Below are 72,089 nucleotides of genomic sequence, written 5' to 3'. Positions count from 1 at the left end.
TGGAGGTGGCACATAGGGCACGGGAACGGGAGCGGGTTCAGGAGCATCGCCGGATGGAGTCGCGGCGCGAAGGCTGTTGGCCGCCGCCTTCTTCCTTCCTTGCGGTCGGCGTTGGGAACCGCTCGGGCCGGCGTCTGGGCTACCCAAGTTAGCTCCGGCGAGTTGGCTAACCAAGTCTTCGGAGCCGGCGTCGGATAGGGATACCGACCTCGACCGTTTGGAGGAGCCGCTAGAGGAGGATGTTACGCCTCCCCTATACTTCGGATGCGACAGCGTCTCCTGCCAAATGTTGAGGTACTTGAACGCCTTGTAGTTCATGGATTGGTAGGTCAACATGGCGGAACTGATGATGTCGACCTCGCTCCGGCCGCTCCCCGCCGACCGCTTTTCCTGGAGGTAATACCTCTGGAACTTTTAGATTTCTTCGTTGGCTCTATAGATGGCGTTGCGCACCATACTCTCGTTGCGCTCGATTGTTCCCTCCGGTCGGTTTTCATTGTACCGGCGACAAATGCGTCACCAAAAGTGATCGCCGGATTGGTTCGTGCCAACCTTCGGATCTTCGGAGATTGACAAGAACGCCCTGAACAATTGCTCCATCTCCGCCGAAGTGTACGGTGTGCGGACACCGCGAGTAGGAGGAGTCAGAGTTTGGGAGGGGGCGGTCGACCTCTCTCTAGGTTCGGGTGTCCACCCGTATAGCCCTTCGGGGGCATCTTGGTCTTTGATCGGGTAAGGCCGGTAGCCACCTGGAACGCCCGAACTTTGAGTTTGAGGAGGGGCCGAATATTCCGTTTCCGGACTAGGAAACGGTTGTGAACCGAATCAATCGGGGTTCCAATCGTTGGAGCCCGGAGGGTGATCGCCTTGGCCGGACATTGTTATGTTGTATGAGTGGAAGAAAGATTGAGAATGGAGATGAGAGAATATAGATGAGAATGGAAATGAGAGAATGTAGATGAGAATTGTGTAGTGTGGTGTGAATTTTTTGGTGTGAAAGTGGTGGTATTTATAGATGAAAATGTGTATTTTTGGGGGAAAAAATTAAAAGTGGGTAGAAAACGGATATATTTTTTTTGAGAAGTGGGAATTTTTTTTTATTTCTAATCGATTTTTTTAATTAAAAACCGATTTAAAAAAAATCAAATGCAATGGCTATGTCGTTGCCCAATCACGTCCGGCCACGTCACCTGCTAGCTGGCACGGACGTGCTCGATGCATCGAGCAGCGTCGTGCCAGCGGCGGACGACGTCTTCCGTGCCGCTGGCACGGACGGACGGACGTCGTCCGTCCACCGTTGCAGATGCTCTAATAATAAGACTCCACACATATTAGTACAAAAAGATCTCTTATAAACTAGGAGAGCAAATCAAAAGCAAATCAAATTCTAACCACTATGGAAAGTAAATAAAATCATAACAATTAAATAATACTAAAGCATAAATAAACTAAATAAATATACGGAGAGAATATCAGCCCCTTCCGGAATAAAATAGAATATCATGTTCCTATCGCACTGCCATTCCACAATTTTCCCTTTTCTTTCTCGTTCTGGATTCTTGAATACATTTGAATATCCATGTTTGTAAATGTAATTAATCTTCCTTAAAATTACATAAATTAATAGTACTATAGAATAAGAATGGTAGCACAAGCATCCATCATAAGATAAGATTGCACTCCAGCAGGTACTGATGTTGGTTGAGAAAATAAGTAAGTGAAATGGAGACAGTCAAAGTTCAAATTAATAGACACAACACTTCCACTACTGAATTCATCAGATTATAGTATATCTCTTCAGGCAGGCCTACACCTATATCTTGTACCACTCAATAAATAATTGTTATGTATGGCCAAATTTTCGATGAATTTCACATATATATATGACCAATACTTTTTTTGGTGAAGAGTTAGGTCCAAAATTAAATAAGAGTATATTAATTATCAGCACATATATTATACTCTCTTCGTCTCATAATAGATGTCACACTTTCTTTTTTAGTTTGTCTCATAAAAGATGTCACATTTCTTTTTTTGAAAAAAGTTCTCAGTCACATTAATATAAATATACTATTTTCTCTCTTCATCTAACACACAAAACAACATTTCCTAAAATCTCGTGTCATTCTTCAACTATGCCATCTACTATGGGACGGAGGGAGTACGTGATTATCATTATTCATATATATGCGTATATATATGGTAAATAATTAAATTTATGAGATTGGAGAATTAATTTGAATTAGTAGAATAGTATACTACTCCCTACGAGGAAAACCCACATGCATGCATGGTGGGGGTCGGATCGTTCAGCAATTGACATGTAACAGATTTGCATGTTACAATTTACTATAGCTGCCCTAAATTTAGGGATAGAATATTTCTTTTTTACTGCATACTGTTTTTTTTGTAATCGGGCTCCTTTTGTCAGAAAGAAAACCTATATAGTTTGACATGAAAGTAGACTAACTCAATTATATGCACTTTCATTTTCCAATAAAATTTAATTTTAACTTTGAAAAAATCACCTACTTTTAATCGATCGACTTGAGTTTAGACATGATTGACAAAAAATATTTTAATAACGATATTACTACACGTTTGATCTGTAGTATACGTGTTCATGTATCTATGTTACTAGCTACAAATTATAAAATCGGAGGATATTGTCGAAACATTTTATAATTAAGATGTGGCTTGAACTAATTTGGGATAAAAGTTAGTATAATTGTTGGCAATTAACCTAATTAAATAAGATATGTGCCTGTTTGTACCTAATTAATAATAGTAGTAGTATTTAATTTTGTTGAAGTGTTTATCCTTAATTAAACTATCTTTCATTAATTGTTAGAGCTAGGTTTCATAATTGCTGTACCGGCTGAACAAAATGGCGCTCTTTCACGTGAGCATTTATGCAAAATAAAACCGACGTAAAAATTAATTATATTAGTAAGTTTAGAGGTGAAATTAAAAAGGGTTTCTATAATGGCTAGCTGAACCGATTTTAATATAAAAGTTTGACAAAATATAGATTATTAATATACTCGATATACATTTTTTTGTATAAATAATTAAGCTTTGCTTATCAAGAATAAGAATTCCATAACAGAACTAAATATATGTACGAAGCGTTTGATATCACAATAGATGTAATCACTAATCAGGCTTCAACCCTCACGTTTTAATTGTATCGATGTAAAGAAACTTCAACTCTTGCCAATCACTAAACAATGCTATCATTCGTTCCGTCGCTAAATTTGTAGCATAAGTACTATATTACGTCTAATTTTTTTTTGATATAGAAGTAAAATGCTCAAACTAGCAAAGGTAGTGAGCAAAAGTTCAGCATAACAACAAACAAGCTCTGCAGCAAAACAAACACGCGCACGAGCCAAATCCAAAACACCTCACAATCACCCAATATCTTCTGAGACCGGGGGCACCCCGACAAACCAAAAGCACAAACGGAGAAGAGGAATATGCACAAATAAAACAAAAAAGCGGCAGCAGAGCCAAAAAAGTCAACAACAAAGAAAACAACCTAGACTCGCACATCCTCATGAAGAGAAGAACATACCCGTGAGGACACGCTCGCCGATCTCGACCCCATCTAAGAATGTTCTGTAAGGAAATTCGATACAGATTGAGGATCCAAATGCACTCCCCTTCTTCCCTTTATGATCTCCGAGTTTTGCCATTCTCTAATGTCTTTCAAATTTTCAACCATTTATCCCGGTGAAAAGGGAAAGTTTATTATTCACTTAAAAAAACCCAAACTTTTTTACTTATAGATCTTTTATCCTATTTATCAATTATTTGTATAAACACGCACCCATCTTATCTGATATAGTTTTGGGGAGGAATAAGTATTATTCTGTCCCAAGAAAGATGAACCATTTCTTCAGCGATATAAAATTTTATACAACTTTATTTTGTGTGTTAAGTGTAGAAAATAAAGTAATTAAAAGAGTAGGAATAAAGTAGAGATAAAAGTGTTTCTATTTTTATTAATGAGTTATCTTAGTTGAGATAAATGAAAAGGAAAATGAGTTATTTAGTGGGATAGGGGGAGTACGAAGCACTATATAATTAGATGTACTGTTACGATTTCCTTTTCTTGTATAATTACTAACATGGGAATTGAAGCGCCACTTCATGGATATGCTCCTCTTCGCCTAGGATATTAATGCAAGCTAAATTTGTGTTTGGTGTTTTATTTAGGTTTTTATTGCGGTTTTAATAGTTTCTTGCTTTAGTGTTTGATTTTATTGAAAATGGACATCAATTTAATTAGGACTTTTGTTGATTTTTTTAATGGCAAATCCTTGTTCGCTCTCATGAATACTTTTGGTGTCTTAAGCATTTTCTTTTACACTAAAACATTTAATAAAAATTACTCCTAGTAGCATTTTTTTACTTCCCTACATATAGCAATTCTAGCTTAGTCATGACTCATGATTGAGATATGATCATGATCTGAATTGCACCGAAATGTCATAATTACTTCTCTAATCATACCAATCATAATGGAAATGTGGGTTCGCCCATAATTAATCTATTCAATATTTGTCTCAACACTACCCAAAAAAAAAGAAAAAAAAAACCTCTATAAAAATGCCATCGCTAGTAGCACCACTCGCAATATGATTCATTTCTACAAAAATCCATCCTCTTTTTCTCCTCAAAACACACACGAATTTATTTTCTGCAAATGCCTATTCTGATAATCACCAAAAACAGTCCAATCCATATAAAAATATAGAATTATATATATATATGACTGATGGAGGCCTTTAATTTTGACGGTAATTCCGGCAAATCCAACAGTTTTCCGGCGATGTTTTGCGGCGTCGGTCAAATAAAAAAGCTGTTCCGCATTGCCGAGATCTTAACCGTACTGATCCTGCTGACGTGGACCTCATGTCGCCTTCCATTCGCCGTCAGGATCTCCGGCGAGTATCTCCGGTGGCTCGTGAACATCGTCGTCAGCCATCTCTTCGTCTTCTTCCTCAGCAATGCCATCGTCCTGATCCTCTTTTACAAATCGCGCAGTCTCTTCCTGCACCACGGATTTCACGATCATCGCGAAATCCAAGTCGATTTCTGCCAGGATTTCATCACCAGCGGCGCCTATTTCGCCGGATCGGAGGAGATCGTGTACGAGGACAAGCAGACGATTTTTGAGGTGACTAGAGGTAGGGCTCACCGGAGGAGCCGATCGGCGAATTTCAGGAGAGAGAAAAGCGGTGGTAATTGCGAGAAGCAGCTGCGGCGGTCGGAGACGGAATTGCGAAGGAGAGTGGAGGAGAAGAAGGAGGCGGCCGCGGCGGAGGTGGTGGATGAATTGAGTAATGAGGATTTTCAGAGAGCAATTGAAGCATTTATAGCTAAGCAGATTAAGTTTCATCAAGATGAGAAACTTACTATTGTGCTTCATGAATGCAACTGATTTAGTAATTAACAAATTAATTATCTTATTTCCCCCCTAATTTCATACAGTATGATTTTTAAATACGTACTAATGAGTTTCAATATTTTTTTAATTATTACTAAGAAAAAATGTTACTTCAAAAAACATATTTATTGTTAGTGTCCCAACTAAAACGAGAACGCCAACGGAAGCGTTCTAAAAAGTAAAAGATTAAGTTTTCTTATTTTTTTAAATTTACCAACGCAAGTAATTACGTCTCAACTTTTACGTCTCTAAAAAATAGAAATAGTAGTACTAAGTTTTTTTAGAGTATGCTTAAAAATTAAAATTGTTAATACATGGAGTACCTAACAATAACCAATGACGACAAATTAAATAGGATGATGCGTATTAATGTTAAAATTCTCCCCATGGCGTTGTACATTCAATTTCTGTGGACCAAAATTAATTTATATATTAAAATTTAAAAACCAGGTATCGTAAGGTGTAACATCTGATAATGAGTGGCTAATCATCATTTAGAAAAACAAAATTATAACAGAAAAGTCGTTTCTGCAATGAATTATAACAGACAGAAAAAGGCTCATTATCGTTATTTCGATAACCATTTGGAAAAGAAATGATTCCACATGGCCTGTCAAATCGGTACCCGCGGATACCCGATCCAAAATTTTCTGGTATCTGATCCCGAAATTCTCAAAATCTCAGACCATCCACAATAGGAATAGCCCAGCAATAGCCCAGCCATAGCCTAGTCACAAACTTCTCCTGCCACATCATCAACACTATAAATCCTCCTGCCACATCATCAACACTAGAAATCCTCCTTCCACATCATCAAAACAAGCAAATAGCCCAGCCATAGCCTAACCATAGCCTAGCCACATCACTCAAAATTATATAAAACAAATAATTAACAATCACACAAAATACATAATTAAATTTACGACACAGATACGGGAAAATTTAATAATAATTTTAAAATTTTAAAAAGTACATTAATTAAAAAAACACACTTCATTAAAATTAAAATAACATTACAACATCCTCATTAATAAGTTTGTCCCACATCGAAAGTGGAATATAAAACATTCAAGGATGTCTCTATAAAAGAGAAACAACCAAGAATGAGTTTGTCCCACATCGAAAGTGAAACATAAAACATTCAAGGATGTCTCTATAAAAGAGAAACAACCAAGAATGAGTTTGTCCCACATCGAAAGTGGAACATAAAACATTCAAGGATGTCTCTATAAAAGAGAAACAACCAAGAATGAGTTTGTCCCACATCGAAAGTGGAACATAAAACATTCAAGGATGTCTGTATAAAAGATAAACAACCAAAAATGAGTTTGTCCCACATCGAAAGTGGAACATAAAATATTCACGGATGTCTGTATAAAAGAGAAATAACCAAGAATGAGTTTCATAAAAAAAACATTAAATAAAAAAATTAAAAAATCCGCTGGCGATGCGCTTGGCGATCTGGAGCTTGCAATGGCGCTGAGCGGATCGCCCAGCCCACACATCGCCTAGCGCTAGGCGATTTTTTTTCCGGAAACCGGCTCGGTGGTTACAATGGTTCGCCTAGCGGACCGCCTAGCGCCGGGGCTCGGCTAGGCGGTGCGTTAGGCGCCATTGTGGATGCCCTCATACCCGATATCCGACCCGAATTTTATTTCGGGTACCCAGATACCCGAGTCAGGTATCCAGTCCCAATTATGATTGTGATTTTGTTAAAATAAATTATTTGTTTTTATAAAGTCAATGGATTAGAAAAATTAAATTGTACATAACAACATGGATATGATATTATTCATTTCTGATAAGCATCCTATATTCTTCCGTTAAAGATGAAAACATTGCATAGGTTGGATGTATTAAATTTTATCAAAATTTTAGGTGATTAATTCTTGCGCGAGTGTAAATAAATTCTTATAACTTATCCGTGCACCTTAATTTATCAATGCGAACAGTACTAAGTATGTATTTGTTGTCGCATACAGATTTAGATCATACAGATTTAGAATTTTTAAAAAGTGAGTTGGCTTTTAGGAAAATATGCACATTAACTTTTAAAAAAATACAACCCCCAAAAAAATTGGATTTAAAAAGATACCAATTGATTATGGAACACATGCAATCACTATTTTAATATTTTAATTGCTTAAATATGTAAACATATGTAAAAATCAGAATAAATACATAAATCAAAAAATTTTAAAAAATCGGATAATTCGGGTATATCCGATCGGATATCGGGTTACCCAATAATCCAAAACTTCACTATCCGATCCAGATCCGAAACCCGAAAAATCGGGTTTCGGGTATCCAATTACCCAACTTTTTCGGATCTGGATATTGGGTATCCAATACCTGATATCCATTTTGAGAGGTCTAATTCCACGTGTAATACATGTAAAAAGATAGTACCCCATAATTACTGATTTACCGCATTATCTTTGAGCAAAAGTGGCTTTAACTTTTGGAAAATAGAGATTAGATTCTTCCTGAATTCAACTTTGTTGTCTTCTTTTCTGCCCCTCTTTTTCCATTGTTTTTCATTTTCCTCTTTCATTGTGAAGCATCATCATTAGCGTTCCACTTTGATAAATAAATGGGGGTTTTTCACAATTAATTTAGCTTATCACCAAGTCCTAAAATAAGGTTAAAAACATAAAGTGAGGCACGCCCAAAATTTTGTCAAACCTCTGGCTCTGCAGAAACAGAAATAGAAGATTATATAAATTCAAAACCAAGGCCCCCTTTCTAATTATAAAATTCTTCTTTTTCTGCTCAATAATGTTAGTTGTGCTCTTTTTTGAAGAAAGGAGCTATTGCAAAAATGTGTATATACATTGATACCACCATTGGTATAAATATATGTGTAAAAAATTAGTGGTAAATTTTTTACCCAAAAAAAAATAGTGGTAAAATTCCTGGTAATTATACAATAATTCGGAATCTCTCATAATAAAATTCTTAATTAAGGATCATATGTGCTCAGATAAATCCCGTGCATGTAATTTAACGAACTTATTTTTTATTTGGTAGATAATAACTCTGTGAAATGATTAGATATAATCAAAGAATGAGATGTTTTACTACACTCGAATAGTAGTACTATTACTATATTACTACCTCAAGCACACATGGATGTATATAACGAAAACATGTAGTATGAGAAAGCAACCTAAAATAACACATGCAAGCAATATAATTAATCGTCACAATTTAGTGAGAAGTAAGACAATAGAAGTAGAGGTTACATGATCCTTGGCCATCTCTTGGTCCACTAATTTCCCATAAAGTTGGAATAACTTGTCCAAGATTCCATGTCCGAAGTGGTGAGCAATCATTGATTCCACTAATCAAGGCCCCCTCTCTCCCTAACAATATTAGCACCATTTTCCCACCATTCACAACCTCTTCACACCTCGATTTAAGAAACAATGAAAAGTCCTCTTGAAATTGCTTGTAATATGCTTCACACACTCCATTTTCGCTCCTTGCAGATATATAAATACTCTCTCTATTCATCGACATATTTTGCTTATCATAAATTCCTAAAGGAACCTGAATTCAACCATATAATCAATGTGACACTCTGATCATTAGCAACGTACACCATTCCAGTGGATTAAAATAAAGAATAAATCTCTATAAAAATCATGAAATTTGGTTTAAATTCTGGTCAATTCCATAACTTTCCGAAATAGTCTAATTTTATATTTGAGGAAAAACGAGCCAAAATACTTTAGTCTAATTTTATTCTTTTTCATACCCAAATCAATAATATTTGCGAGAGATATATATCATGAATTTCGGCTTCCAAATCATACATATTTTTTCTCAAAATCTAAGTCAATGGGACAATTGAGAAAAATATCAAAATTATACTATAAAAATCGAAAAACTAACCCTGGAGAGCCAGTGGAGACTATAGGAGGAATAGACCAAATGCAAGCAGTTGTCGGGGAAGATCCTGCCGTAGAAGGTGCCGGGAAAGCCGGCAACATAAAGCAGGCGGCAGCCGTGTTCCTTCCCGACGTTGATCTCCCGGTAGAATTCCGGCAAGGCCTGGAAAATTGTGTTGAAGTCGTTAGTGGGCAGATCGTTGAGGTAGAAACGAAACTCCGGCGCCGCCTCCCCGATTTACCGGCAGGTATCCTCGACGGCGGCGACGATCTCCTTAACGTTTGACAGCGTTGTAATGCTATCAGATACGCGACTCAATCTTGTTATCACAACGAGATCGATTCCGGAACGAGAAGAACGAATACTTGATATGAAAATGAATAAGCCAGAAAACAATTCTTGGAGAGTCAATGGAAATCTTGTGTTTTATTTTGTGTGGAAGATTACAAAACTCTTGGATGAAAAAGTTCTTTTTTCTTTTCACAGCTCGGCTCTATTTAACTAACACTTATCTAACAACTAGTTCAACCTAACGGCTTTCATTTAAAGCTAACTAACTAGTCGCATCCGACGACGTGCATCAGTTAATAACAACTGTCAACTCCGAACTCGTTTAAGTTCGGCCAACACCGAACACGTTTAAGTTCGGCCAACACCGAACACCAACACCGAGCACTGAGCACCGAGCTCAACACCGAACATTGAGCTCGGTTAATCCCTGAGCACGACTACAAACTCGACCAATCACCGAGCATGATTGCAGTTCGTCAGATCACCGAACAGCATATCGGTCCCTAATCGCCGAACAGTATATTGGTAACCGAACTGAACTGATTGTGCAGTTTTGCCCCAATCCTCATAACAAATCTCCACCTTGGGACATAACTGGACAATCCATAGATTTCATCCATCTTCCACAATCACTCCAGCTGAATCAGATTCACCAAATCCATGCAATACTTCAACTTAAGTCCGGGCAACACCTTTGTTAGCATATCAGCTGCATTGTGCTCAGTAGCTACCTTTTCAATCTTCACTGAGCCCATTTCAACTTCATCCCTCACAAAATGAAGCTTAACATCCACATGCTTGCTCCTCTCATGGAATGTCTGATGTTTTGACAAACATATGGCACTATTTGAATCACATAATACAGTCACAGCTCCTTGATCAACTCCAAAATCCGAGCAGATTCCTTTCAGCCACATGCTCTCCTTTACGGCCTCAGCCATGGAAATATATTCTGCCTCAGTTGTTGAGAGTGCCACCACAGATTGCAAACTCGACTTCCAACTTACAGCAGCTCCATACATGCAGAAAACATAGCCGGATTGGGACTTCCTTGTGTCAATGTTAGTAGCAAAATCAGAATCACAATATCCCAATAGAGGCTGTGCATCAAAATTCTTACTTCCATCAAACAGTATGCCATAATCCTGAGTACCATTCAGATACCTTAGTATCCATTTTAAAGCATGCCAATGCTCCATACCTGGATCTGCCATGTATCTGCTCACAACACTTATGGCTTGGCTGATGTCTGGCCTTGTACACACCATGGTGTACATGATGCTTCCCACTATGTTTGCATATGGGATTTTATCCATCTCTCTTCTCTGACTATCATCTTTAGGGCACTGATTTACACTGAGCTTAAACTGCTGGCTCAGGGGCACACTCACTGGTTTGCTTTTATCCATCTGAAATTTCTTGATCACATTCCTGATGTAATCTTTCTGAGTTAGCCATATCCTTTTCTTGTCTCTATCCCTTATGATCTCCATTCCAAGGATCTTCTTTGCATCTCCAAGATCCTTCATATCAAATTCAGATTTCAGATCACCTTTCACTAACTCCACCTCTTCCTTATGCTCTGCAGAGATCAGCATATCATCTACATACAATAGTAGATATGCCACAGCAACTCCACCTCTTCTCTTGATGAAGACACAATGATCATACAAAGACTTCTCAAAACCGATCTTATGCATGAACTCATTGAACCTGAGATACCACTGTCTTGAACTTTGTTTTAGACCATACAAGCTTCTTTTCAGCAAACACACCTTTCCTTCATTTCCTGGTTGGACAAAACCAGGAGGCTGCTCCATGTAAATTTTCTCTTCGAGCTCTCCATGAAGAAAGGCTGTTTTGACATCGAGTTGCTGCAATTCCCAATTTCTCTGAGCAACAATGGCAAGTAGAATCCTGATGGAGCTATGCTTTACCACAGGGGAGAATATTTCATTATAATCTACTCCCTCCTTTTGTGTAAAGCCTTTGGCCACCAACCTGGCTTTAAATCTGATTTGATTGTTGTTGAAGGCCTCAATTTTCTTCTTAAAAATCCATTTACAACCAACTGTTTTTTGATCAGTTGGCCTCAACACCAAAATCCATGTGTGATTTTTGTACAAGCTATCAATCTCCTCCTGCATGGCTAATAGCCACTGATCCTTCTCCGGACTCCTTATTGCTTCCTTGTAATTTGAAGGCTCATGATAGTCCATCTCCTCAGCTATGGCCAGTGCATAGTGCATCATATCAAAATCCTGAAATCTGGAAGGGAGCTTGATCCTTCTTCTGGTTCTGTCTCTTGCAACCAGTCTCTGTGGAGTCTTGATGTTACTTTCATGTTCAGAGGATCCACCAACACTGGTTTCTTGTGAATTTCTCACAGTATCTGGTGGACTTCTTACAGCATCAGATGAGGATTCCCTCTGACCCTCCACCTCAAACTCAACAGTCTGAACTTGCTTCATGAAGAAAGGCATTTCAGATTCCCTGAAAATAACATCCCTACTGATGACAACCTTCTTATTCCCTTCCTCACAGCACCATAATCTGTAACCTTTAACTCCAACCTGATAGCCTATCATCACACATCTGAGAGCCCTTGGTTCCAGCTTTCCTTGTTTGATGTGAGCATATGCTCTACACCCAAATGGTCTTAATTTTGAATAGTCTCCATAAGATCCATACCATCTACTATCCGGAGTCTGATTTTCAATGGCAGCAGAGGGGCATTTATTGATTAAAACAACAGCTGTGGAGGCTGCTTCTGCCCAAAATGGTTTTGACATTCCAGATGCTATCAACATGCATCTTACCCTTTCAAGAATGGTTCTATTTATTCTCTCGGCGACCCCATTTTGTTGTGGGTTGTGAGGCACCGTTCTATGCCTTTTAATTCCTTTTCTCTTGCAAAACTCATCAAACTCATGGGACAAAAATTCCAGCCCATTGTCAGTTCTTAGGCATCTCAAAGGCTTCCCCTTTTCTAGCTCAACTGCAGTACACCACTCCTGAAATTTCTTGAAGGTCTCTGACTTTTCTTTCATGATCATTATCCAAACCTTTCTTGAAAAATCATCAACAAATGATAAGAAATACCTGCCTCCTCCAATGCTATTTACTGGTGCAGGGCCCCATATGTCACTGTGAACATATTGGAGAGGTTGTGTTGAGTTATGTTTGCCCACTCCATATGGCAGCTTCTTGTTTTTGCCAAGAATGCATTCTTCACACGATCCAATGGCTCTTTGTATCTCTGAATCAGCCATCTGAATAATGCCTTGCTTTACCAGCTGCATCAGCCCAGTGTCCCCCACATGGCCCAGCCTAGCATGCCAATTGATGGTCTTTTGTGTGTTGTTAGCTGTTCCAGCAACTGCCTCAGCTTTCAGATAATAGAGCACATTGTTTCTGACAGCCTTCATGATCATTTGGCCATCCTTTTTGACAAGCATCTCTCCACCAAAGAGAGTCAATTCGTAGCCATTCTTCTCAAGAAGACCCAAGGATATAAGATTCCTTTTAATGGATGGGATGTATCTCACATCAGTGAGAGTTCTGAAAATTCCATTGTCCATCCTCAAACATATGCTCCCAACACCCCTTACATCACACACATGGTCATCTCCCAGCAACACCGAGCCTTCAGATTCCTTTAAATCTTGGAACCAGTCGAGATTGGAGGACATATGGAAACTGCAGCCTGAGTCCATGATCCATAGCCTTGATAATGGGCTATCCTCCACCACATTGAGAGCTCTTGCCTCTTCAATTTCCTCAGTGATAGCTGCTGTACCATCTCCTTTGTGATTTTCAGATTGCTTTTTCTTCCAAGCAAAACAATTTTGCTTGATGTGTCCTGGTTTCTTACACCAGAAGCAGCTTCTAGATTCCTTTTGATCTCCTTCCTTAGATGATCTTGGCTTCCACTTGTCAGATGGGGGTTTCTTGAATTTGAATTGTTTCTTTGAAGTTGCCTTCACATTGAGGCTTTCAGCAGCTTGATCGATTGGCTTGCTGACACATTTCTGCATTGCCTTCAGCTTTAATGCAGAAAATACCTCCTCCAAAGTCACTTTCGAATCCCTTCCAAGAAGTATTGAGTCTTTGAATTGCTCAAAACTCTGAGGCAGAGCATTCAATAACATCAAAGCTTTATCCTCATCTTTCATGGGATCATCCACACCCTCAAGATCATCTATATACTTTCGAAAATCTTCCAGCTGATCCGCCAGATTCTTGGAGTCAGAAAATCTAAAGTTGAACAATCTTTGCTTGAGATGCAACCTATTGGAGATTGACTTCTCCATATATATTTTCTCCAATTTCTCCCACACTCCCGCGGCATCATCCTCTTTCTGAACCTCCCTCAAGACTCTATCGCTGAGGCACAAGACAATCGAGCTATACGCCTTGTATTCCAGTTCTTGACATTTCGCCGCATCCATCCCTTGAATCTCTTTCTTGTCCGTCTTGGATTTCACATAATCCCAGACGCCTTGCTGCATCAGAACAGCTCTCATCTTCAATCTCCACAGGCCGAAATCATTTTCGCCGGTGAATTTCTCAACGTCGAACTTTGCGGTAGACATTGTTGAATTCGTCGTCCTTCTTCGATTCCCACAGACGGCGCCAATTTGTAATGCTATCAGATACGCGACTCAATCTTGTTATCACAACGAGATCGATTCCGGAACGAGAAGAACGAATACTTGATATGAAAATGAATAAGCCAGAAAACAATTCTTGGAGAGTCAATGGAAATCTTGTGTTTTATTTTGTGTGGAAGATTACAAAACTCTTGGATGAAAAAGTTCTTTTTTCTTTTCACAGCTCGGCTCTATTTAACTAACACTTATCTAACAACTAGTTCAACCTAACGGCTTTCATTTAAAGCTAACTAACTAGTCGCATCCGACGACGTGCATCAGTTAATAACAACTGTCAACTCCGAACTCGTTTAAGTTCGGCCAACACCGAACACGTTTAAGTTCGGCCAACACCGAACACCAACACCGAGCACTGAGCACCGAGCTCAACACCGAACATTGAGCTCGGTTAATCCCTGAGCACGACTACAAACTCGACCAATCACCGAGCATGATTGCAGTTCGTCAGATCACCGAACAGCATATCGGTCCCTAATCGCCGAACAGTATATTGGTAACCGAACTGAACTGATTGTGCAGTTTTGCCCCAATCCTCATAACAAGCGTGTTGGGCCCTGAAGAGCAGCCCATATCTGCAATCCCCATGCTCTCTGGCTTTGTTTCCATGATCAATTTCTCTATGCTTTCTAGGGTTAAGTGCTTCACCGTTTCAGCTCCACTTTTCTGCTTAATCAAATAACCACAACTCAATTGCTAAACAATTTAATTTTTGATCAATATGTGTGAATTGTAATTTAAAAAAAGTCATAGAAAGAAAAAGACCTGCAATGTAGAATTTTTGGGATAGCTGGTTTCGTCGAGGCCACCTTTCATGTGGAAAGCCTTTTGAAGATCCATGGGGAAAATGAGAGATTTTTGAATGATGAGAAGAATTTATATGAAACGATTATGATATGTGAGTTGGGTTTTATAGTGGGATGAAATACGTACCATTGCCAATTCAAAACAAAGAAAAAATTGTTAAAGCTAAAATTTTACAGGTTTATCCAAGTGTATATCTATTGGCCATTTCAAAGAAAAAGGAAAATTTTACTAGAGTTGTGGATGACAGCATTATTTTGTTGAAGAGTTGTGGTCTGTAGGTGAATAAATTTTACAAGATTTATCAAAGAGTTACTTATAGTGGGGGGAATATTAGAATTATCTTTGCCATTTCAAAGAAAAGGAAAAATATTGTTAAACCGAGAGACTATCACTCTTTCAATTTGTAAACATGCTTTACAACATTTGTTGGAGAGATTGTCTGTGTATAAATTATGCCTAGTACTTTTACTTTATAAATTATTAGTAAATAATTTTGATATAGGACTATTGGTTATTAATACCACGAATTATATGATTTTCTCATAAACATAGAATTTGATTGTAAAAAATTCATATACTATAAACTTTATAACTTATACCACTATGGCCTACCTTTAAACACTAATAACAATGAGGATCTCACTACCCACTATCACTATTTTAACTATCATTCTCATCTCCTCTATATTACTTTATCAATTATGTATTAATTCTGTGTCGTCCCAAATAATGTCCTTATTTTTTTGGGACAGATGGAATATATATTAGTTAACCTTGAAATTTGCTGTTTGTTATTGATATTCGGGCAGGAACTATACATTTTAATTGTTGTGATTAATTTATCTTTTTAAATTCTGACTTTTGGTAATTTATTCTACAGTAAAAAAATAGCAATTTACTACTCCGTTGAGGTGATATGCTGGATGATGATGGTCTATTTAAGAGCAATGCAGATTAGGTTGATCAGTATTCTTAAGAAGGGTTTCATAATGGGTTGTAGGAGGGTAGGAGCTTACTCATTGGGCTAGATAGTGCATTTCTACCTATTTAGGAGGATGTTGGACAATGGACACGATGAGAATAGTTAAATGTTCCAATTATTTCAATATGTAAATCAATACAAATTAACTCGAGCATAAGGACTTTAGCTTTGTATACACACCTTCTAGTTTGTACAATGATAGTACCGTCATCCAGAATTGGCACTCTGTTTTGACATCAAAGATGAAGAAATTCGATGAATATTAAGAAATTTCAAAGGTTGCCCCAGCCCTAAATTTGAATGAACCAGAAGATATTTAGAGAAACAAGAAGAAATTTGGGAGAGAAACAACTTAGAACCCTATTTTCATGAGGGCTAAATTTGGCTAGGAAACAACGTGATACTACGTTATTTATAGCTTATCGAAATGTTGTTGTTGCATTTCCCGTCTACTTAGTCCACCTAGATTATCCAAACTCGATCAAATTTCATGATTATTTTATGCCCAAGTTTTAACTTCATGGAAAATCCAAAATTTTACCATACTTATGTTATTAGATACTCGTGATGGACACATGGTATACTTTGGAGAGTATTGGTATACCCTACTATTAAACTGTTTTGTTGAGTGTCTACAGTTTATTAGTACATGAAGTATGTAATAGTCCTTGCATCTGAGGTCATTACACATTTTGTTTGTTGAGTGGTGTGCTTTGACCTTGTACAACGCTTTGCCTCCCCTCGGAGGATTAAGACACAGACTTGTGTTGGGTACATCATAAGATAAATGGAAATGGTAGTTGAGCCAAGAATGAGATTCATTCCTCGATTAGAATTTCGAGAGAACACTCAAATTCTCTATATTACTTGACCATTAAGTCATTGGCCAATGCAAAGATATATTCAATTAAAGTAATTGAATATGATCGAATGGGTCATTTAATAAAGATGAGATAAAGTGATTGAGCTATTTGGATGACACATGACAAATCTTAGGCTCAATCGGGTGGTTCGTGAATGAAAGGATGTTACTATAAACTTTGTGTAAAGGCTTGTTTACCGAATTCACGTAAACGTCCGTCATATATCGAGCTACGCTGCCAACGCAGTCTAGGAGTTTTGTGCAGACTTCGATTAGATCGTCGTCGATAATGAGAGCCTAAAGGGTCACACTATAAGTGTATTTTGATCCGCTCAAGGGTACAAAGTTGGAACTGCGTATTATATCTAATGCTAGTCCAAGTGGGAGATTGAAAGGATATGAGCTAGATTAGATTAATATGGATTAAATAATTATAGTTGGGCTACAATTATAATTAGTCCATAGCCCAACAATCATGAAACCCTAATGACTCTTTGTCTATATAATGGTTATTTATTCTCCATTGTGGGTGAAGAGAAATAGCGTAACATTAGAGAGAAAATACGAAAAGCTTTGTAGAGAATTCCTAGCTTTCTCTATAGAGCGATTGTACCGAGGAATTGTTCCTGCATCGGATCAGAATACACGTGGACCTCGATAGTAGTGGATTCAACTTGCAGGACACAATCGTAGAAGAAAACACAACAACAAGTAAGATTTAGTTCCGTTGTGTTTTACATGCTCAACTTGCAATATGATTATGAATCTAGATCTGTTATTCTTGTTTGCAATTTCCGCTGCGCTCATTAGATGAATACAAGAATTCCTAACAGTGGTATCAGAGCTCGGGCTCGATTCATAATTAATTTTGTTTCCTAATTAATTTGTGGATGATTTTGGAAATCAAAATTCTGAAATTGGATTTCAAAATTCTTTCGAAAATTAGTGCAACATATGACGCAATTACTGATTAATACAATAGAGCTGTACAGTCGATGCAACATATGGAAGTTGTGATGCGTTTTAGTTTTATGTTGGAAGTCATTAATTTTGAATTCCTTTTGTACATCATTGAGGCGTGTACTAGTAAGCAGAAAGAGAATTCTTAATTTGAAAGAAATAAGCAAGAAAGGAAAAGCTTCCGCCGACAAATCCTAGAACAATAGAAGATTTTTTTGTGATCTTGGAAGATTTGTTAATATTATTATTTTAGAATAATAAATAATATATGTGTGCTTGATGATGATTTGGAGTTATTACTTGATTTACAAATTTATTAATTTAGAATTAATATAGATTGAATTAATTTCGTTAATTAGATTAACAAATTGGGACATAGTTATCATCTGGAAATGATAATATATACTCCACAGCACAATATTAATTTGGAATTAGTATTAAATATGCATAATTATATTAATTTAGAATTAATATAATTAAATCCACATTTAATTAGTGAATAAAATTTGATTTTATTTGTTGAGCATTATTTGATATCCTATGTGATAAGCATGCTATTTGATTTATGCTTATTTATTTAACTATAGTAGTGAGAGACCGTGTTATATTATGTCTGGGTAGGCGGCGCCCAGTATGTGTAGTTCGTGTTATGCTATGTCTGGGTAGGCGGCGCCCAGTATTTGTAGTCCGTGTTATACTATGTCTGGGTAAGCGGCGCCCAGTAATTGTTTGAAATTTAATATTGGATATTATATTCACAAAATTAGTATCACAAAATTATTCCCCACAAAATATAAGTCTTGTTTTGAAACAAACGCGTCGTCCATCACAATTGTTTGATGCTCCTAGCCTTTTCGACCACGAGTTTTACGCCCTCGCGTTTACTCTAAATCTACAAGGTTTAGGCTCATTCATAGATGCATGGTTGGCATCGTGTGATGGGGTTGACTTGCTTAAATTATTTTGAGTAGCCCTCGCAACCAGAATAATTTATGGACGTATATTAATTAGATTAATAAACCAAGAATTGTAAAATTGTTGTTACAATTGGCTTGGAGGCCTACCTGGTGATATTATTGTAGTCATCAGCCCTCGCAGAGGCTGCAATAATATAGACTTGGATCTTGGACCACTAAAATTTATATTAGATATAAATTCGTATTTTATGTTTGGGGGACATAATATATGTTAAAATTAGTGGGAGCTAATCAATGCAATAAACCCTTGTTTGATTAGTGATGCGATTGTGATCTTTGTATGCTTTTCTAATTTACTTTTCGTTTTATTTTCTGTTCAGATAATATGTCAAACTTATCTTATGAGTGTATGATGGAAACAAACAAATTGACTAGGTCAAATTTCACGGAGTGGCAGAGAGACTGCCCAAAACTCAAGGCACAAGGTGCAATGAGTGGGAGCTCAGCTATGTTTGTCATTGAGATAAATATGTCTATGAATAACTCACAATCCTGAGTATTGGATACCGCTTGTGGTTCACACATTTGTAATAATGTGCAAGGTTTAATTGACAGCAGGAAAGTGAGGACTGGGGAAGTAGACCTACGTGTTGGAAATGGAGCAAAAGTTGCTGCCGAACGCGTGGGAACTTATAGATTAGATCTTCCCTCAGGACATAGACTAGATTTACATAATTGTTATTTCGTTCCAGTTATTTCAAAGAATATTATTTCCATTCCGATGTTGGACATCGAAGGTTTTTCCTTCCATTTTGCAAACAGCAGGTGCTCGTTTTCTAATAATGGATTGTTTTATGGAAATGCCTCTTTAGAGAATGGATTATATATGCTTGAATGCAAACGGGATATTCTCAATGTGCAAAATAAAAGACTTAAGCTATGTAATACGGATAATGCTACTTATCTTTGGCATTGTAGACTTGGTCATATCAATGAGAAAAGGATAGCGAGATTGAGAAAGTTAGACTATCTAAATTCATTTGATTTTGAATCATATGGTGCTTGTGAATTCTGTCTCAAAGGAAAAATGACAAGTAAACCACTTTCTGGGAAAGGGGTGCGTGCTAATGATGTGCTAGAGTTGATCCACACAGATGTGTGCGGACCGTTTCCAACTCAAGCAAAAGGTGGTTATTCGTACTTCATTACTTTCACTGATGATTTGACAAGGTATGGATATGTGTATCTTATGAAACACAAATCTGAGGCCTTTGAGAAATTTATAGAGTTTAAGTGTGAAGTTGAGAAACAACTTGGGAAAAGTATAAAAACTCTTCGATCAGATCGAGTAGGGGAATACTTGAGCCGAGAATTTCTTGATTACTTGAAATCGCATGGAATTCAGTCGGACTGGACACCTCCTGGTACACCACAAATGAATGGAGTATCTGAAAGGAGAAACCGAACATTATTAGATATGGTTCGATCCATGATGAGTTTAGCTAGTCTTCCTTTATTTCTCTGGGGTCATGCTTTATTGACTGCTATTTACATTCTGAATAGAGTTCCATCTAAATCAGTTGAGAAAACGCCATATGAGTTATGGTATGGCAAAAAGCCCTGTCTTAACTATATGCGGACCTGGGGTTGTCCAGCTTTTGTTAAGAAACAAATGACTGATAAGTTGGAATCTAAAAGTGAGAAGTGTTACTTTGTGGGATATCCTAAACAAACTAGGGGATACGATTTCTACTGTCCTGAAAATCACAAGGTGATAACATCAAGGAATGTGACGTTCCTTGAAGACAGTTATGTCTGCAAGGAACAAGGTCAAAATACAGTAGATCTTGAAGAAATTCAAGAACCACAAGTTAACAATGAGGATGATGTATTGTCAAATGGTTTGAACAATAACTCGGTGGGAGTTTTTGATGATCTATTGGGAGGGGAAAATACTATTAGAGGAGACCTTAGAGGGACTCTCGAAGAACCTCCTCAAGACAATGAGATGCATCAAATACAAGATGATACAATAGTTGCATCACCTCTACCTCAAGAAGATCATAGTGATATTCCTGGGCCTACTCACAATCAGAATGGACAGCCCGAGTCAGAAGAAAACCAACTCAATAGGTCTAGAAGGATTCGTCGTGCACCTGAGAGACTGAATCTAATGGTTGAGAACCAAGATGATGAAGTTGATTTAGATGATGATGAGCCTAAGACCTATACCGAGGCGGTGTCGGACACCGATCGAGAGAAGTGGCTTGAAGCCTTGATATCTGAAATGGACTCGATGTACTTCAACTTAGTCTGGGAACTAGTTGACTTGCCAGATGGGGTTTACCCCATAGGTTGCAAATGGATCTTCAAAAAGAAGAGAGATGCAGATGGCAAAGTACAAACCTACAAGGCTAGGTTAGTGGCAAAGGGTTATAGTCAGCGCGAAGGCATTGACTATGATGAAACCTTTTCGCCAGTTGCTAAGATCAAGTCCATTAGGATATTACTTGCAATTGCTGCATACTACAATTTCGACATTTGGCAAATGGATGTCAAAACCGCATTTCTCAATGGAGAATTAGAAGGCGATGTCTATATGACACAGCCAGAAGGTTTTGTATCGAAAGAAAGGCCGAATGCAGTGTGCAAGCTAAAGAAGTCCATCTATGGACTTAAGCAAGCTTCGAGGAGTTGGAATATTTGTTTTGACAGAACAATCAAATCGTTTGGTTTTGTCAGAAGCAAAGAGGACCCATGTGTTTATAGTAAACGCGAGAATGGTAACGTTGTCTTCCTTATCATATATGTTGATGATATCTTGATTATGGGAAGCGATCGTTCCATGATGCAATCCGTGAAAGAATGGTTGTCTAGTTCCTTTATGATGAAGGATCTGGGTGATGCTTCCTACATCCTTGGAATCAAGATCTATCGAGATAGACCGAATAGGATGTTCGGATTATCACAATCCACTTACATAGACAAGTTGCTAAGGCGCTTCTCAATGGAGAATTCTAAGAAAGGTTTTCTTCCTATGGGACATGGCATTGTATTGTCAAAGAAGGATTGTCCTTCTAATGACAAAGAAAGAGACAACATGAAAAGGATCCCATATGCTTCGGCTATAGGATCTATTATGTATGCCATGATTTCTACTAGGCCAGATGTGGCCTATGCGCTTAGCATGACAGGCAGATTTCAGCAAAATCCCGGTGAGGAACATTGGAAAACCGTTAAGACTATTCTTAAGTACCTTAGAAGGACTAAAGAATATTTCTTAGTCTATGGTGGACAACCAGAGTTATCAGTTACTGGGTACACTGATGCTAGTTTCCAAACAGACCATGACGACTATAAGTCTCAGTCTGGATATGTTTTTGTCCTCAATGGTGGAGCAGTGAGTTGGAATAGTTCCAAACAAGGTACAACTGCCGATTCCACCACCGAAGCCGAGTATATTGCTGCATCTGAAGCTGCCAAAGAAGCTGTTGCTTTGTTAGAGTTCGTTAAAGAACTGGGTGTCATTCCGAGTGCCAATAGTGCAATACCTTTGTATTGTGACAACACTGGTGCTGTTGCGCAAGCAAAAGAACCCAGAGCTACGAACAGGAACAAGCATGTTCCCAGAAGATATCATCTGATCAGAGAAATAATTGAAAGAGGCGACATAAAATTAGAAAGAGTACCCACTGATGATAACTTGGCTGATCCTTTCACCAAACCGTTATGTATAGCAAAACACAACAAGCACTTTGAGAGCTTAGGTGTTATGCATGTTGGTAGATGGCTTTGAATCAGTGGGAGTTACAGTTTTATATGTCTTAGAAACATTTTGTGTTGAGACAATATTACTTGATCACATTATATGAAAATTTTATTTCCTATGGGTTTTGTGCACTTATTGGAATAATTGTTTTAAATGTTTGATTTTATTCTAAATATTTGTTCCCTTGAATTATGACTGTCGTTAATGGTGTGAGACATTAATGATATAGTATAATTCTAAAATAGCCCTAACCAATGATCATCAAGAATGGGATATTGATGATATGTCATAGGTTAGCATGGGGTTTGCATCACATTCTTCGAGAATGTAGTTGTTCTCACAACTATCAGATATTAGATACTCGTGATGGACACATGGTATACTTTGGAGAGTATTGGTATACCCTACTATTAAACTGTTTTGTTGAGTGTCTACAGTTTATTAGTACATGAAGTATGTAATAGTCCTTGGATCTGAGGTCATTACACATTTTGTTTGTTGAGTGGTGTGCTTTGACCTTGTACAACGCTTTGCCTCCCCTCGGAGGATTAAGACACGGACTTGTGTTGGGTACATCATAAGATAAATGGAAATGGTAGTTGAGCCAAGAATGAGATTCATTCCTCGATTAGAATTTCGAGAGAACACTCAAATTCTCTATATTACTTGACCATTAAGTCATTGGCCAATGCAAAGATATATTCAATTAAAGTAATTGAATATGATCGAATGGGTCATTTAATAAAGATGAGATAAAGTGATTGAGCTATTTGGATGACACATGACAAATCTTAGGCTTAATCGGGTGGTTCGTGAATGAAGGATGTTACTATAAACTTTGTGTAAAGGCTTGTTTACCGAATTCACGTAAACGTTCGTCATATATCGAGCTACGCTGCCAACGCAGTCTAGGAGTTTTGTGCAGACTTCGATTAGATCGTCGTCGATAATGAGGGCCTAAAGGGTCACACTATAAGTGTATTTTGATCCGCTCAAGGGTACAAAGTTGGAACTGCGTATTATATCTAATGCTAGTCCAAGTGGGAGATTGAAAGGATATGGGCTAGATTAGATTAATATGGATTAAATAATTATAGTTGGGCTACAATTATAATTAGTCCATAAGCCCAACAATCATGAAACCCTAATGACTCTTTGTCTATATAATGGTTATTTATTCTCCATTGTGGGTGAAGAGAAATAGCGTAACATTAGAGAGAAAATACGAAAAGCTTTGTAGAGAATTCCTAGCTTTCTCTATAGAGCGATTGTACCGAGGAATTGTTCCTGCATCGGATCAGAATACACGTGGACCTCGATAGTAGTGGATTCAACTTGCAGGACACAATCGTAGAAGAAAACACAACAACAAGTAAGATTTAGTTCCGTTGTGTTTTACATGCTCAACTTGCAATATGATTATGAATCTAGATCTGTTATTCTTGTTTGCAATTTCCGTTGCGCTCATTAGATGAATACAAGAATTACTAACACAGAGAAAGTGTATAGACAACAACAAAAAAATCCTCCGAGACGTGCATTTATTATAACGGATAATGTTCGGAATAATTATAAACTTTAGTCAGAATTTGCTATATTTCCCAAGGAAAATATTCCCGGCCTAAGTTTAAAATTGATGTAGCTTATTTGACCCCATGTGGATCTGTTTGGGGTCAGGCATGTCATATATAGCCCAAGAAAGAACACTAAACAATTCTTTTAGGAAATGAAAATGCATGCTAGAGAATTAATGACTAAGTGTCATAATCAATGAACATATTAATGACCCTCTAAAAAAAGCATAGTTAAATTTTTGATGCATGTTAACTACAGAAACAATTAAAGAACGAAGCTACAACGTGTTTGGGAAGAAATTTGGAGTTTAAACGAGTTATGTTGTTGATGATGCTGTGTATATCGAAAGAAATTGGGCTAGAATTAGATTAATGAGTTATATAACTATAGTTGGGTAATATATATATTTGTTCTTAAGCCCATTGGCCCAAAGCCCATGTGGCTATTCATCTTCCCAATTTCTGTTTATATTCACCTTTGTGGAGAACGTGAAATGACATACCAAAGGGAACAGAAAAGTTAAAGTCATAGAATACGTTAAAGCTTTACAGAGGATTTCCTAGCTTTCATTTATCGAGCAATTGCACTAAGAATTAAGAATTGTTCCTGCATCGGATTGGAATACACGTGGAATTCGATAGTAGTGGATTCAACCAGCAGGAATCAACCAATCGAAGAAAACAATTGTTATAGACTCAATTCCCACATCGGTTGTGAGAACAACTGGTGTGGGGTATATAGACTAAACGAGCTCTCTCTCCTAACATACTAGTCTTTTGGGATGAGTTCTCTTGTTTAGTTTGTATCAATTGGTGCTTTCATTGAGAGCCGAAACGGTTCAGAGTGGTGGCCGAGCAAAGAACTCGTCGTGACCAACGAGTACGTTTAGGGCCGACTCGGAGTGGTGACCCACAGAGTGGTGGCCGCAAAGAATCAGTTGTGACCAACGAGAACTTGGAGTGGTGGCCTGGCAAAGAACCAACCGTGACCAACGTGGACGTTGGCCCTTAAAGGAGGATCGAATGTTACGGACTCAATTCCCATATCGGTTGAGAGAACAATTGGTGTGAGGTATATAGACTAAATGAGCTCCCTCTCCTAACAGTCTTTTGGGATGAGTTCTCCTATTTGGTCTGTATCAATTGGTGCTTTCATTGAGAGCCCAAGCGGCTCGGAGTGGTGACCGGGTACAGAACTCGCCGTGACCAAAGAGTACGTTTGGGGCCGTCTAGAAGTGGTGACCCACGGAGTGGTGGCCGGACAAAGAATCCGCCGTGACCAACGAGAACTCGGAGTGGTGCCTGGCAAAGAACCAGCCGTGACCAACGAGGACGTTGGCCCTTAAATGAGGGTAGAATGTTACGGACTCAATTTCCACATCGGTTGTGAGAACAACTGGTGTGAGGTATATAGACTAAATAGTCGGTGTGAGGTATATAGACTAAATGAGCTCTCTCTCCTAACATGCTAGTCTTTTGCGATAAGTTCTCCTATTTGATTTGTATCAATAACATAACAAGTAAGTATATCTAATTGTTGTGTTTACTGCTCAACGTACAGTATCTATTATGAATCTAAATCTGTTACTCTTGTGTGCTATTTCCACTGTACTCATTAGATGAATACAAGAATTCATTACGTATATAAGTACAATCTAGTGCAAGAAAGAGGTAAGTCTTGAGGTAAGTACTATATAGTGCAAGAAAGAATCGGTTCAAGTATGTAAATGGCAATGATTAATTGGAAGAGCATGTAACTAATGATGAGATTGTAATGATGAAATTTTGGAAAAAATGTTAGCCACAAGTAAGAATAAGGGCATCCATAATGGGGCGGCGCCCTATAGTCCACCCTATAGGGCATCCTATGCTCCGCCACATCAGCATTTCATCTTCCTACCCTTCCGCCTACAGTGGGATGCCCTATAGGCCGCCCTAAGCATTTTATTTATTTAAATATTTAAAACACTACAAAAATTGGAAAAAAACTTCATTTCATTAAAATTCAAACATTACACTACGAAATTAAAAAAACTACAAATTCTCAACGGCGGTTACGGTCCCAAACTTCTTCAATCATGTCGTTCATGAGCTGAGCATGGTCTTGTTGGTTGCGCATTGAGGCCTGTCTAGATAGAACCTCATTAAAGCCCCTCGAACGTGGGGCGGGGCCGCCGTGCTGGAGCTAGATTCACCTTCATCATCGCCCCAATCGGTGACTCTTCCACCTTCGTGTTCGACTATCATGTTATGCCAGATTATGCATGCATACATGACATCGGCGATGACGTCCTTGTACCAGAACCGCGCCGGACCCTTCACTATTGCCCACCGCGCTTGGAGCACACCAAATGCCCGCTTCACATTCTTCCGCGTGAATAAAACTCTCTTCTCACCCATTGGGCAGCTGATCATCTTTAAAAAAACAGGCCACCTCGGGTATATGCCATCGGCCAAGTAGTACCCCATATGATATTGGCGTCCATTGGCAGTGAAGTCGATGGCCGGGGCGTTGCCATTGCATTGCTCGGTGAAGAGGTTGGATGAGTTGAGGACGTTGATGTCGTTGTTCGACCCCGCTACACCGAAGTAAGCATGCCAGATCCAGAGCCGATAGTCAGCGACGGCTTCGAGGATCATCGTCGGGTGGCTGCCTTTTTATCCACTGGTAAATTGGTCGCTCCACGCCGTCGGACAATTCTTCCACTCCCAATACATACAATCAATGCTCCCTAGCATTCCAAGAAAGCCGTGCACCGTCTCGTGCATCTTCATCAGGGCCTGGCAATCCTCAACAGCCGGCTTTCGCAAATAGGTGTTGCTATAAGCCTCCACAACTCCCCTACAAAAACCGTCGGGCCCCACCGTGGTTGCTCGTCAAAATAGTCTGCGAACAGACGTTGGTGAGCTACGTCGTGCTCGCGGCGGACAAATGTCTGACGTCGAATCGGACGTGGGATCCGCACCGCCTGGGCCTAATCCGCCGCTTCGCGCTCCATTTCGGCCAAGCATTCCGCCGCAGCCTCATGAACGCAATCGAATAAGGCCGGAGTCAAGGCCCGAGTAATGCCCTCTGAGGTACTCCAGTCGTCGCCGGGTCTCATTTTTTTCAGTGAGAAAGATTGGGGGTGAAATATTGGTGTGTGGGGAAAGTGAGAGATGAGAGAGAATTATTGGTGTGGGAAATAGAAGAGAAGTGGGGGTTTAAATAGATAAAAATTTTGAAAAAAAAGAAAACACATTGCATCGTCCGCGGTATCGTCCGCGTGACCCGTAGTGGGGCGGACGATGTATAGGGCGCGGACGATGCATCGGGCATCGTCCGCATGGCTGAAGTGGGGGACGATAGCCCGCCCGATGCATCGGGCAGACTATCGTCCGCCCCACTGTGGATGCTCTAAAAGAATAATTGTATGAAATTCATGACACGTCATCTTCCATTTGAATAGAGGGTTTGATTCGATTAGAATTGCAAAACAACTGACTAAAATTGTCGCCAAATTAAATCCCTCTACTTTTAGAAAGGATTATCATACCTGGATTTGACATGCATACAAGATTATTAGATGCCTCTGTTTATAATAATCCATATATTGTCTTTAACAACAAAATACGACACTCATTTTTCAAAGTTTCAGTTATAAGTAAACTCTCCTATAGTAACAAAGTGAAACCATTTCTTTATTCAAAATCCTCTGTTCCATAATAGTGGAAGCTTTTTTTTTCTGCACGGAGATTAAGAAAAAAATATGTAATATATTAAATAAAAAGATAATAAAGTATGAGAGAGGAAAAAGTAAAGAGAAGAAAGTTAGAGAGAGGGAAAAGTAAGTAAGAAGAAATGTGTTGACTTTTTATTAAAAAGGAGAAATAACTATACTATTATAGAACTTATCAAAATGATAAAATGACTCTACTATTATGAAACGGCGGGAGTAATACCTAAGTTTTATTAAAGTATGTGAACAATCTCTTAGGGGGCAAAATGAGTATTCATTTGGATTGTGAACTATCACTTCAACTCGAATCATCTATCGATATCAAAACATCTTAAATGGAAGTACATAACATTTGCACCATGGAATTTAACAACAAAAAGTTAATAATCTAAAGAGTACTAATATCCCCTCGAAAACTCGGTACAAATTCCAACATTGAACACTATATCTGATTCGATACATCCCTATTCACTAGTGTAAAAATATGCCAATCAAATTTTAAAACACAAGATTATGGTCCATGAAATAAAGCCCAGTTGTGCTTTGTACACCCAAGCTTTAGGAGGCGTGGGTCATGAAAACATTATTTTCTTGAATCTAATTGAAGAACTTTAGGAGGCGTGTATCATTTACGCTTCTTTTTACCCAACAAATATAGTTAGGTCATCCGCATCCATGTCTCAATACCGTCTCTTAACCGTCTCATATCTTCACTATTCATGGGCCCACTGCACTTTTTACCCTATCTCTTAACTAAGGTCATCCACAATGGCGCGCCACGTCATCAGTTTTATCCTCCTACCCCCCACCTGCAATGGGGCGCCCTATGGCGCGCCCTATGCATTTTTTTAATTGAATATTTAAATAACTACAAAAATTGGGAAAAAACTTCATTTCATTTATAAAAATTAATACATTACAATACGAATTAAAATAATACGCAAACTCAGCGACGGCGGTTACGGGCCCACACTTCTTCAATCATGTCGTTCATGAGCTGAGCATGGTCTTGTTGGTTGCGCATTGAGGCCTGTCTAGATAGAACCTCATTGAAGCCCGACGGTAATCCTCTAGCGGAGGGCTCGGTCGTCGTGCAGGACGAGCTAGATGCACCGTCATCATCTTTCCACTCGGTGATGCTCCCACCTTCATGCTCGACTATCATGTTGTGCATGATTATGCACGCATACATGACATCGGCGATGACTTCCTTGAACTAGAGACGAGTCGGCCCTTTCACAATTGCCCACCGTGCTTGGAGCACACCAAATGCCCGTTCGACATCCTTCCGCGCCGATTCCTGATTTTGCGCAAATAAAACCCTTTTTCTCACCAATTAGGCAGCTGATCGTCTTCACAAAAACAGGACACCGTGGGTATATGCCAACGGCCAAGTAGTACCCCATGTGGTATTGGCGTCTATTGGCGGTGAACTCGATGGCCGGGCCGTTGCCATTGCATTGCTCGGTGAAGAGGATGGATTAGTTGATGACGTTAATATCGTTGTTCGACCCGGCTATGCCGAAGTAAGCATGCCAGATCCAGAGCCGATGGTCAGCGACGGCTTCGAGGATCATCGTCGGGTGGCTGCCCTTGTATCCACTAGTGAATTGGCCTTTCCACGCCATCGGAAAATTCTTCCACTGCCAGTGCATATAGTCGATACTCCCTAGCATCCCAGGAAAGTCGTGCGCCGTCTAGTGCATCTTCATCAGGCCATGGCAATTAGTGGCAGTCGACTTGCGCAAATATGTGTCGCAGTAGGCCTCCACAACTCCCCTACAAAATCTCCTCAGACACTCCTAGCTTGTTGTATCCCCGATGTGGAGGTACTCGCCGAAGATGTCCGCCGTGGTGCCGTAGGCCAACTGACTGATTGCAGCCGTGCACTTTTGCAACGGTGTAAGGTCGGGTCTGCCAATGCGGTCTTGCCGATACGTCATGTATTCATCACGTGACGACAACGTCCGGACAATGCTGAGAAAAAAGGTAACGCGGTATTCTAAACCGGCGGCGGAAAACAGTCGGTCCCCACCGTGGTTGATCGGCAAAATAGTCTGCAACCAGACGTTAGTGAGCTGTCGCGTGGTCACGTCGGACAGACGTCCGACGTCGAATAGGCCTGTGGATCTGCTCCGCCGCCGCCGCCTCCTCGCCGTGCATTTCGACTAAGCATTCTGCCATGGCCTCTTCAACGGCTGCATCTAAGGCTTCTGAGGTCGAACTACCTGACTCCGGGGAACTAGAAATGTGAGAGATGAGCGAAATGAGAGAGACGAGATGTTCGTATGAACAAGTGAATGAGAAACGAGGTTTAAATAGACAAAATTCGGAAGAAAAAAAATAAAAAATGCGTGCCATCATCCGCGTCCATCGTCCGCCTAGCCCACAATGGGGCGCCCGATGGCGCGGACGATAGCCCATCATCCGCGCTTCTTCCGCAGACGATGCATCGGGCGTGGGCGTAGGGCGCGGACGATGACGGGCACCCACAATGGAGGCATCGTCCGCGCCCGAGGACTATGGCCGCCATCGGGCGCCCCATTGTGGGTGCCCTAGGAGACAACACTTGTATCCCTCCATCTCTTAACCATCTCATCCCTTAACTATTCATTCAATTTCATTTTTTATTTTTATTTCCAACAAATTCGATTAATATTTCATTGAAATATTAAATTAATACTAATAATTCATAAAATAATTAAAAACCATGAAAATTACAACATCTGAAAATACGAAAAATACATAATTGAAATCCTAATATTACAATTTATTGAAATCCGCATAATCATGGAAAGTTATGAGGCGATCGTCTAACGGTTGCCAATTTTACCCAAATGTGCTTCATTAGATCCTCCTGGAGTTGGGCATGGGCGATAGAATCACGTGTCCTTGCCCGAACACACAGCCGCTCTTGCAAAGACAAATGCATTCCACTGCTAGGCAGACTACTTGTGGTAGAGCTTCCCGGGGTTTCAGGGTCGAACAAATTTCCCACCTCAAGTCCTTGATCGGCGACAATCATGTTGTGCATGATTATGCATGTATACATGATGTCGACCATATTCTGCATAAACCACGTACGAGCCAGGGATTTTATAATGTTGAATCGAGCTTGTAGAACCCCGAACGCTCTCTCCACATCCTTGCGAGCAGTCTCTTGCTTCTGCGTAAAAAGAGTCTTTTTTTCGTTTATCGGCCTGTTGAACGTCTTCACTAAGGTTGGCCACTTCGGATAGATGCCGTCGGCAAGATAGTACCCCATTTTATACTGTCGGTTGTTAGCGGTGATGGCCGGCGCTTTACCATTCAAAACTTCGCTAAAGAGACCGGATTGGTTGGGCATGTTGATGTCGTTGTTCGATCCGGGGACCTAGAAAAACGCATGTCAAATCCATAGCTAGTAGTCGGCAACGGCCTCGAGTATAACTGTGGGGTGAGTGCCTTTGTGGCCGCTCGTGTATGATCCCCTCCACGCCACATGGCAATTCTTCCATTGCCAATGCATGCAATCGACGCTGCCGAGCATCCCGGGGAATTTGTGCACTGTTTCGTGAAGTCGGAGCAGAAACTGACAATTTGCGGTGCTTGGCTTCTTGAGAAATTCGTCGGTGAAGGCTGCCCGGACGCCTTTGCAGAAGTTCATCAAACACAGTCTCCAAGTGCTTTCCCCAATATGCAGGTACTCGTCGAACAAGTCCGTCATTTGTCTAGTAGCAAGCTGACGGATTGCTGCAGTACATTTCTGGAGCGTCGTGAGACTGGGACGGCCAGTAGCGTCGAACCCTTCATGAAAGTGCTCTTCCCGAGCCACCAATGTATTTGCGATATGCATAAATAGCTCCCGCCGCATGCGGAAACGATGACGGAAGTAGGTATCTCCCCATACCGGGTTCTCACAAAAGTAATCTCGTACCAACCTTGCGGCGGCTTCCTCCTCCCGGTCACGATGGATGTATTTCCGGGGTCGCTTTTGACACGCCGCGGCTTTCTCCTCCTCTCTACGTCGATCTGCTTCTAGCCATTCTTCCATCACTCGACGCATTTGTTCAAATGGATCCATGAATGGATTAAATTTGGGAGAAGAATTGGAGATGAAAGAGAGATGATATGATAGTGATGAGAAGAAAAAAAAATGATAGATAGTGTGTTTATGTGTAAAATGAAAGAGATAGAAGTATTTATAGAATAAAAAAAAGAAAAAAAGTTATTGTTTCAAACGGTAATATTACCGTTAAAATTTTTAATTTTTTTCTCTTTTTTTTTTCAGAAAATCGATTTTTTTAAAAAGTATTTATTGCGCCAGCATGACGACGCCCACTCGCGTGCTGGCGAGTGGGCGTCACGCCGCGGGCTAGAGATCGCCACGTGGCGCTGACGCGTGGCGAGACAGCCCGCCACCCTCTTCCCACCGGGCTACGCGACGAGACGAAGCATCTGCATCGTCGTCTCGATGCGGTCTCGTCTCGCTGGGACGAGACTGAGCCCGCATCGAGACGTCGATGCGGATGCTCTTATAGTTCTCATTCTTCCTAAAATACTATTCTCTCCGTCCCTTATTAATTGTCCACTTTTGCCATTTTTATCTGTCCCCCATTAATCGTCCATTTTCACTTTTTTACCATAAATGATACGTAGGTCACACATTCTACTAACTCATTCGACTCACTTTTTATTATAAAACTAATATACAAAGGTAGACCTATATTCCACAAACTTTTTCAACGCACTCTCATTTACATTTCTTAAAATCTGTGTCGGAACAAAAGTGGACAATTATTGGAGGACGGAGGGAGTATTATTACGAGTATGTGGAAAGTGTGGATGTCGATCCCACAAGGAATGGTAATACAGACATAAGATATTTCATAAACAAGATAAACATGCAAATTCATACTCTCTCCGTCCTATTAAAAATGAAACGATTTTCTTTTTGAGTTATTTTATTAAAAATGAAACGTTTTCTAGAAGAGAAACAACATTATCTCTACCTTTTTATCTCTCTTACTTTATTTTATCTTCATTAACTCATAAAACAATATTACATAAAAATGTCATGCCGAAAAGCAAATGTTTCATACTTTATAGCATAAAAATGAACCAAAATGAGTGACACAAATCAATGCAAAAAAGTATTTCGATCGAACAGAAGGAATATACTAGTCCAGCTTAGAGTCGAGACAAGTTAAATTGAGCTCACATTTAGCTATTCAAGTAATGGTTTTAAGTTCGAAATATTTTACTATTGACAACATTAGTAAATATTTAAAGAGTTATTATAAATAAAAAATTGTTTAGTCACAAATTGATTTTTGCATTATTGTGAATCAATTAAACTCCAAAAATTAACACTCAGATTGAACTCGAGCGAAATCTAATGATATTTATAAATTTTATAAATATAATTAATTTAAAACACTCGAGCGTAGTTTAAGTGTATTAGAGCACCCGCAACGCGTGCCGCCGCCGTTCCGATTGCCGTTCCGCCGGAACGGTTTCGCCGCGGAACGCGTTGCGGCGCTGCATTCCGCTCCCGTCCCGTTCCCATTCCGTGCCGGGTGCCGACGGCACGTAACGCGGCACGGAACAAGCCGCCACGCGCCTGGGCGACGTGGCCGATCCCCGTGCGTGCGTGCTTCCCACTCGCCGGCCCGCGAGTGGGACACGTCAGCAATGACGCAATAATTATTTTTTTTTATATAAAAATCGAATTTTTAAAAAAAAAAAATTTTTAAACGGTAACATTACCGTTTTTTTTTAACTTTTTCTTAATTTTTTTAATTTTTATTTTTATTTTCTTATTCTATAAATACACCTAATTCATTCATTTTATACACAACTACACATCCATTCTTCCTACATCAACATCAATTTCTCTCCAATTTTCATATTCTATCTCTTCAAAAAATGTCCGGCGACGGCAATTACGGTGGTGGCGGCGCCGGAGGGTGGGATCTCAACGCGTTCGGCGATTGGGAGACCATGTACAACACACTTGGTGGTTCTGGGTCATCGACGCTGGGCACGCAGGGGTCGGCGACGCCGGGTGGGTACCAACCACCCACTTTCGATGTGGATGCCTACGCTCGAGGCTCCCGCTCGCAGCTTTCCCAGGGTTTGTCCCAGATTCGGGAGGATATCCCCGTTGAACCCACTCAGGGAGGAGGCCGAGGCGGTGGAAGCTACAGGGCTGCGTCTGAGGCACCCGAGGAGGATGAGGAGGAGGAGCCGGAGGATCTGGGCCGGCATCCCTACACCAACGAAGAAACAAAGGCGGTGTACACCGCCTGGCTCACCGTCTCATATGATCCCATCGTCGGCAACCAACAAGCCGCCAAGTGCTTCTGGGAAAAGGTCCGTGATGTCTACCACGAGACTAAGCCGAAAGGGGCTCGGAAGCGCAAATATACAATGCTTCGTGCTCACTTTGGCCGAGTCGATTTACAGGTCAAAAAATTCTGCGGGATCTACTCCACCGAAGCGGCGCACTACCAAAGCGGAGCTTCGGGCGCCGACATACTGAGGGCGGCTTTGCGCGCCTTCCACCAGGACACCGGTGTACAGTTCAAATATGTTGATATTTGGCAGCTCGTCAAGGACGAGGAAAGGTGGGCCGGTGGTGTCCGCTCCAGCTCGGGATCAACCTCAAAGCGGACGAAGCACACGACGAGCGGCCAGTACTCGTCTGGTGACACCGATGCGCCCAGTGATCGTGGCACGCAGGAGGTTGGGGTTACGGCCGCCGAGTACGAGGGATCTAGCCGTGGGCGCCGTCGTCCGCAAGGGACGAAGGCGGCGAAAGCGGCTAGAGCGAGGAAGGGCCGAGGAGAATCAAGCCAGTCGGCCTCGGGATCGGGCTCACAAGGAGGCTCGAACACACTTATGGTGGCGTACATAACCGCCACAATGGCGGACACTTCCCGCTTCTCGTACGCCCAATACACGGCCTGGTGGAACGGAATTGTGCATATGGCAGGACTACTTGGTCTTCCCCCTCCCCCTAAACCTCGACCGCCTCCGGAGGATGATTCGCCGGCGGAGTAGTTTTTTTATTTTCCCACGTTTAATTGTGTGTTTTTTATTGTGTGTTTTTTATTTTTTTAGGATTTGAATTGTGTGTTTTTTTTAATTTTTTTAAGTTTAAGTTGTAATTTTTTTAATATTGTGTGTTTTTTAATAAAGTATGTTTGTTTTTTAATAAAGTATGTTTGTTTTTTAATAAAGTGTGTTTATTTAATTTAATTTAGTTGGAAATAAAAATAAAAATTGAAATAGAATGAATAGTAATTTAAGGAACGGTTAAGGAACGGAGGGTTGCAGGTTCCGTTCCTTAGTTAAGGAATGGAGTAAAAAAGTACAGTGGGGCCCTCAAATAGTGGTTTAAGGAACGGTATAGGAACGATATAGGAACAGCGTTGTGGATGGCCTTAGATCCCTTCCGCCAGCCACTCTGGATCACTGTATCAAATATACAAACTCAGCTCAACTACCAATCCCTTCACATTCACAGATTTCGTTTGAGGTTTCAGCTTCATCAATGGACGATATGAAGAACAACAACATTATGCAAGTATTCTGCATTGGCACAGCTGACACGAAGCTTGATGAGATTCGATTCCTCGCGCAGTCAATTCGAGACAATCTCAACCTTTTTTACGCTAATTCTTCCTCAAAGGTTTTAATTTCTACTCATTTATTGCCATTTTTGTTACTTATCCAAAAATTTGTGGTTACTAAGTACTGTTTAGATCTCAAATGTTTAATTTTTATTTTTTTTGTGTACGGAAGATGAATTAGATTTTATTTATTTGTAGATTTGAGGTGTGTGATCCGTTGAATTGAGAAGTGTATTGGGGATTTTGGTTTGATTACTCACTTGATGCTGTTTTAAATCTGAATTTTTTGTTCTACTATTAGTTTTGAACTTGATTGTTGTTATTTTATTCTGCCGTTTGATTTCGATCAATATGAACTTGTTTTGTCATTTTGTTATGATGGATGCTGATATTTTGGTGGATATGGATTGATTCCATGTGATTTTGTGGTGTGCAGCTTGTGGTGACTATGGTAGATGTATCAGCTGGTCAAAAAGTTATTGAGAGTTGTGATGATTTTGATTTTGTGTCGAGAAGAGAAGTTCTCTCCTGCTGTGCTGAAGCAGGGGTGCATGGCAATCAGCTTCCTGATGATAGAGGCAAAGCTATTGCTGTGATGAATAATGCTCTTCAGGCTTTCCTCTGCAAGGCTCATGCGGATCGAGTTCTTGCTGGAGTTATTGGACTTGGAGGAAGTGGGGGGACGTCGTTAATTTCCTCTGCCTTCAGGTCACTACCTCTTGGAATCCCAAAGCTGATTGTGTCAACTGTGGCTAGTGGTCAGACTGAACCTTATGTGGGAACATCGGATTTGTTGTTGTTTCCATCGGTGGTTGACATTTGTGGCATTAATAATGTGAGTAGAGTTGTGTTGTATAATGCTGCTTCTGCGTTGGCTGGAATGGTGATTGGACATCTGAATTCCAAAGCATCTGCTGCTACTGCTTCTCAGAAGGGTACGATTGGTTTAACTATGTTTGGGGTTACAACTCCATGCGTCAATGCTGTCAAAGACAGGTTAGCTCGAGAAGGGTATGAGACCTTAGTCTTTCATGCTACTGGGGTTGGGGGGAGAGCTATGGAGGATCTAGTTAGAGGAGGATTTATACAGGTATTTTTACCTCCTTCAGTGTTTCCATTTTTGTATCTTGATTACATATATCTAAATAAACTCTTACCATAACTGAAACTATTGTAACCATTGGCTATCTAACTTTATTATTATCTCTTATTTGCTTCTTCCTGTCACATAGGGGGTTTTGGATATTACAACAACTGAGGTGGCAGATTACATTGTCGGAGGTGTCATGGCATGTGATCCCTCCCGCTTTGATGCCATCATAGAGAAAAAAATACCTTTAGTTCTCAGTGTTGGAGCATTGGATATGGTGAATTTTGGATCCAAAGACACCATACCTTCTAAGTTTCAGCAAAGAAGGTTGTATGAACACAATGAACAGGTGATGGTTTTCCCTAACCCTGTTTGTCTTTTTCTCTCTATAATCTCCTATATTTCACAAATTTTATAGTCTAATTAAACTAAAAGCCTCTGACCCATAGTTTCCAAAGCCCCATCATATGATAGTTTTGGGGTCATGCATGTGAAAATAATCCTTAGCTGCTGCCTCCAATAGCAGAGTTGTTTAGAGAAGGAAGTTGTAGAACATTGGACGTTGATGAGTAACAATAATCTATTTCGGTGTTCACGGTCCAATTTGCCTAAGCTGTATACTTTTCATGACTGTGTACCTTTTTTCCCAGGTTACTCTGATGCGAACGACAGTGGATGAAAATAAGAAAGTTGCTGCATTTATTGCAGAAAAATTGAATAAGTCGTCATCTAAAGTTTGTGTTTGCCTGCCAAAGTTGGGTGTATCGGCATTGGATGCACCAGGGAAGGCATTTCATGATCCTGTTGCTACCGGTACACTTATAGAGGAAATGCAGAGGCTAATTCAAACAAGTGAATGTCGTCAGGTTCTATCACTGCTTAACATGCCATGTCTTCATATGATGATCAAGATTTTGCATTTGCTGCAATATGTAAGGCTAATTTTGTTTATTGTCAGATTAAGGTTTTGCCACAGCATATTAATGATCCTGAGTTTGCAAATGCTCTAGTGGACTCGTTCTTGGAGATCTCTACCAATATTAATGATATTAGTAGTCATCCTGTTCATGAATCTATCCAACAAACTCAAAGAAAAACTTCTTCCAGTGTGACAAGTTCCCAGAATATCATTCCCGTTTCATATACCTTGAGCAACTTCCCTGATGCAAAACCAGGTTATTTTCCTCCTTACCTTCTCCCTGCTTGAATTAGTATAATATTTTCACATCAACAAGTGTTGGGCCAATTCAATTGTACTAACTAAAATTGTGGGACAAAATCAAGTTCTTTTTCCACTTCTGTACCCAATGCTTGTTGCATTTCATTCTTCTGTTTTTTGATTGAATTACGCAATGTTGGTTTACTGGATCAGAAACACTGGAACAAACACGAAAGATTCTCCAAAAATTGAAATATCAAATAAACGAGGGCAAACCCATCATTGGTGCCGGAGCTGGGACAGGCATATCAGCCAAGTTTGAGGAAGTTGGTGGAGTTGATATGATCATCGTGTACAACTCAGGACGGTTTAGGATGGCAGGAAGAGGGTCATTGGCAGGTCTGTTGCCATTTGCTGACGCAAATGCAATTGTGCTTGACATGGCCAATGAGGTGTTGCCTGTAAGTTTTTTTTTCCTATTAAGAGCTCTACATGATACAGGGTATGTCTGTTGCTGGTTTTTATGCTGAAATGTGATCTGGAAAAATAAGGGTCATAATATGTCTCAAATCTTTTTAGTTGTAGTCATGGAAGATAAATTAGTGTTTGTCTTCCCATCCTATAACTATTCTAATGTTTCAATATTAACTGACAAATTTATGGTTTTCATTTTACAAGGAAAATCAACCATATTTCATCCATCTTTTCTCTTGAAGGTTGTCAAAGAAGTTCCAGTTCTTGCCGGAGTTTGTGCAACTGACCCATTCCGAAGAATTGATTTCTTCCTGAAACAATTGGAGTCTATTGGATTTGCAGGAGTGCAGAATTTTCCAACTGTTGGTCTATTTGATGGTAACTTTAGACAAAATATAGAAGAAACCGGGATGGGATATAGGTAACATATTAGCATCAGTGATTTCCTTCTTATTAATTGTTCCCGCACATTTAATCAAAACAACACCGCTGAATTAATTCCATTTCTCAGTCTTGAAGTTGAGATGATTGCAAAAGCTCATAAAATGGGCCTCTTAACAACCCCATATGCTTTTAACCAAGAAGAAGCAACGGCAATGGCAAAAGCTGGTGCAGACATAATTGTGGCACATATGGGCCTCACGACATCTGGTTCTATTGGTGCTAAAACAGCCCTCTCACTCGATCAAAGTGTAACTCTTGTACAAGCTATTGCAGATGCTGCTCACAGGATCAATCCCGAAACTATTGTTCTTTGTCATGGAGGTAACATTTTCTTAATTTTTGCAACAACAGAGATCCAAAGCAGATTTTTACATATGCAAACATTCATCTTCAAATTCACTGCTTACTCAATCTCAGATAAGATAATGCAGATGTTACAAAGTACTATTGTCTATACATGAACGTCTCATTAATGCTATATACTGTATATCGCAAAAATAATACCTTTCGTGTTTGGATTCAAGTTGAAGAAGATTCATGTTGTGGAGTAGTTGATCATTTGATGCTCTGCATGAATGTTAACTCTATACTGTTATGCAATTCTAGGCCCTATATCCGAACCGGGTGAAGCAGAATATGTGTTGAAGAGAACTGAAGGTGTTCATGGATTCTACGGCGCATCCAGCTTGGAGAGGCTGCCAGTTGAACAAGCAATAACAGGTACGGTAAAGCAGTACAAAACCATATCTATTTCTTAAATTGTCAGCTCCAGTGTTGCTGATCAGGATTCATGTCCTTTGATGCTTATCATGTTGTGGTATGTACGTATATCATATGTATTGGTGTAGTGAAATAAGTACGATGACATTTAAAAATGTAACAGAGAAATCGCACTAACCAATTTTATACGAATGAGTTTGAGTTTCATTTGTCGTAAAAGAATTATCCATAAAGCTTGATCAATTTTTATTAAAAACAAAATGATTATTCAAAATATATAAAATGGCTGAGTTGCGTCTATACGAATGCTTATGAAATTGCCCTGGCTACAACACGACCTTTGTTCAAATTGAGTATTTTTGTTGGATGGTTTTGTTGCGTAACATATATCGTAGAACAATCCTAGCACAACTAGACACTGATCATTGGCGTTATACTACACCAGTGTCGTTAGTTGCCTATGCGGTTTGACACTGTAACATTTCACAATTAGATAGCTAAGGCATATCTAGGTTTTGAAATATATTGTTTTACCTCTGCAAAGAACCAAATGCGTTACTTTCTGTGACATGTTCCACGACTAGTCTACCATACAGAAGAATTAGACTTGTTTGTATCTTATATATTTAAATGTTTTTGATCCATCTTATAAATGTATAAGCAAACATAATGTGATAAAATTACTTCTTCTCGTCTTGGGTAAAAGTGGATTGTAAAGTTTATTATATACAAGCATTACTAGTCATGCAACTTGTTTGAAACATATTTTTCATTATACCAATCCTCACATACACAACAAGTATGTATCTTGTCAAAAACATCTCATTCAGATACTTTATATGATAGAGATGTGATCAATTGCTAACTCTCCTTAAATTGCTAACTATAATTAATTAGAGATCATAGGATCTTTAGAGATCTAGTAGTCTATAATTTGTCATGTGTAAATTCGTTTTATTATTATTATTTAAATTTAAAAAGATAAGAATATCTACCAAATTTAGGGTTTCGATTCAAAATGTCAATATAGTGTATTAAACATATCAATACGATGCCTTGAATATGTCAACACAATTTCATATTGAAACTTCAATTCCTTTTTTTCATTTTATTGTATTTTTCTTATATCATAATGATGTTTTTGTTACCATGTGAGTTTAATTTGAATACTAATTTTTTAAAAATAATTAAATTAATTTGCATGTAATTGTTTGTTTTTAATAAATTTTGTATTTAATTAAATTTAAATAAATAAATTAAAATAAGAAATGAATACAAATTTAAAAGTAGAACCTATGGATAGTTAAGTGAAGGAATAGTGGATGTGAGTGCTTAGGTAAATAATGAGGTAAAAAGTATTGAGGAACTATGAATAATGTAGTAAAAGAGTTGAGTCAAGGGATGAATAATGGATGACCTTTGACTATTTATTGTTATATTGCTATGCAAATTTGACTTTTTAACATCATTTACCATATTTAATGTTGTCTTTTTAGTAATCATTTACCATTAATGTTAATTAAATTAAGACATCATTAAACTAATTTTAATATTTTTATATAATATATAGTATTTCCTTATATATCTCTGGTTCGACCGATTGAATCGGAAGTCAGTAACTTTATTGGTTCATTAAATCGATCCGATTTTTATAATATTGGTTAGTAGTGAGACAGTATCTAGGAGGCTTCACTAAAATCACACTCCCTCCGTCCCACAATAATTATCACTCTTGTGGGCACGGATTTTAAGAAATGTAAAGAAAAGTTGGTTGAAAAAGTTAGTAGAATGTGAGACCCACATTTTAATATTGGATTTATAATAAAATGTGAGTGAAATGAGTTAGTGGAATGCGAGACTACTTACCATTTAGTGTAAAAATGAAGTGTGACAATTATTGTGGGACAGACCGAAATGAAAAAGAGTGACAATTATTGTGGGACGGAGGAATAATAAAAGAATGACCTTTAATGTTTATATTATAGTCCCTTCGTTCTTAAGTAACATGTTTTTTTTGGGATGCCTTACTCTACATGACACGTTTAATAAAATAGAAATATCACTATCTCACCTTAATTTCTCTCTTATTAGAGCATCCACAACCGTGCTCTTGCCAGCGGCACGGTTGTGGGCCCGGCCCCACTTTTTCTGCCTGCTCTCTGGCAAGAGCACAACACCCACAGCTGTGCTCTTCCACAAGGACGAGCACAATTAATTTAAAATTCAATTAAACAATAACATTTCAATAATACTAAAATTCATTAAAAAAACCTAAATAATATTACAAATGACAAATAAAATAAAAACGACATAATTAAAATCCTAAAAAATTAAAAATTACATAATTAAAATACAAAAAATTAAAAAAACCACTACGCGTTGCCGAATTTCGCCCACATGTGTTTGATTAGGTCTTCTTGTAGTTGATTGTGGATTCGGGTATCGCGCATTGTGTGCCTTGTCTCGATTCTTTGGCCGACCGTCGTATGCTCGCCTTGGCGTGGGGGAGACCTCGCTGTTGAGCTTCCGGCTTCGTCCTCGTCGTAGAAGCTAGCCGCCCTCGGCCATTCGTCGGCTATAATCATGTTGTGTAAGATAATACACGTGAACATGATGTCGGCGATATTATTCACGTACCATAGCCGAGTCGGGGACTTCACAATGTTGAATCGGGCTTGAAGGACCCCGAAAGCTCTTTCGACATCTTTCCGTGCGGACTCTTGACGCTGCGCAAAAAGAACTCGTCTCGGGTCGTGCGGGTTGTTGAACGTCTTCACGAAAGTCGACCACCTTGGGTAGATACCATCGGCGAGATAGTAACCCATGTGGTAGCTATTTCCGTTGATGGTAAAGTCGATCGCCAGTGCTACACCATTCATCACATCAGTGAAGAGTGGTGAAAAATATAGTACATTCAAGTCGTTGTTGGATCCAGCAACGCCGAAATATGCATGCCAAATCCATAGGCGGTAGTCGGCGACCGCCTCAAGGATAAGCGTTGGGCCGCCGCCTTTGTGACCGCTCAAGTGTTGCCCCCTCCAAGCAGTCGGGCAATTCTTCCACCTCCAATGCATGCAATCAATGCTGCCAAGCATTCCGGGAAAGCCATGGACTGATTCGTGAAGACGAAGCAACCGTTGGCAATCATCGGTGGTGGGTGCCCGAAGGAATTCATCCCCGAAAGCTGAACGAACGCCCTCGCAAAAATTCTTTAGACAAAGGATTCCAGTGGACTCACCGATATGCAAATACTCGACGAAGATGTCGGCCGTTTGCCCAGTAGCGAGTTGTCGGATGGCACACGTACACTTCTGCAACGGCGTGATACTTTGCCGGCCGGCTGCATCTGGACCTGTTTGGAAGAATTCAACACGTGCGGACAATGTGTTGACAATTCGCATGAACAAGCGCTTTGACATGCGAAAACGGCGCCTGAAGTAATCTGCCGGAAACCGCGGCTGGTCGGCAAAGTAGTCGGCAACGAGCCTTTCGTGGGCTCCCTCCCGGTCACGATGAATGTAGCGCCGATTTGATCTGGTTCGTTGAGGAGGAGGAGCGGGGGTATTCGCCGCGACATATGCTTCGTAAGCGGCACGATGTTGTTCGTAGTATTCTTGTTCTTCGCGTTCCGCTTCCGCCATAATATGGGTGAAATCCATTTGAGATTTTGAATGAGGGATGAATGTGTTGATAGTTTGTATGAGAATTAAGAATGAGAGATGAATGGGAGATGAATTGATGTGATAAATGGATGATGAATGTGTGTATTTATAGATGATTTTGGGGGGAAAAAAATAAAAAAAAATCAAAAAATTCAGAAAAAACGGGAAAAAACGGCCATATTTTTCGGATTTGGAAAATTTTTTTTAATCATTTTATATAATTTAAAAACGATTTTTAAAATTAAAAAAAAATAATTCAAAGGCAACGGCTATGCCGTTGCCCAATCATAAGCCGCCACGTCGCCTGCTCGCTGGCACGGCGCGAGCGCAGCGGCGGCGGTCCTCGTCCTCGCCGCTGGCACGGACGGCTGCCTTCACTCCTACCAAACGCTGCGGGCGGTCCTCGTCCTCGCCGCTGGCACGGACGGCGGCCTTCACTCCCACCACCGTTGTGGATGCTCTTATTACCAATGCATAAAATCTCTTGTTCTAATTTGTAATTAATCAATGAGTACTATCTACAAACCAAGTATACTGTCTTTTGTACCCATTTTATTGGCTTTTGTGCAGGTTGTACTTTAACTTGGGATATTTTCCTTAGTAGTAGTAGTATTAATTAATGTTTTTTCGGAGGTGGGGAAGGGTAATTTATGCCTTTTCTTTTACCACATTTTAATACTATGGGTCATAAGACCTCCCTTTATATCATTGAAGAGTTTATTTTCTTTTAATATAGTACAATTGCAAAAAATGAAAAAAGCAACGAACCACATTAGGTTTGTCTGCAAAAACTTTTGCTTCGTCCACAACATATAATGTTTATGAAAAAAGTGACTCGTAATCTAAAAAATTTGGAAATGTTTATAAAAAAAGGTGTAGTAAAGTAGTTTCGTCTGCATTAAATTATTGGAATTAGTTTCGGATAATGATTTAAGAAAAGATTGGAGTTTGACTATATGAGTTTCAGCATATTGTTCCACGCAGATGTGCAATATCAATATGTATACAGTAGCATAAAATTTTTGAAAAGCATAAGCCAAATATGTAAATATTTTTTTTATTTGTAATTTTTTTTGAAATATAATACGACCAATTAAACGGATGATTGATCCAAGTGGAGCCTTGCAATTTGGTTTCTTATGTTGATTGAAGAGATTAGCAAACCTCATGATTGATCTAAGTGGAGCCTTTGGCATTTGGTTTCTTAGGGCATAGTTAACCCATCCTCAGGTTCCAAGTCCTCTTCACGTCATAATTCCCCTACAGTTGCGGCCCAGACCCCAACTGCTCTAACCCTGCAGGCTCCAACCCGGGCCGCAACTAATAAATGACACTATTCACAACTTCAACATATTTTACTCGTAAATGCAATACATTGAACAATTCAAACCGGAAAAATAAATTGTTCATTTGAAAAAAGAAATTACAAATCCTTGAAAAAAAATACAAATCCTAGAAAAAAATTTAAAAAGTCCTAGAAAAAAAATTACAAATCCTAGAAAAACTACTTCTTCATTTGGGCGCGAAGGTAGGCGATCATCTCACGGTGCAACTCGAGATCGAACTCCGACATGATCGAGGTATCCCTCGATGTCAACTCCGTCAGCTGGCTCATCCGCCAGGTAATACTCATCTCCGACAAAGATTCGGACATCTTATCCAGAGACTGATTGATCGGCGGTGGCGCCATAGCGGAGTTGCTCGCAGTTGTCTTCCCCTTTGCTTTCCTCTTTGCCGCATTTGTTCCCATCGGGCGGCTGTGAACGCTAGGAGATGAGACGAAGACGTCGTCGTCCGTCACGTTGAGGTCGATCGCCAGACCTCCTTCGCTCGAAGAGTAGTTTCCGGAGGCGGAAACTTTGGTTCTCTTCGCCGCCCCGGTTGCCGTCGGTTCGGCACCACTGGTGTACTTCTGGCTCTTCTCGACGAGATTCCAAACGTCGAAGTGCTTGAAGTGCTTCTTCCCGTCAGCGAAGAACGCCTCCTTCGCCTTCTCGATGAGGTCCGCCTTGCTGTGCCCGCTCGGCCACATCCGGACTACATTGGCCCACTTTCCATTCCACTTTCTCATATCCACCTGGACCCGACCCCAATGCTTGCGCAGCTTCACGTAGCTACGTTCGAACGACCCTTTAGGACGCCCAGCGTTATACTTCTCAGCAATCCGCTCCCAGAACACCTTGCTGGACTGCTGGTTGTCGATGATAGGATCCTCGACGACGTCGACGTAGTTCCTGGCAAGCCACATTGTCTCTTGCGGACTATACTTCTTCGGCCCGTCATCCTCGCCGACCTTGCCCTTGCCCTGCCCTTGAGCGGGCTCCATCTCACTGATCTCAAACTCATCGGTGTTGACCGGCGATGTTACGTCGATGTTGCTACCGACTCCCGGACTAGGCGTTGGCTGCGATGGTGGTGATGCCGGCATGTACAAATTGTTCGCGTTGACGAACTCGTCCATCTGACGTTCATCGCTGTTAAACCAATCCATTGACGCCGAAAGAAAGGGAATAAAAGAGGATTGAAATGGATAACGTACGTAAGAATGGTGCACCATAGTTCCGTATTTATAGAGACGAAATTGGAAAAAAAATTTGGGGACTTGCGGCCCGGCCCGGAGAGCGTGCAACGCCGGGCCGGGACTCACGTGTTGCGGCCCGTCCCCGATTAACGCCGGCCAGGCCGGACCCCGGGAGCGTCACCGGGCCGCAGGGACCCGCTTGGGCCGGAACTTCCGCCCCTCCAACGCTTAGGACGGGCTGGAACTCGCGTTTTGCGGCCCGGCCCAGTGCGTTAACGATGGCCTTATGTTGATGGAATAGATTCGAATAATAATTTCGATTGATCAAATCATCGGCCATGATCCAACTGCTTTAGTCACCTCTCTTTTTTTTTCTGCGTTGTAGTAAGATATAGTATTATGCAAGGTTGAATTGGAATAGGATAGTTGGCTACATAGGCGAAGCTAGAAATTTAATGTCGGAAGGGTCAAAATACTATTAGCAATTGTGAGTTTTTTATGTCGGTTGCCGAAAGAAATTGTAACATTGACAGTGAATTTTGCAAAAGAGAAAATTAGTTAGAAGATAGTAAGTGACAGTGTCGAAAAAACCAAAAGAGAGAGAGTATATTTTCTTTAAAATAACAAACCTAGTAAATTTGAAAAGAAATAAAAATTTAAAAAGAGATATGGACATAAACTATGGTGTAAATTCTAAAGAATTTAAAAGAAATAAATAGACTTAACTTAAGTGTACAACAAAAATATAAAAAGTGTGTAACTAAGAAAAATTGTGGTGCAAGGGAGTTTTGAACACAACTCCTAAAGCTTGTAACGATGCAAAAATGTCATCTGCACCACAATTTCTAATTATAAGTATCACATGCATATATAATATACCTTGAATGTGATCAAATGCAAACTCTAAATATTCTTCAAACTCCAAATTTTGATTTGAATAATTAGAAAATATTAACTTTGAATAATTAGAAAATATTAACAGATGATAAAATAATACTACCCCAGTCTCACTAGAATATGCACTATTTCCTTTTTAGTCCGTCCCTCAAGAATATGCACTTTCTAAATTTGGTAATTTTTTTCTCTCTAATAAGGTGGAACACATTCTCCACTAAAAATACTTTAATTACTTTTTCTCTCTACCTCTCTCTTACTTTACCAATTTTGCATTAAAATCCGTGTCGAACTCAAAGTGCATATTCTTTAGGGACGGAAGGAGTAGCAACAAAAAATGTTAACACAACGTCAACGGTTGATGTTGTATTGAAATTGTGTTGACATTGTATTGACATTGTGTTGACATCAAAATCTTGAAATTTCACAATGTGTTGACATTTGTGTTGATACTGAGTTGAAAAAAGTTTGGAGTTTGTACAATATATGAGTTTGCATTTTATCACTACCCTAATATTGGTGGGGGTACAATGGACCCCCATCCCAAAGGGTGGCTTCGCCCCTGGTTGGCCGTCGGTTAGGATAGTTGACCACAGCTTCAGGTTGAACCATATTCGCTATAGTGAATTAGGTAGTCTGATTTCAGTTCCAAATTTTTTGAATCGTGAACTGGCGATGATTTATTTCAAAATTGGAAAAATATCATCAATTTTTGTTCAAAATTAGAACAGCCCCGAGTCCTTTCCTGAGTTCGTGCCATCTTCTGCGCAACCAAAACCGGTGGTTTTCTATCCAGAGCATCACTAGATCATACTACTACTCGTTGAGTTCTATACATATGACTTATACACAAAATATACTACTCCCTCCGTCCCAGCTCAAGTGATTGATTTTGTTTTGGCCGTTATTTTGTAAAAATGATAGTAAGTAGTTAAAGTGGGGAAAAAGTTAAATAAAAGAGAGAATATTGTAGAAGAGAATTTTTTATACATTATTCTCTCTCTTACTTTACTTTCTCTCTATTTTAACTATTTATTATTATTTTTCCCAATCACATGCCGAAAAGCCGTCAGTCACATGAGATGAGACCGATGGAGTAGTCGTTGTTGCAGGACAAGGATATGCAACCACACAATATATTGTTATTATTTTCTATATCTAAAAATCAAATTTATTTATAAAATCAATTTTAAAAAGTATTGCTAAGAACTTGAAAGTTAATTAGGGTTAGGTTGAGTGGGTTACTAATGTGGCATACACTAGAGCAAGAACTAATTCAGACACTAGTTTAAGTCACTGTGGATGCTTTTAGGGTGACAGCAAAATTTGTTTAACTTCCACAAATCCAGACAAAGTCGAACCGTACACACTTGGAGATCATTACCATTACCATTACCATTACCATTACCTCCACCATCAAATAGCATACCTCTTGGTAACTTGTCCTAATCCTACAACAAGAGGACACAATTTAAACCTCTTGGAATACATCATCAAACCACATTGGAATGTGATTAGTTTGCCAAAAAGAGAGGCAATATTAAATCGACACCTATGATAGAGCCCCTTTAGTATTCTTGGGTGAAGTGATACGATACTCCCCCATGTGAAACTCCACAGATTCCAGAACGTAAATTGGGTATTTTTTCTTACAAAACATCCCATCCCAATTGGCTAATCAATCCATTCTGCCAAAGAATTCATGGGATTGTACCTCTTCCTCTTTATAGTAAATCAAAATAAATCAAAAAATAGCTACAAAATTTATATAGCTTAGGACAAGTGTCACCCCCACATTGCAGATCACCAACATCCAACGGCCCAGAATCAACCACCACACCTAATGTCTAAAGTCAATTTTTTCGTACAATTGGGTGTTATTGATTATAACATCACGTTGAATAGAAAAAAAAGAGGAAATTGCTGGCTGTATTTCCACGTACAAATTTGTTAAAATAATGAAAGAGGACAAAATCACTTTTTGCTCTCTTCCTTTGCTACTTTTCAGAATTGCCCACTTTGGAATTTGGATTAGGACTAATCGAAGCATTCAGATTTTTTTACTACTAATACAAATCGATTCAATTTTGAATCCAACAAATATCCAAAACTTGGAATCCGAAAATTTGAGAATTTAATAACAAAATTGATCCAATTAGAAAACCGAGATTCCAAAAAATCCCAAAATTTAGAAGATTTGAAAATCTGATTAAAGCCAATTCTCAGAAACTTGCATACCAATATTTTGCTTTGGTTGGAATCGGATAATTAATTTTTTGATATTATAGTGACCCCATGTTATATTAGGATTTTGGACATACTAGTACATGCTGCCAAATCCAATCTCAATTCAAAACGTGTGTGAAATGTGTTCCATGTCGATTTTTTTGTTGCTACCTGACGTTGTAAAGCAATTTTATTTTGGTGGGACCCTTGCTTTCCAGTGTAATACTAGCAATCGAAACATATACAAATTTTAGTTATTTGTGTGTGTGATGTTGTTTGGAGTATGCCAACATGAGACTTCCAAATTTACTTCAGTTCAAACATTTATTAAGTCACTTGATATCAAAAGAAGCAGAAGAAATAATGCTATTCCAGCATGCTGAAATTGTTTCTTACTACATTTTTCTATTTACGTTATAAAACAAAGATTCAGCCTCGAGCAATGACGGATCCAGAATTCACAAACAGAAGGAACAAAATCAAATTTTTAATAATTAAAGTATAATTTAATACTCTATATATTTCCTAAAAAATAGAAACTTTAAAAATAACATGAGTTTTAATGCAAAATTAGTGAATAAGGGAGATGAAGAGTAAAAATGAGTGAAGTAGGAGAGATGAAAGAAAAAGTAGTGGAATTAATATTAGTAGATTGTGAGATCCATTTCATAAAAGGAAAAATTTCTATTTTTAGGAAACAGACCAAAAAAGAGCTTCTATTTTTAGGAAACGGAGTATGTATTTTCAGTAATAAAATAAATAATAGTACTATATATATTTAAGTAGCCCTAAATGTATAAACAAGCATTAAGTAGCATATACTCAATTTATTAGTCATCTAAAAATTATACTCATAAAATATGTGAAATATTTATTTTTGTTCATATATAACACCACAAAATTAAGTACTTTAGGATAAATAAGACATATTACAAAATATATAAAACAGATTTTGAATAAAAATAAATACTATAACAAAATAATATATAGAAGCGAGTAAAAAATTAGATTTCAAACAATATTGTAAAGGTTTGTTTTGGTAATAAGAAGTTAATCGATAAACAAAATAAAGAAAGAAATAATGGACAACGAAAAGAAAAAATATAGGGAAAATTACCACAAAAATCATGAAGTTTTCTCGTAATCTGGTATTTCTCTCGAACTTTAAAAGGGTAGGAAATAACCATGAACTTTGGACGATGTGTCGTTTCCCATGATGCTAATTTTTCAGCCAATTTTACCATGATGCTAATTTTTCAGCCAATTTTATTTTGACGTGGCTCGCCAGACGTCCTACGTGTAACCCCCCAGAAGGTGGACAAAAAGGACCATTTTAAAAATAAGAAAACGTCATCGTTTTGAACCGTAGTTACATTTACAATCGTTTTTTAATTGTCATTTATGAAAGCATCTTTTTCTTCTTTTTATGAATTAGGGTTCGAAACTATGATGTTTTCTTATTTTAAAAACGATGCATTTGGTTCACCTTCGGAGCTACCAATTAAAATTGGCTTGAACATTAATTCCGTAGGAAACCTACATATTATTCAAAGTTCTAGGTATTTCTAATCAAGTTTATGGGAAAATACCATATTTTGAAGAAAGTTTGTGGTTTGTACGATTATTTTCATCAAAAATGCTACCATTAAGGTTTAGAACCACTGATTACACTCTCATATCAAAGCAAGGAAAAATAAAATTTGTAGTTGTCTTCCTTAATTTCAAACTGAAAGCACGCATGCAATTATTACAATTATAAACTTGTGTGAGCACTTTCTCACGATGAGCGCGAATATTATAATTTATTAAACTTTACTACCAATTAACCTTATTATAAGTAAATAGCTAACATACCATTAATAGCAATTATATTTGGTCTCACTGTGCACGCGCACAAGGACATCCACTCTTTTATCATTTGACACAATATCATATCCACTTCTATAATTTGATGTCTTAAATCGACTGTAATAAAAAAGAGAACTAGATTTAATGTATAATCAGGATAAAATATCAAAGTTATAATCATAATATCAATAACTGTGATTAATGTTATGTGATAACCAAAAGTAATTATTTATAACATTAAGTGGTTATTTTGTCAATTAATAAAACAATCAGTTATGATAAGTGATAACGTTTTTCTTTTCTCGCGAGTTTTAACCAAATTCAAATAATTTGCATATAATGATGTACATTTAGTGTTAAAATAATGTCGTAAATTCAGTTTTATGATGAAGAAAATTTGATGTTATTATGGAGTATAATTTTTAGTCTGTAATGGACACTTATCCATTAATCACCGTCGGTACTCCTATATAAAACATTTCAAAAATTTTAAATTCTATAGTATAACTTTATCGAATTTACTTATTTTGTCGCATAAGTAAAGGTAATTTATGTGGATGTTAATGAATCATATATTTATAGTTTTGTATGACGACATTTTCAGAAAAAATACTTAAGTATCTGTGTCAATTATTGTTATAATAAAGTAAACATTATGATGATGTAATTTAATAAATTTATTGTGTGAGAACGCGATTTAATCATTGCTAAAACTGAAACTTTTCAGGGGCATATTTAGGGAAAAAGCAATGTTTCCGTTTAGAGATTACTTATTTACTCATATTCCATTCATCCTCACTCTTGTTTGAGCAATTCTCCTAGATCGGGAAGATCAACCAGTGGGTGGCTCTTATTACTTTATTTTTAGATAAAATTAAGTTCTAACTGAATTTTGCATGTTGTCCAATTCAGAGAATAACTATTACAGTATTTTGTTTCATACTTAAAAAAGTTAGAAAATTACTTCTTCCGACTTTCATCTTATAAAAATAAAAACTATTGAAATGACATGAGTTTTAATGCATAATTAGTAAAAAATAATAAAAAATAATGCTCCCTTCTTTTTATAAAAATAAGGAATATTATATAATGACACAAGTATTAATACATAATTAATAAAATAATACTCTCTGCGTCCCATAAAAATATATGCATTTGAAATAACATGGGAATTAACGTATAATTAATACAATAAGAAATAAGAGGAGAAAAATAGTTAAAATATTGTTAGTGGATAGTGTGACCCACATTATTATTAGTGTTTAATGGATTGTAACGATGGACCATATTAGTATAAGTTGGAAATAAATCAATATATATGGTTAATGAGTTGGACAAAACATTTCATAAATGAAAAATTGCTAATTATATTTTTATGGACCGAGGAAGTAGAAAAATAGAAAGAAAGAGTAATTGAAATATTATCAGAAAAAATAGCTCTCTAACTCATTAATAAAAGAAGTACTGCCATAAATAAAAGTAGACAATTTTATACTACTTCTGTAAAAAAAATGTCATGTGAACAACATGAGTTTTAATAGAAAATTGGTGAAGTAAGAGAGAAAAAAAATGTAAAGTAGGGTAAAATAAAAGAGATAGGAAGAAAAAAGAGAAGCTTTCTATTTTTAAAAATCAGACTATTTTTTTATCGACATCCCAAAATAGCAATATGAGATTATTTTTTGTAGACGGAGGGAGTAAAACGGATTAAAATGGAAAATATATCTATATTTATGGTAGTAGTATGAGTAATTAATATACCCACACCAATTAAATCCCCAAATATATATAAGTAGAGGGTAAAAGAAAACAACAAGAACCATTATGAAGGAAAAAGGCGATTTGTATTGAATACTCAAAATAGCATGATTCTGTTTCATTGATTCACATCTCAGAAAATAGACTCTACATATTTATACTGCAACTCAGAACAATCTAGAATCTTTCTCTAATCTTAGGGCATCCGCAATGGGCGGACGATGGCACGCCCGATGCCGCGCATCGTCTGCGCCATCCATCGTCCGCACCAATTGCGGGTGCGCGCCATAGGGCGCGGACGATAGTCGCGCCCTATACTTCGGTCGCGGAGGATAGCGCGGACGATGACCATCGTCCGCCCCATTGTGGAGGTCGCGGACGATCAACCGCGGACGATGGCACGCGGTTTCATTTTTTTATAAATACCGTTCATTTGTAATATTTCATTTCACTCGATTTCATTTTCGAAACTTACATTTACATAATTACTACGAAATTGATTCAAGCCCCAATAGTCCTACGTTTAGCGCTGGGGCGCATTGGCCGGGTACAGAACCCGGCAATTATCGTTCGTTCGACACCAACACCCATTACGATCCCGATTTCAGTACGGAATCGTATGGGTTGTCTGACATGGAGCCGTCTCCGCACCGCCCAACCGCAGTGGCCGATCACGACCCCGCCGCGACCGCTTCCGCCCCAGCCAGAAAGAAGCGGAACCGGCAGCGGGCGCAGAAGTTGCCGCCTCCCGGTGATTGCGATGAGTACGCCCCCGGCCGTACGAACTACAACGACGACGAAACTCTCACTTTGGCCCGATGTTGGGTAGATATATCGGAAGATCCGATATTCGCGAACAACCAGCGACAGATCGCGTACTGGGAACGCATCGCGGACCTCTACAATTCGGTCAAGCCGCCGACCGCGCACAAGCGCAAGCGTGAGCAACTTCGCAAGCACTGGGATCAAGTCAAGAAGCAAGTGAACTTGTACGCGGCGGAGTTCGAGAAGTTCACGCGGTCACAGGGGAGCGGCGAGAGCTTGAGCGACGTGCGCGCTAAAACGTTGTTGTCGTACCGGTCGATGTACGGCGACTTCAAGCACGAGGCCATCTGGGCGCTCTTGAGGGACAAGCAGAAGTTCCAAGGTGGAATTCTGCACACTGGTGCGCCGAAGAGGACGAAGACCACTGAAGCTGGTGATTACACGAGCAGCGGCAGCGGCAATCACCCGGTTGACCTCAACCGGACGTACGTGGATGAAGAGAGTTCCGGCACACCGGTGTCCGTCCGGTGTCCTCCCGACGTCAAGGTTGCGAAGGCCAAGGGGAAGGCGACCGTGACCTCATCGTCGAGCGCTGCAACCCAAGCTCCGGTCCCGATAGAGCTCCCGACCCAGACGGCCACCGTGTTTGAGTCGTTAGCAACAGCGTCGATGGCAAGGACGATGTTGCAGACGCACAGGGCCCTCAAGAAGTGTACCGACCCCGACGAAGCCAAATATCTCCGGGCGTTACTCGATGAGCTGCGTCGGAAGTTGAGAATTGGTCTGACTTAGTTTTTTTTTTTATTAGTTCAATGATGTAACTTTTTTTTATTAAAACTTCACCGTTTGTTATTTAGACCGTTTTTTATTTACTCGTTACTTGTTATTTGAAAACAGTTAAATTAATTAAACAAAACAATAAAATGATGATGTGTCGCGCCTTAGGGCGCCTCACGCGCCTTAGGGCGCCCCATTGCTAATGCTCTTATGCTAATCACAACAGAAACTTCATTAATCCTTCTTCACTGGACCAGCTATCAACACGTCCTTCCATGTCCTCTTGTGGTCCAGCTCCGTACAGTTAACGGCATATTCTTGAAGCTTCATTCGAGTGTGGTTGATAACATTATTATCTCGTGCACTCGGTGGTCCCGCTTCAACATGTGCCAGCTCACCAGGCAACGAGCCTTCATCTCTTTCAACACCATTCTTCACTTCACCATCATCTCTAAGACTAACAGTGGGTTCATCACTCTCTGTCTGCGTGTGTGATAGTATTCCTTCCGCAAAATGGCTGTGTCGATGTCTCACATGCCCCCTGCTTCGTCCATCTTCTCGATGTACGCCTCCATCTCCGCCTCCATCATGCTCCTCCAAACAATGATGAACCAGCTCCTCCCCCTCCCCGCCCAGCGCTTCCTCCTCTCTCTCCTCCACCGCCTCTTCCCCCGCCGCCCCTCCCACTCCACCCTCCTCATCGAGGAGCGCGACGGCCTCTCCTCCAACGAGCTCTTCTCCGCCGCCGAGACCTACCTCTGCTCCCACCTCCGCCCCGACTCCCACCGCCTCAAGCTCACCAAGCGCCCAAACGACCCCTCCCTCTCCCTCCGCTTCGCCTCCACCCACTCCATCCCCGACTCCCACCTCGGCATCCCCCTCCTCTGGCACTTCATCAACGAAGAAAACAAGAAACACAACAAGGCCTACATCGACGAACGCTCCCACCACCCCCACCTCCACCTCCCCGAATCCGAAAAGCGATACTTCGAACTCACATTCAGCAAAGAGTTCCGAGACACCGTCCTCGACTCCTACATCCCTTCCATCCTCGCCCGCGCCAAAATCATCAAAGAGCAGAAAAAAGTCGTCAAGCTTCACACGCTCGCCGGCGCCCCTTCCTACAGCTCCTCCTCCGTCTGGGATTCCGTCAATTTGGAGCATCCTTCCACGTTCGAGACGCTGGCGATGGATGCGGATTTGAAGAGAAGGATCAAGGAGGATTTGGATCGGTTTGTGAGGAGGAAGGATTTTTATCGGAGAGTTGGGAGGGCGTGGAAGAGGGGGTACTTGCTGTATGGGCCGCCGGGGACGGGGAAATCGAGCTTGATTGCGGCGATGGCGAATTATCTCAAGTTTGATATCTATGATTTGGAGCTGACGAATGTGAGGCGTGATTCGGATTTGAGGAATCTGCTGCTCAGGACTGCTAATAGGTCCATTCTTGTCATTGAGGACATTGATTGCACCGTCGACCTTCCCGACAGGAAAGGCTCCCCCGCCGCCGCCGCCGCTGTTGAAGGTGGTAATGCCCATCTCCACCGCCCGCGTGAACCTCAGGTTGCTTTTTTTACATGCTTGCGACTTACTCCGTTTTTTTTGTTTTTTTTAATTTTTTTTAAAATTTTTTAAGAATTCACTTGTTTTAACATTATATGGAAAATTGGTCTACTTTTCAATTATGTATTTTCACTTATTATTGTTTTTTTTTTGCTTCAATTTCATTTTGTTGTGTGTTTCTTTTAAAAATTATGAACATCTCTGTCTAAGAAGATGACCCTTCCTTAGGCGGCACATTTTATATGTTTTTTTATTTTGTGGGTCAGGTGGAGAGAATAAATTAGGAGTAATAGAAATGGAATAAAATAGAGATTAAGAGGTTACTATTTTTAGGAATGAGTCATTTTTTATGGGACAAACTAAAAAGGAAAGTTGTCATCTTCGATGGAATGTGACAGCTGGAGTATATTTTTTTTATCATGAATTAATTTTTTGTTATTTGGATACTAGTATTATTCAATGAACCTAGTTTCAATATCGACATTTCGCTTTCAATGTGAGAAAATGCATTGAAGATTGATTTCAAAATCATATTTCAAGCCTTTTTTTGTTATGCTTAGGTCCACATTGTACATGGTAACATGGGTACACTAGAAATGTGAATAACATGAAGATTTTGTTATAGTTCACACTCTCAGGGCTGTTGAACTTCATCGACGGGCTGTGGTCGAGCTGCGGGGACGAGCGAATCATCGTATTCACTACAAACAACAAAGGCAAGCTAGACCCGGCATTGCTCCGGCCGGGGCGCATGGACATGCACATACACATGTCCTATCTCACGCCCGATGGGTTCCGCCTCTTGGCCTCTACTTATCTCGGCATCCAAGGCCACCACCCCAGTCTCCCCGAGATCGAAAATCTAATCAAGATGAAGAACATCACGCCGGCTGAAGTCGCCGAAGAGCTCATGAAATTTGATGATGTCGATTTATCCCTTAATGAGGTGCTAAATTTTCTAAAAAGCAAGACCAACGAAGATGAAGATGACACCAAAATTATTAGTGAAAAAGATGTGGAGGTTGGTGCGGCCAAAGACCAAGTTACGGCCCACGATTGCGACTTTTAAATGTGACACATTAAGAAATTACTAATTTGGTATGGTAAAATGGTTGGATATTGCTAGCTTAGGTTTGATCACATGTTGGTTTAGGTGCTTTTCCTTTTCAACAATTGAATTTTAATTTATGTCTGAGCTCCCCTTTAAATTGAAGTCATAGGTTTGAATCAAATTTGTTTTCAATTTTCATCCACTATTATTACAAAGAAATGCAACACTAAAATACGTATTCCATTGAACAGGTCGACATCGAGCTACCAAAAAAGAAGCAAATAATTGCGAAGTTACTTTCACACAACTTGAGTTCTTTAGGGTACTCACAGCCCATGTGCCACGATTATCCAAACTTAACTCCCTTTGTCTATACTAAAGTGACATATTTACGAAAATTTTAGAAGCTTTGTTAATGTATTTAATTAAAAGAGAAAAAGTAGTTATAAGTATTAAATTTTTTCAGAAAAAAATTAAATATTTTAATTGGAGACCATAAAAGTAGTTAGAGCATTAGCAGTGGTGACCGATCGCAAGGGCGGAGCGATCGGTGTTAAATGGCATAGACTAGAATATTTGTGTATGGCTTGATAATTTTCTTCAATAATATGACACCCTTATATAGGGAATTACAAAGCTTGTGCTCCAAGTATTCTTGGCCACCAAGCTAATGTATTTCTTAACCTCCAAGCTAATATATTTCTTATCCTCCAAGCTAATACATTTTTTGATCTAATATCTTTTTCCTTTTTCGAACATTCCCCCTCAAATTGAGTAGTGGGATCACCGATACGCAATTTGCCGAGGACATCTTCAAAACTCCTTGAGTTAACCGCCTTAGTCAATATATCAGTCAATTGATCTTCAGAGCGTACAAACGGTAACTCGACAATGCCGGTCTCGATCTTCTCCTTGATAAAGTGTCTATCTACCCCCACATGCTTTGTTCTGTCATGTTGTACTGGATTTTCTTAGATGCTTATTGCAGCCTTGTTATCACAATATAATTGGCACCTTCTTGGAGGGAAATCTATTTCAGTTAACAATTTCCTCAACCATAGGATCTCAGTCAGACCACTTTTGATTCCTCTGAATTCTGCTTCTACACTCGATAGTGCAACTACTTTCTGCTTCTTGCTTTTCCATGTCACCAGATTTCCCACGACAAATGTGAAGTAGCCTGAGGTGGATCTTCTATCTACCGGATTGCCTACCTAGTCGGCATCAGTGTGCCCATGGATCTCTCAGTTTCCATTCTTTTTGAACACTACTCCATGTCCAACTGTCCCCTTCAAATAACGAACTATTCGTAGCGCAGCCTCCAAATGTTCAGCCTGAGGCTAATGCATGAATTGGCTCACAACTCCTATGGCATAAGAAATATCAGGTCTAGTGTGGGAGAGGTATGAGTTTCCCAACTAAACGGTGATATCACCCACGGTCTGCCGGCTAAGCTCCGTCTCGTATTTGCAACTCATGATTCAACATGATTGGTGTATCAGCTGACTTACACTCAAGTAGTCCTGTCTCTGCTAGGATGTCCAAAATGTACTTCATTTGCCTCAGAAATAATCCTCGTGGTGATCCAAGAACTTCAATCCCCACAAAATATTTTAGATTGCCCAAGTCCTTCATTTCAAATTCTTTGAAGAGGTTTTCCTTCAACCTCTTGATTTCTTCTTCAACATCTCCTATGTTAATCATGTCATCGACGTACACTATTAGGCAAGTAGTCTTTTCTCCAAGTTTCTTCAAAAACAAGATGTGATCCGAATTACTCTGCCTGTACCCATAACTCTTCATTGCATCAGAAAATCTTCCAAACCAGACTCTCGGGAACTGCTTCAATCCATAAAGGGTTTTCTTCAACCTACACCCTTCTCCTGTCTTGAAGTCGCCTGAGAAACCAGGCGGTGCTTCCATGTATATCTGCTTTTTCAATTCACCTTGGAGGAATGCATTTGTGACGTCGAACTGATATAACAACTAGTCTCGATTGGCCGCAATAGACAGAAGTACTCGAGCAGTATTCATCTTGGCTACGGGGGAGAATGTCTCTGAGTAGTCCACTCCATATGTCTGAGTATATCCTTTTGCCACGAGTCGAGATTTATACCGCTCAATCGATCCATCGGGTCTTCGTTTGATGGTGAAGACCCATCTGCACCCGACTGGTTTCTTCCCTTCGGGTAGCACGTACTTTTTCCATGTTTGGTTTCGATATAGGGAATCAATCTCCTTTTTCATAGCATCCCTCCAATGCTTGTGTTTCATGGCCTCATCTTCCGTACGTGGGATTTCTTCTTCATCATACAAAGCTTCCTCAAATGCGTGAGCCATTTCAGTCAGATGACCTTTCACCAAATTTTCAACGGAATATCGGGCTTTCTGGTTGATTCTTTCCGGAATGTACTTCTTGGGCGGAACTCCTCTGTTCGACCATGGAGGTAATATATACCTTCCAGTGTCGGGATTGATCCCTTCTACCTCAGCTGTCGTTTCACACCCTGCTTCATCAGAGTGTTCACCACCACCTATTTCCTGACCTTCATCCTCAGTGTTAGGGACCAAATTGACATTCACAGGGAAAGGACTTACATCAGATATAAGAAGCGGAGAGGTATTGGAAGATGTGTCACTTGGAGCTTCGGTTTGCACTACATCAGAGACTTGATTAGCGGAACTGCGTACTACTTCCTCTGGTAGGTCCGCTTCGGGGACACTTGGCATTGACACCCAACTTAGTGGGTCATTACCAATATTACCCCTAATATCATTTTCACTCTCCCTTTGACCGCTAAGTTGGGCGTAGAAATACTCTGACTCAAGGAAGTCACAATTCATCGTGGTATACATGCGATTAGACTTAGGATCGAAACACATATACCCTTTCTGGTTTACCCCATGGCGTACAAAAACACATTTGATGGCACAAGGAGATAATTTTGTTATTCCATGTTTGGGTATATGAACAAAGACAGAGCACCCAAAGACACGGGGTTCCAAAGATAAGTGTTGTGGGATATTGGTTTGCAAGGCTATGGCATCAAGGAGAGTATGAAATTTGAGTATGTGAGTTGGTAATCTGTTTAGAAGATAAGCGAAAGTGGCTAGGGCTTCAGGCCAGAATTGTTTTGGTACTTGTGACTCAATGAGAATGGCTCGGGTCATGTCTAGCAGGATTTGATTTTTTCTTTCGGTTACTCCGTTCTGTTCAGGGGTATGGGCACAAGTTGTTTGGTGTATCATCCCTTTCTCTAGGGAAAACTGCTTCATTTTGGAGTTGACAAATTCACTCCCATTATCAGAATGAAGGATGCGATTGGATTTTTGAAATTGGGTTTGGACAAGGCTATAAAAGTTGACAAAATGATCGAAAACTTTCAGATTTATGTTTCATAAAATACAACCAAGTCATACGAGTACAGTCATCAACGAAAATAAGGAAGTATTTAAAACCTTGCCCCCAGTTACTGGTGCGGGCCCCCACACATCAGAATGTACTAAGGCAAATAAAGTTTCAGTACGAGAATTACTCAAATGATAAGTATTTCGATGGCTCTTGGCAAAATGCATGTCTCACAGTACATGCTAGATTTGAGAGTAATATTAGGAAATATCATTCGTAAATAACCCGGGGATGGATGTCCTAAGCGCCGGTGCCAAAGCCAAGTTTCCCTATCAGCAGTCCCGTGAGTCAGCTATCTCATCCACGTAGTACAACCCGTTGTTTTTGTGCCACACCCAATTATCTCTCCGGTCCTGATATCTTGTAATAGGCAAAAATTGGGTTGCATTAGTAACGTACAGTTCAATTCCCGGGTCACATGAACATGCAAACAGTTTGATAATTCCAAAGTAGGAGAAATTTTCACAGTCTCTGCCCCTCAACGACTGTAAATTCCCCTCTAGCAGTTTGAATATGCGACAAATGGGGTTTTGGGAATTAGTGATGTCTAACTCATCGTATGTCATGGTATTAGTAGCCCCACAATAAAAAATCCACCGATGATTTTTTTTCTGACTCACCAGATACGACACATGCCATTCCAAAATTTTCTAGAACTTGAAAACGATTTTTGCACTCAATTGGGGAATTCTTTGAATTTTCTAAATTTTTCCGGGTCTCTCTATAATTTGGGGGCAGATTGTGGGATTTTATCAAAATGGGATAAGTAATGTAATAAGGCAGAAGTTGTGGGGTTAGGTATAAAAGGTCGAAACCCTAACCGTAACCCCTCTTTACCTCCCGTCACTTCTGCGTTTTTTCCCTCTTCTCCCAATTTGACGGCGCCGACTGCAAATTGAGCTGCTCCGATCACCTTTGCTGCTCCGGCAACCGGTGGGTCGTTGCCTCAGGTGTATGCGGTCGCGTTTTCACGGTTGCCCTCGACGGCGGCGACCACCGCTGGTCCTCCTTCTCCAACGGCTGCTGCGGCGTGGCCTCCCTTACTCCACGAAGGGCAATTCGACGGTGACGGCTTGTGTTTGGACTCCCACCACTCCGGATATCCCACCAATTCAAATCACTGATCCCGGGTGTGCTTTGTCTTTCCACAATTCGAAAATATGAGTTTGGATTTATCCTCCTCTGTTCGCCGTTCGTCGTATCGCTTCTGACTCCATCTTCCGTTGCCACCGCCGCCGCCGCGAGGAGCGTTGGAGTTTGACCTCCCTCGATCTCTCGTCGTGAACATCCCTGCACCAATTCTTTCCCTTGTGTTTTTTCGTCTGAGGCGCGTAGGACTCCTGTTCGGATGTCTTCCCGTTTCACCATATTGTACGCCTGATCGGGCGAGGGAAGTGGTTCTTCAATATCGACATCTTTGTGTGTTCATATCTATCGTTTATGGCAGTGAGGAATTGATATAACCTCAGGTGTTAGGTATCTTCATTGTGTCTATCAATGTCCGGTGGATATTTATCCGATTTGGCTTCCTTAGATCAACTGCTGTCCAGATTTCGTTTAGAGAATTCCACACATCCTCTAATGTGTCGTTTCCTTGTTTCAGAGTGTTTGCCCTACAATTAGGGGTGGGTCGGTACGGTATACCGTACCGACCGTGCTATACCGCATACCGTACTGAAAATTACTATATGTCAAAATTCCATACTGATATCATACCGAATTTCCGGTATACCGGAAATTCGGTATGATAATTTTTGATACCGTTACCATACCGTAATAACGGTATGCGGTATGGTAACAGTATACTGAAAAAAACCTATTGTATCCAAAATATTTATAAATGTAATATATATATATATATATGGATGAGGTAGTGATCTATGGCAAACACCCCCTAACCAAATAACTAGAGAACAAATCACAGCCACAAGATCAAGAAAATCAAGGGCTAGTATTAATACATGTAATTTTCTAATTTAAGGAGAAATTAGTTCTCTCAATCATAAATTTACTCAATAATAACAAGGCGGGGTATTATGGTAATTTTGTAAAAGCTTGATCCCAAATTATGTGCCGGCAGTTCCTCAGTCACCGGATCTCGTCCTCGCCACCGAATTTGCACAGGCACACCGCGCACCTCTCCGGCTCGTCAAGATCCTTCTCCAAATCTGCGAATTTCACCACCGGAAGCAGCTCACGGATCAGCACCGCCCTACAATAATCGGGCGACGCAAACGACGCCGTTTCCGGCTCGAGAAAATCACCCAGTCGTAGTACAGATAGCAGAGCGTACATAAATTTCTGCACAAGTCCTAATGCCGTCAGCATATACCACCAATTTGGGGATAATTAAATCAGTGTATGCAACTGGAAATCCCATTCTCAATCATGAAAAATTTAGCGAAATTTTTGGAGTTTTGGGTTTTTGTTCGTGCATGTTTTGTGTGAAATTTTTTAGAAACTGTGCTATTGTTCTTACTATAATAGTGGCATTGGTTTTCAACAAATCAGAATCATCCTTGGATATTTTGAATGAGTGGCTCAATGTGTTACAATCTATACAGATACCTTTTGCAATAAAATTAGAGAAACAACAATGGGGAATTGATCTTCTATAGTGATCTGTTTTGTAAACAAGAGTGAAGTAAAATAATGCTAAGAGTGATGTGTTTTGTAAACAAGAGTGAAGTTAAATCATAATAAGAGTGATGTGTTTTGTAAACAAGAGTGAAGTAAAATCATGCAGAGTGATGTGTTTTGTAAAAAAGAGTGAAGTAAAATCATAATAAGAGTGATGTGTTTTGTGAACAAGAGTGAAGTAAAATCACAGTAAGAGTGATGTGTTTCGTGAACAAGTGTGAAGTAAAATCACAGTAAGAGTGATGTTTTTGTGAACAAGAGTGAAGTAAATCACAATAAGAGTGATGTGTTTTGTGAACAAGAGTGAAGTAAAATCAGAGTAAGAGTGATGTGTTTTGTGAACAAAAGTGAAGTAAAATCAAAGTAAGAGTGATGTGTTTTGTGAGTAAAATCAGAATAAGAGTGATGTGTTTTGTGAACAAGAGTGAAGTAAAATCACAGTAAGAGTGATGTGTTTTGTGAACAAGAGTGAAGTAAAATCAGAGTAAGAGTGATGTGTTTTATGAACAAGAGTGAAGTAAAATCAGAATAAGAGTGATGTGTTTTGTGAGTAAAATCAGAATAAGAGTGATGTGTTTTGTGAACAAAAGTGAAGTAAAATCAGAATAAGAGTGATGTGTTTTGTGAACAAGAGTGAAGTAAAATCATGGTAACAGTGATGCGCTTTGTTAATAAGAGTGGAGTAAAATCATGGTAATAGTGATGCGTTTTGTTAACAAGAGTGGAGTAAAATCATGCTAATAGTGATGCGTTTTGTTAACAAGAGTGAAGTAAAATCATGCTAATAGTGATGCGTTTTGTTAACAAGAGTGAAGTAAGATCATGCTAAGAGTAATGTGTTTTGTAAACAACATTAAAGTAAAATAATGCTAAGAGTGATGTGCTTAATCTCATAATTGCAAATATGATTATTCAAACTGAACAAAGAAATTGATTGAAGAAAAAGGCTTCAGTGTGTGTAACAATCAGATCACGAATTATAATAAAATCACAATCTCAGTGAAATCCGCTAAGATAATTATTTTTTCATCATAAGCCAACAAATCAAAAATCAATACTGAAAAAATTGCATCATCACCACACACTATTTGAGAAGATAAACAAATACGAGTGATAAAAACAATTAAGAAAACAAAATTAGCCAAAATTGAAAACATATTTGCATGCTCAGACAGCCAAGGGTGTTTCGTCAAATGCAAGATCGGAAACTCTATTCCAAGAAAATTTGCTTCATCTCCGCTCACAATTTCATGAAAAACAATTAAACAAAATTACACAAAATTGAGAACATAAACATTCTGTTGGAATTTGACAATTTCTCAACTTCCCTATATAAATCTATGCACTAAAAAATCCTTCCGCCGCAAAAATGGGGTTTCCCGACGACTCCACCTCCGCGTCGCCGCCGCCGCCGCCGCCGCCGAGCCGTGTTCCTCACCTCCCTCGCCGCACTTCGTTGCAGATTTGGAAGGAGAATCGAAGCAGATTAGATCGCAGAGAAGGGAAGGAAAACCGTATAATTTGAGTGCATATTTAAATTTCATAATGTAATTTCCTAAAATACCCTCAACATATTTTCTATAATTAAAATAAATAATATTTATTCCATTAAGATGTGTGGCTGAGATTTGTTCTCTAGTTATACACTTGAGATTAGTTATATCTTGATCACTATCCTATATGGATGTATTCATTTCCTTTTTGTATCTTTTGTTCTTTGTTCTTTTTAATCTCAGCCCCACGATTTTGTCATCCGACGGTTAGATTGGTGTCACGTGTCATTTAATAATGCAGATTTTCAGTTGAATAATGTACACCGACTAATAATGCACTATTATAGTGTAATAATGCATATTTTCAGTTGAATAATGCACACTGTCTAATAATGCACCATTATAGTGTAATAATGCATATCATCTGGACCGTTGATGAATGAGATCTAACGGCCCATATTAAGAAGAATAAAGGATCTAAGGGATGAATAGGAGATAACGCTTCCCTATATATATATATATAAATGTAATGCATATATTATATTTAAATTTTTTTAAATTTTTTTTAATATAATATATATATATATATATAAAAGTAATATACATTTTTTAAAAATTTAATATAATATATATCCAAAATATTACATTTAAATTTTTTAAAATTTTAGAGAATTCTATTTTTAAAATTTTTTAATATAATATATATATATATATATATATATATATTATAACATATTTAATATATATATATATATAATAATAATCTATCGGTATACCGGTATACCGTGGATTCGGTATACCGGTATACCGTGGATTCGGTATACCGCGGTATAGAAAAATTGATATTGTTACCGTACCAAAACACTGCGGTACGGTATCATACCGTACCGGAAACTGCGGTATACCGAAAAATCGGTATTTTTGGTATTTTTTCGGTACGGTAAGTCCGGTATTTCGGTATAATTTTCCACCCCTACCTACAATACAAATCGTATATCTGGATGGCGTCTCCACCACTCGCATATGTCACGGCTAGGCTGTCCCATATATGCTTTGCCGTCGGCTATTGTGTGACTCGGCTGACCAGCTTCATCTCGATATTTTGGACTAACCATGTGAACACACAGTGGTCGGCTTGCTTCCACTGTGAATCCAGTGATGTGAGATATCATCCTTCGTCCGCTTATGGAGAACCGACCATACCGAATAGTTATCTTCATTGAGTTTGATCCCTACTATCAAGGGTTGAGAATCGATTTTGTATGGTGTAACAGGTTCTGGTTTGTTGGTTTCGATCAGTTGGTTTGGTTGGGGTTGATTATTTTCATAACTATTGGGCATAAAATTTGGGAAGAGACGTGCAAACTCATTCGCTTCGGATGTGTTATGGCCGCCTGTTATTTCTTTTTTAGGATCTGACATAGTTTTTTTCACAGGTTTAGGCTGAGAGGTTCGGGAAGGGTTTATGAGCGATGATGACTCGGTTTCTGAGCTCTCAGAATAGCCTGCTCTGATGCCATGTTAAATGGCATAGACTAGAATATTTGTGTATGGCTTGATAATTTTCTTCAATAATATGACACCCTTTATATAGGTCATTACAAAGCTTGTGCTCCAAGTATTCGTGGCCATCAAGCTAATGTATTTCTTAGCCTCCAAGGTAATATATTTCTTATCCTCTAAGCTAATATATTTTTTTATCTAATATCTTTTCTTTTTCGAACAATCGGCCACCACATAGGCCCTCAAAGGTCACCATTGTGGAGATATGGCCTATCTCCATGCCCCATCGCCTCCGCCTCAGAGCCGCTGCATCGGCTGAGCCGATGCTCATATCGGCCCTGCAATGGGCCTCCATTGTTGGGGCTTGGGCCGATGATGGAGCCGACATCCCTTTTTTATTTAATTTAATTCAATTTTTAATCCACTATATATGCCTCATTCCCCATCAATTCACCTCCATCCCTTTCCAATCTCAATTTCAATTTTAATACTTCTCTCCCGAGTGCGTCTGAGGCTGTGCTTCTGTTGTTTTTTATGTTTTCTATCTTTATCTCTTTTTTTGTTTTTTTAATGTAGGATGTTTTAGTTATGTTTTATTTTGTTTTTAAATGAAATTTATTTTTTGCCATATATTACGTTGTTTTTAACTACACAAACAATTGAAAGTGAAATATTAAAAATGATGATGATGTGGAAATGAGATGGGCTCTGAGATAGGCTGTGGGATGGACTCTTATTGCAGGGAGATAGACTCTGAGATAGGCCTACTGACGTGGCAGGAGAAAATAGAGATAGACCCTGAGATGGGCTCCGAAGAGAGGTCACCACTGCTAATGCTCTTAGATGTATTTAATTGGAAAAAAAGTACACCTACTTTATTGTTTCCAAAATTAAAAATGTATCATCTTGTTTGTGACAAAGTAAAAAATGAAAGTGTGTCATTTTAGTTGGGACTGAGAGAGTACCTGAAAAAGATGTCATGTGTCCTTTTAAAAAAATTCTCTCTCACATTAATATAAATATATTATTTTCTCTCTGCATTTAACACACAATATTACATCTCTTAAAATCTCGTGACATAACCCAAGTGTGATATCTATTATAGAAAGGAAGGAGTACTAAATTAACTTTTGATGCCAAAACCCTAAACGCTTATAATCCATAGGATAAACTTTTACTATTAGTCAATACTATTCCTTCCATTTCCCATTAGGAGTAGATATTTGACTAGACACGAGTTTTAAAAAATATTCCCCCCGTACCTGAAAAGTATGAACTATTTCCTTTGTAGTCCATTCCTAAAAAATATGAACTTTCTAATTTTAAATTTTTTTTATCTCTAATGAGGTGTAACCTATTCTCTACTAACATTACTTTAAAAACTTTTTCTTTCTATTTCTCACTTACTTTTCCAATTATGCATTAAAATCTATGCCGAACCAAATGTTCATACTCTTTGGGGATGAAGGGAGTATAAATGAAAGTGAGTTAAAAAAAATTAGTGAATATGAGTCTCATTTTTATACTATATATTAGTTTTATAATAAAATAAGAGTAGAATGAGTTAGTGGAATACGAGACCCACTAACTATTTATGGTAAAAGTGAAAGTGAACTCTTATTGTCGGACGGACAAAAATGAAAAAGGTGAACTCGTGTTGTGGTATTGAGAGAATATTTATTTTTAAATGTAATTCTTTTCTAAATTTCCAATTACATATATCTAATTAAAATATGTTTTAAAAATTAAATTAAATAATTTAATTTCAAAAATGACATAATTAAAATTATAAAATACTAATACTCCCCTCATCCCAAAAAAATAAGGACATTTGGGACGACACGAGAATTAATGCATAACTGGTGAAGTAAGAGAGATGGGGAGAAGGGTAGCTAAAATAGTGTTAGTGGATAGTGAGACCATATTGTTATTAGTGTTTAATGGTGGGCCTTAGTAGTATAAGTTGTAAATAAATTAATGTATATAAGTAATGAGTTTGAGAGAACTTTCCATAAATGGAAATACGATAATTTTTTGGGACGAGTGGAAAAGGAATAAATTTAATCGATAAAATCTTGTGCATTTTGGTCCTCTCGATGAATGATTAACATTTTTATCATTTTTATAATTTTTTTTATTATGTTTGTTCTTTTATTTATTTTTTCTTTTACTTTTAATTAAATTTATACTCTATCCGTTCCATAATAGTAGAGTCATTTTTGTCATTTTGGTACGTTCCATAGGGTGGAGTCATTTCTCTTTTTAGTAAAAGGCAACACATTTCTTCTGACTTAGTTTACTTTCTCTTACTTTATTCTCTCTTTATCTCTTTACCTTTTTCATTCCCTACTTTATTACTCTCTTACTTAACTCACTTAATACAACTTTTCTTAAATCTCATGCCGAAAAGAAACGCATCCACTACTATGGAACGGAGGGAGTAATTTTCAATTATTCACATATACATTTAATTAAGATATATAAATTGAAAATACAACATATCAGAGATGTGATTAAAATATAGTGCAATTAAGTAAACTGATAACTGATGAAATAGTGATAGCGTTGTGAACATTATGAAGATTGAAGAGGGATAAAATGACGCGAGGTTATCATAGTTAGGATGACGAAGTTATAACTAAAAACACTCATTATATATTATCTTATCATTAAGTCTCTATCAAGACCTAATTTAAGGGCCAAATATTTGACCTAAAATTTTTCCATCTCATAGTGCAAAAAATCGAAATTGAGTGGAGCACTTACAAATAAATTGACTTTGCCTATCATTATGGTCAAATCAACAAGACACATTTAGAAATTTTTGAAGCATGGATAAAAATAAAGAACTTTAATAACAAGAAATCTCTTAAAGATTTCGTGGTTATGAACTATCTCGAAGACAACAACTTCTTTGTTTTCTTCTACTTTTTTTGGTATACTATTGATACATGCGCAAGTGAAACTTAGTGATATGTTTCATTAAATAGGAGTATATAATTATAATATAAAAACGGTCTCTCTCAATGATGAATTATGGAGGTATTTATAAACATCAAGGTACTTTTTTTCCAGAATGGTAATAATTCTGGCTCAGAAAGGTAAGTGTTGGAGCGAAATAGGGCAAATTGCACTCACCGTACAAACTTAGCGGATCACTAATATGATCTCAGCGGGTTGCTGACTTACTCCTGGACTCTCAGCATTGAACATCGGTCGTTGGTCGGTACGTCGGCTTAGGGTTGATTTCCGTAACGTGCCATTAGACCTGCATCAATCACTGGCACTTTTGGCGGCTGCTGACTTCGTGTCTGCAGACCACTGAGATGGTCCAATTCGTCCATACTTCAATTTCGACTTTTTTCTACCATTTCTAAGTCTATTTTGCACATTTCTTACAAAACACGTCAAAATATCAAATAGTACAAATATTACACTTTAAGAATGATATTTTCCATGAAAGATAATCAAAATTGACCATATTTAGGCCTTAAAAGCTTGCAGAATCCATATTTATCACGAGTGGCTTTCCAAACTTTTACACAAAAAACTTATCAGACTCAAATAAAAGTTTAAAACCCTTAATAACAAATATTGATCTATAAGCTAGGTTCTTGCAGATGTCCAGGACAGGCATCGCTTCCTTTAGAGTGATTGTCATGTCAGACATCATTTTGAGGACCATATCTCCAACACCGATAACTTCAAACTAGGCTTGGTTCACCATGTTTAGCTTCTTCCCCTCAACATTTCTGTAAGTATAGAACTTACTTCGATCGACACACGCGTAGGACGTAGAGCCGGTGTCTATATACCTACCACATCTGTTCTCGACATGATTGACTTCTTTAGTGACCATGACGGATATGTTGCCTTTATCACATTTGATGAAGATTTTCTCTAAGTTTTCCCATATCACTTTTGATGTGTTTACAACAGAATGCACTATGTACAAAACTATAATCTAAAACATTTAAAACAATGTTTTTATTAGGTATTTCCCATAGTGCCAACTATTGTATGCATCTCGGATGACGACGTTCGTCTTTTGTGCACTTGGCGCAAACAAACGATGCTCAATGTTCTTAAATATGACGACATTATTTCATGTCACTTCTTGAAGTTGGCTCCACCAAACTTTTGGTTGGTGGCTTCATTTACGGTGTCATATGTCTCTCGACATCTTCCAAGGGACGGACATGTACCAAATGCTGGGGTTTGGTGCCCCTTGCGCAGCGAAAGACATGTACAAAACAAATAAATCAGACATATGATCTATTTGACAGATTATGAGATTAATCAATTCATATGTTAACACATAACTGCATGCTAGAACGCAAATAATTCATGCTCAAAGAATATAAATCCAAAACATGAATTCTACGGTTTAGGATTACCTAATTGATTCTCCAAAGAATCATCGATCGCTCGCGCTAGGTGTGCACAAGGGTCACGAACCGCCGGTTCAGGGTCATGAACCGACGGTTCAAGGTTCAGGAAATGCTTGAGCCTGAACCGGCCCGCCTAGCTCCCGGCGGTTCCGGTTCAGGTTCAACAAACCGGCGGTTTACGCGGCGGTTTAAAACCGCCGGTTTTCAGCTTGAACCGCCGGTTCCGGGCCGGTTCGACGGTTCATCAACTTTTTTTTTTTTTACAATTTTCAACTATTCAATTTTTAATCAAATTACATTACACTTTCAAAGTTGTTTATGTATGAAATGTGAGTAAATAAAATTGAAAAAAATACGACTAAAGTTGCAATTTTATAGAAATTGCATATTTACAAGTTACAACAATTACAAATCGAAAACATATGCCGGTCTTGAAGTCTTAAACAAAATTTAAATACAAATGAGATTACTAGTCAACAACTAATTACAAATGACAAAAACGACGTTGAAGTTCTTAAACGTATAAGTGTATTATATATATACTCTTAACCGGCGAAGAAGATCTTTCTACATAACTAAATTAAGGACACCTTTAGCAATTCAACTTTAAATGTTGAGTTTCGTCTAACAATCAACAATTATAGTAGAATTGTCAAAAGTTTCCCTCATTTAGCCGTATAGAGAAATATACTTCATCGACTAGAGTATATACAAATACAATTATGTAATTGTATTTGCATATTTTTAAAGTAGGAATTAATGGAAAAAAAGAAATAAAAGAAAAAGGACTTGAGCTCAACTTAAATTTAAAATTTAAGTTGAGGTGCCTACGTATCCCAATTGCTCATTTGCATTAGGGAATCAAAGTCCACATAGTTCTCTTACCTTACTTACCTATTTGGCTTGGCCGGCGGCGGTTGACGGTTGGCCTAAGCTTCATCCCCGGTGAATTCATCTTGTGATCCCTCTTGACGATCATCTCAATCATTTTCTTGTTCTCGGACGTCAGCTTTGGCCCAATCATCAAGTAACATCACAGCTTCCATATTTTTCGTCGAGAGCTTACTTCTTGATTCATCCAACACGCGCGAGCCAACACTAAAAGCAGACTCGACGGCTACGGTGGAAGCCGGAACAGAAAAAATCTCCTTGGCCATTGAAGCAAGGATGGGAAAATCTTTCTCGTGGGTTCCCCACCAATCGAGGACGTCGATTTGGGCGGGAGGAGTAGGACCTTCATCACCAAAGGAAAAGAGTGAATCAAAATATAAATCTAATTCACTGACCATACCTGAGGACCTTCCGCCGGTGCTGTAGTTGTATAGGTCGGCTAGTTGGGATTGCGCGTCGGGGTCATCATAATCGGCTTGAAATGCAAAGCCATAGTTATGTTGTGGAGGCGGGGGTCTTCTGACTTGGTGAGTGGTGTTATACTTGGTTTCATATTCGGTGTAGAGAGAGCGCAAGTTAAACTCGAGGTTTTGTTGCACAACTGACCGGTCCGGGAGGTTTATTTGAAAGGTTTCTGAGAGGTCGACTCCAAATTCGTCACTGGTATCGGATTGGATTGCTTGAAGGGGACCAAGATCAATTGAACTCAAATTGTTATAATAAAAATCTAAAATTCTAGAGGTACCTGCTAATTTCCATTTTGGATCCAATACCTTTGCAATCAAAAACACGTTAGGAATCTCACTGAAATACTTGAGCCATTTTTCAATCATATAATACAAAACGCACATTAACTCGGGAGAAGAGGAAGCATTTTTCATTGCAGTTTTAAAACCAAGGGATATGTACATGCAATGCTCCAAAACACGAACAGCAGTGCAATAATAAACACCCGACAATTCAATAGTAGCATTTTTAAAATATTTGAACAATTTAAATAAAGCCAAACTGTTATCCCAACAACTATGCGAAAGATATAAATCACGGTAGGGATTAGTTCTATAAAAATCACATAAAGCATCTTTATGTGTCAAAGTAGAATTCAGACAATCATATATCGAATTCCATCTTTGAGACACTTCCATAGTAAAATTCGTGTACCTGACATTCTTTTGATGGCAATATTTCTTCCATGCTTTGCCAAAATTCTTTGTATCATCAAAATTCTTTTTCTCATATTTAAATAGAGGCGTACCTGACGAACCCGAGCTAGCGGGTTGGAAGTTTAGTTGGCTTT

At 39.0% G+C, this 72,089-nt stretch overlaps 4 protein-coding genes and 2 non-coding genes across 6 annotated transcripts; 3 read left to right on the top strand and 3 right to left on the bottom strand.

The window, feature by feature from the left end:
• Positions 1-4,783: 4,783 nt before the first annotated feature.
• LOC121766796 lies at positions 4,784-5,449 on the top strand. The gene has a single exon (XM_042163040.1). The coding sequence runs from the start codon at positions 4,784-4,786 to the stop codon at positions 5,447-5,449; it is 666 nt and encodes a 221-aa protein (XP_042018974.1).
• Positions 5,450-35,359: 29,910 nt separating this feature from the next.
• LOC121769520 (toMV susceptible protein tm-1(GCR26)) lies at positions 35,360-39,622 on the top strand. Its single transcript, XM_042166353.1, has 9 exons — positions 35,360-35,575; positions 35,953-36,606; positions 36,749-36,955; positions 37,257-37,472; positions 37,565-37,781; positions 37,979-38,226; positions 38,482-38,660; positions 38,751-39,004; positions 39,290-39,622. The coding sequence occupies exons 1-9, from the start codon at positions 35,438-35,440 to the stop codon at positions 39,439-39,441; spliced, it is 2,265 nt and encodes a 754-aa protein (XP_042022287.1). The 5' UTR covers positions 35,360-35,437; the 3' UTR covers positions 39,442-39,622.
• Positions 39,623-44,720: 5,098 nt separating this feature from the next.
• Positions 44,721-45,556, bottom strand: LOC121766795 (glutathione S-transferase T3-like). The gene is made up of 2 exons (XM_042163039.1): positions 44,924-45,556; positions 44,721-44,831 (listed from the first exon to the last, which is right to left on the bottom strand). Exons 1-2 carry the CDS (start codon positions 45,554-45,556, stop codon positions 44,721-44,723), a joined length of 744 nt encoding a protein of 247 aa, XP_042018973.1.
• An 8,572-nt stretch (positions 45,557-54,128) lies between these two features.
• On the top strand, positions 54,129-56,646 carry LOC121769132 (AAA-ATPase At5g17750-like). The gene is made up of 2 exons (XM_042165832.1): positions 54,129-55,414; positions 56,040-56,646. Exons 1-2 carry the CDS (start codon positions 54,368-54,370, stop codon positions 56,481-56,483), a joined length of 1,491 nt encoding a protein of 496 aa, XP_042021766.1. The 5' UTR covers positions 54,129-54,367; the 3' UTR covers positions 56,484-56,646.
• Positions 56,647-63,458: 6,812 nt separating this feature from the next.
• On the bottom strand, positions 63,459-63,553 carry LOC121769571. Its single transcript, XR_006043601.1, has one exon. It is a non-coding gene; the product is annotated as a small nucleolar RNA R11/Z151 (small nucleolar RNA).
• Positions 63,554-63,673: 120 nt separating this feature from the next.
• LOC121769570 lies at positions 63,674-63,760 on the bottom strand. Its single transcript, XR_006043600.1, has one exon. It is a non-coding gene; the product is annotated as a small nucleolar RNA Z157/R69/R10 (small nucleolar RNA).
• Positions 63,761-72,089: the final 8,329 nt, after the last annotated feature.

Source organism: Salvia splendens, chromosome 15 (assembly GCF_004379255.2).
Source record: "Salvia splendens isolate huo1 chromosome 15, SspV2, whole genome shotgun sequence".
In the NCBI taxonomy this organism is placed as follows: domain Eukaryota; kingdom Viridiplantae; phylum Streptophyta; class Magnoliopsida; order Lamiales; family Lamiaceae; genus Salvia; species Salvia splendens.
Note: the sequence above shows the minus strand (reverse complement) of the source record. Positions and strands in the feature narration are given on the sequence as shown.

Excerpts from the sequence above, each read along its gene's own strand:
- LOC121769132 (XM_042165832.1), top strand. The coding sequence starts at position 54,368 with ATGGCTGTGTCGATGTCTCACATGCCCCCTGCTTCGTCCATCTTCTCG. Across the intron at positions 55,415-56,039 it reads ACCGCCCGCGTGAACCTCAG|TTCACACTCTCAGGGCTGTT; the intron begins GTTGCTTTTTTT and ends ATTTTGTTATAG.
- LOC121766796 (XM_042163040.1), top strand. The coding sequence starts at position 4,784 with ATGGAGGCCTTTAATTTTGACGGTAATTCCGGCAAATCCAACAGTTTT.
- LOC121766795 (XM_042163039.1), bottom strand. The coding sequence starts at position 45,556 with ATGGATTGGTTTAACAGCGATGAACGTCAGATGGACGAGTTCGTCAAC. Across the intron at positions 44,832-44,923 it reads GGGCGGCGAAGAGAACCAAA|CGTTCACAGCCGCCCGATGG; the intron begins GTTTCCGCCTCC and ends CTCATCTCCTAG.
- LOC121769520 (XM_042166353.1), top strand. The coding sequence starts at position 35,438 with ATGGACGATATGAAGAACAACAACATTATGCAAGTATTCTGCATTGGC. Across the intron at positions 36,956-37,256 it reads TGTATGAACACAATGAACAG|GTTACTCTGATGCGAACGAC; the intron begins GTGATGGTTTTC and ends CTTTTTTCCCAG. Across the intron at positions 38,661-38,750 it reads GAAACCGGGATGGGATATAG|TCTTGAAGTTGAGATGATTG; the intron begins GTAACATATTAG and ends TCCATTTCTCAG.